Source organism: Telopea speciosissima, chromosome 6 (genome assembly GCF_018873765.1).
Source record: "Telopea speciosissima isolate NSW1024214 ecotype Mountain lineage chromosome 6, Tspe_v1, whole genome shotgun sequence".
Lineage (NCBI taxonomy): Eukaryota > Viridiplantae > Streptophyta > Magnoliopsida > Proteales > Proteaceae > Telopea > Telopea speciosissima.
The window spans coordinates 48871220-48942532 of record NC_057921.1 but is presented as its reverse complement, the minus strand read 5'-3'; the positions used below and the strand labels follow the sequence as shown (position 1 = coordinate 48942532).

The following is a 71313-nucleotide window of genomic DNA, read 5'->3' as shown; positions in this document are numbered from 1 at the left end:
TCGACTGAGATAGTGCTGTTGATGAGGCTCTCCAGTGTAGTCAAGATTTTAGGGATTTCTCCAGTAAGAGAGTTGTTTGATAAGTCCATATAAAAGAGAAATTTCAGCTCACCCAACCAATCTGGAATGTTTCCACCCAACTGGTTCCACGAGAGATCCAAAAGCTGCAAATTGGTGCAGTTACTCAACCATGTCGGAATCGAACCTGTGAGAGCGCAGTTTGGAATAATGAGGGTATTCAGGTTCCGAAAGTCTAGGTTTGCATCTAAAGGCATTCCTTCCTTATGGAAATTCGATGTAAGAACCAGAGTTGTAAGATTTCTGCATTGTTGTAGCACCACAAGAGCAGCTGAAAGATTGTAGAGGTTGGTATTTGAGAGTGACAGGTAAGATAGTACATGGAGGTTTTTGAAGCTCTCGGGTATTTGGCTGTTAATATTGTTCCGGGCGAAATTTATGGCTCTCAGTTCTTTACAGGAGGAGAGAATATCAAGGATTGGACCATGGAATTGGTTAGAACCCATATCCACGGAGGTGAGAGAAGCCATGGCTGAGCAATTAAGATTGAATGAACCACTTAACGAATTGTTCCTCAGATTAAGCGAAATGATGGTTGGGGAATTTGACAAGGAAATAGGTAAGCCACCGACAAATTGATTTGAATAGGCTGAAAAACGTTCTATCTCTCTAAGGCGGTCGAAAACATCTGGGATTGATCCAGAGAAGTTATTGGTGGAGATATCCAATTCGATAAGGTATGTCAGGTTACCAATCTGATCACTCAGAGACCCAGAAATCATGTTATCCTGAAGATACAATGTCCTCAACTTTCCTAGCAAAAACAAATCCTGAGGCAAACTCCCAGATAGATTATTTGAGTTGAGAATAAGATGTTGTAACGAAGTACAATTGCCAAAACCATAAGGAAAACTTCCAAGGAAGTAGTTCATGGAGAGATTAAGAACTTGAATTTGGGTCGAGTTAATACAGATACCAGTGTCAATGTCACCCTCAAACAGATTCTCAGAAAGGTCAAGATACTCAAGAGAGGGTAGATCAGTCTCAAGAGGAAGCAAGCCAGAGAAATAATTATAGCTCAAGTCAAGGACTGTCAAGTTCTGCAAATGAAATAGATTGGAAGGAACAGTACCTTTGAAGGAATTGTGAGAGAGATTCAAGAATCTCAGCTGATCCAAACCAGCCAAGGATTCGGATAAATTCCCTTTCAATTTTTTTCTCCCAAGCTCCAAACTAACAACCCTTTTGCCCGAATCTGTAGAATTTGAAGAGCAATTGACGCCAACCCAATTACAGCAATCAGAAGAACCACTACTGCCCCACGAAGCAATTCCTGATTCCAAGCCCTTCAAGAAACCCTCCAATGCTATGAGGTCTTTAGAGTTGCAGGTCACGTTCTGAGAATTCAAGACCCGAGCTTGGAAGCAGAAGCCAAGGATAATTATCAAAACCCAGAAATTTCCAACACCCATCTCGAAAAACAGCCTTTCAAGGAATTAATGAACGGGGGCCATCCGTTGCAGAATCAAAACCCATTCCCAGTAAAACCCATTTCAGCTATTGGAATTTCTGGTCTGGGTTTTATGATTTCTTCTATATTCTTCAAGATCAGAAGAACAAATAACCAATATAACAAGGAGAGTAGTAGTTTCAATGAAACTAACGAACAGAGAAAGAATATTTTAACAGAGACGAAGTAGATTGAACGGCAAAGGAAAGACGAACTTGTCAGAAAGATTGAGAGAGATTAGCTTTTGACTTCTAACCGTTTTTTGGGACTCTGAAGCTCTGATCGAGGCTTGTTAACTTGGCTCCTGTCTGCGTGTAGAGAGAGAAAGAGGACTTTTGAGTTGTGGCCAGTGAGCCATTGATGAGCTTGTGAACTCTGTTAAAACGGTCATGCAGTGACCGGTTGAACCGGTCTGAGACCGGCTATAGGCGGTACTAGCGCTACGCGACGAATTAAGAAAAATAAAAAATAAAGTCAAACTCTATCTGCGTTCCTACACGTGCTCTGCATCATTAAAATCTAACCCGGGCCGCCGTGGCTCACCTTTAATGTTATTGTATAACAGACGCTTATGGCGTAATTGTCTAATCCTGCGCACTCCCTTAATGGGAAAGTAGGTATGAGGTTATTGTATCATTATAAAACTGGTTGGACCGGGTCCTAATTTAGTTCTGCTGTTTTGATGACTTATAATGGGAAAGAGATCACTGTCTGGGTCTCTAGAGTTTGCACATGCACTAGTTAATGAGAGTACATATTTACGTAAGCATTGCCTTGGACGAGAATTTTGCATACTCATGCGCTTCGATGTGCTTAGTGTAAGAGCCATGTGGGCTACGCGACCAGCTAGACTTCTTTTCCCATTAATAATTGAGGCATTTTGTATGAACAACAATGGCAAACAAAAGCCCCAAAGTCAGATAAACCATAGCAGTAATTGGAGAGGAATTGAATAGGGCCCACCGTGGACTAAATACTTATCTTGTGGGCCAGAGTGGAGGGCTAATGAATTGTTAATCCCTAAACCAATGACATTTATGTCATGTTTTGACCGTTGTCCCTTTTTTTTTTTTTTTTTTTTTTTTGTTGACAATTGAAGTTAAATGGACCAGTGGGAATGGAATCTTAACAAAATGAAATGAATATGGAATCTTATCAAAATGAAATGAATTGAACGAAGAAGGAGTGGAAACAAATCATTTTACTCTGACCATAGTTAGTAGATTTGACAAAGTATATATGGTCAGCCTAACTAAATACGTTTATTTAGTTGGTAATTTTATTTAGTTTGACTTGGATTGTAGTTTTACAATTCAAACGGAGTTTGCAAAGTGGTAAAATAGAATTTTGAAAATCCTAGATTATTCTATCCCAAAAAAATAACATTGTTTACTTTGAAGAATGCATGCCAATATAATTTGCGGGGGTGGGGGAATTTGTACACGGTTAAACCAGGATTTTAGTAATCGATATTGATATCGATATGGATCAGCTGTATCAGTCTAGATTGGTTTTGTTTTCATCAAAAAGTTAGTTTATTCATTTCTACCTCTATCCATACTAATCCATCGATACAGGATCGATCAGGGTATGAATCGGCCAGATCAGCCAATCCGATAGTGATACCTCAAACCATGGATTAAAGTTGAATTTTTCAAATTTACTAAATGATCTATGTAGACAATCCATATCCAATGGTAAAAGTTGCCACTTCATTTTGTTATGTGACAGATAGAATTAGATGGGTCACTAAAGATAAGCTTAACTATACTTAGATAGTGAAGTGGCAATTTTTCCTATTAGATTTCGATAATAAATGGTAAGGTAAAAATCAAAATTCCCAATGTCTAAACACAATTATTTAAACATGGAAGATGTTGTGGCTATTCCGTAGAGTGAACATGAATTAGTGACATGTCCAATTTTAAAGCTTAATTCAATCAAATACTCTTTTCTGTCTTGGAATGCATCCACATGTATGTCATGCATGCCTACTAGTACCTCAATCACTTCTCTCTCTTGATTTTATCATGTTTAATTTTGCAACTAGGAAAACTCAATTTGGGTTCAAAGTTGACATTTGAGCAGAGAACCTTGGAGTCTCATTGTCTACAAAATTTCACTTATTTGAAACGTTGTAGAATAAACATGCATACAAGGAATTTGTTTCTAGTCTACCAATTCAGAATAATTAGATGAAAAAAATTGTTTAATTTGTTCTGTTAATTCAAAAAAAATTTGATAATATTTAATTTTGAATAATTAAGACAAATGTTAGAAAAAGAATACATTTATAGGGGTGCAAGTTTGGCCTAGTAAGACCTAGCCCACCCAAAGATTTCAAGACCTTGTGTCAAGCTTTTTAGCTTGCATGAGTTGGGATTTCCAGTAGCGGTGTCAATAATGCCGGGCTGGCCCGAACCCGCCCTGAGCTCGGCCCGGACCCGACCCTGATCTGCCAGCTCGAAGGGCGGGTTAGGGGTGGAGATTTTGGCTGACGCTGGCAAGGTCGGGTCCGGGATAAGACCCCGGGCCCGGACCCGACCCTGTATTAGGTATAGGCAATGTAGAGTTGTAATAGTGTATCACTTTATCACTGAAAAGACAAAAACGCCCATCTCTTGAGGGTAAACTAGTGAACCCTAATACTCAATTTCGTTTTCACTATTCATCCTTGAGGAAGGCACCGCTCGAGACATCCAATTTCGTTTTCACTCTTCAGCACTTCCTCCTTTCCTGCTACGATCAAGGCATTGCTCCTCCACTCAACCTGCTACGGTGCTCTCTTGACACAGGTATGTTCATGAGCAAGCTAAGCTATGATTGGAATTATCAAGCTCAAATATAGCTAGGAAAACAAAACACAGTCAATGCAGAGGCCTTGCTATGTCGTACCCTTGTTACCCTTTCGAAATTATCCTTCCCTTCATCTCTATTTCACCTCTTCTTCTACCTCCTTCCCAGGTTTTCTTTCTTACTGTTTTGGAGACCAAGATCGAATCCTGGGAAAGAGGCAAAAATCGCATTAATCTTTTTGAAAGGCCTGCCTCCGAGGATAAACAATTCTGAAAGGGATTCCTCTGTGATATTGTGTTCAGCTATTTTGTTTCACGGAAGGAAGGAAGGAAGCTAGTGATTCAAATTTTGAAACTTCGGGGATCTTCTAGTTTTTTTTTTTTTTCCTCCTCCTGAGATCGTTTGTTCGTTGTTTGACTGGATATCGTTCAGAAACAGAGATCCTGGTTTTGGTTCCTCGGAAGGTTTCTGTATTTGTAGTAGAGAATAGAGATTGAGCTACAAAGAAAGTTATACGTGTGGACTTTGTTTGTTTCCATCACTTGTTGCATCTGAAACAAGAAAAGATTTTGTGTTAGCGCATCAGGAAAGTTAATAAATCGTTTTGTTCGTGAGTTAAAAGTTACTGCTTTAATTTCAGGGTGGGATTAAAGTAAAACTAAAGCAGTTCCAACTCAAATCGCTATTCTCTTTCCTTAAATTTCTTAATCGACAGAAACAAAATTTTATTTGTGCAAGGGATTTTGTTTCGAGAGAATTCCTGAAAGTTTGTTTAATCCTCCCCAAAGAAAGGGGAAGGAGAATATTTCTTTGTTAGTTAAGAACTTAGAGAGAAGTGAGATTTCCTATCACATCTGGAATTTCCCCTTGGAATCCATTATTTGAAAAGTCAATGGAGGCATGAATGGTTAGGATCTTTGTAAAGTCCATTTGTTGTCTTTTGATTGTAACAGTATCCTGGTAATACACTTGTGACTTCACTGTATTTTGCTAGCTATATTAGGACTGCTCTGCATAACCTTACCTGCAAAACTCTTATTGTTGTGATATCTTTACAGAAATTATCACCTACTTGACGATACAGAAACAATTACATACATTTCTAATAAAAAAGAAATTGGGTAGGTAGCAAGAGGAAGTTGGGGGTGATTGAGGACAAGCGAAATTGGATGAGCTGTTCATTGCTGTTTTAAATCCTAATAACATCATCTACATGACAATCAATTACCCCACCATCCAATCTTCCCAATCTTTTAGACTTGATTATGTTTCCAGGACTACACTTTGAAATTTTTTTCTCCTTCATTTTTTCCCCCTATATAGGCTTGAAAGAAGCTAGTCATCAACAAATTCAGATGCAAATACTTGTTAAAATTGATTGAGATGCAGTTAGTAAAGACAGGGTCAAAATAGGGTCAAGACAGGGTCAATCAGGGCCAACCCGACCCTGGCTGACCCTATCAGGGTCGGGTCAGGCCGGGCCGGGTTAGGGAAAACCCTGGCAGAGTCGGGTCAGGGTTGAAGGTTTCTTGGCCCTGCCAGGGTTGGGTCAAGGTTTAGGCAGGCCCGGCCCAACCCGACCCATTGACACCCCTAATTTCCAGGCTAGGCCAGACCAACCTCAACCTTCCCCATATATAACTATGTAAATATATTATTAGAGAAAAAGGAGCCTGTCGGAAAGCATGGTGCTTGCATCCAGACAAAGGATGGTGCAAAATGACAACCCCACGCTCATGAAAGACAAAAATCTCACCCATGTTGATAATTCTGTGCATGCTATCATTGCTCTCTGTTATTGTTGTAGCCCGTTCCGAGAGATCACTACTACTCATCAAATTTGAAGCAAAAGTCACGCGCTTCTTTTCAGACTTGCACTTGTTCATCGCCTGAACCATTTGTAGTCTCTATTGTCCACTTTTACCATTTACCTGAGTTCCATCAGTAACTCCGTCTATTTCAACACTCCCTGCAAGTCTGTACAAAATCCCAATCATCCATCCCTATGTAACAACTATGGCCCCTCTAGAAACCTTGAGAACTCCACCTTTAGATGAGCATCTAAAACATCTCAAATCCAGTGTTCCTAATGAAATCAGATTCTTCCTTAGATCCGCTATATGCCTCGCTCTAATCAAAATTCACACACTTACATCAACACATGCAAATATGAACTGCCCCAATCTTGGAAACCTTATTTTCTGTATTATTTGTGATTTTGACAGTACCATTATCACATGCATTATATGTAGCACTAAATACATATGAAACAAACAATTCGAATCTAAAGTCCAATTTGAAGTTTTCATACCTGATGAAGCAGTGAGAAGGATCTATCTTCATCATCATTTCAGGTTCAACATTTGATGATTTATCTTCACTATCCTAATCCTCCTCATTTTCTCTTTTATCTTCCTTACATCTTGGACAATTCCACTTTATATGACCTTCCTCCTTACAATAATAACAAGTAATTTTACGATCTTTCAACTTAGAGCAACCCTTGTACTTGTCGAACTCCTCCAATCCATCATTTGATTTGCCTCTCCCCTGATCACTAACTATAACCAAGCCACTATCTTCCTCTGATGTTCCTTAACCACTATTTTTTTGCCGTATCTTATTCATCAGCAACAATAACCTCGTCAAGTTTGAGAGTACACTTACCAACAGTAGTGTAGTCACAATGTGATCAAATAAATGAGCTAGTGAAGCCAAAAGGAGAAGTGTTTCGTCTTCCTATTTGATCTTAACATTTAGAACTGATAATTTCGTCAATATCCTGTTGAACTCATCCAGGTGCACCTCGAATTTTGCTCCCTCTAACGACCAAAGGTCATATAATTATTTCTTAAAAAATAATCGTTTTGTCAATGACATGAGTTGTATCTGGTCCAGCTTTGCCCAGACTTCGTCGAGATCCGCCAACCCAATGACCTCACGAAGAGTGTTACTCATAAGATACAACTAAATTATGTTGTTCGAGATCTCTCAACTTTAACCACTCATCTTCCGTCATCTTCTTTAGCTTTTTCAATTTCTTTCAAAGAGTCTTGCCTGACCCCTCCCACATAAAAATATTCTTCACTCATTGTTTCAATAAAATGAAGTCATTATGGCCATTAAAGCTTTCTATGGAGAAGTTTGAATCCTTCATCATCACCCGATTTACCTGATATGTGCCTTCCATGTGCGTCCCGTCATCAACATTAACAAAATTGAATATCATGGATCTTTGCACGAACTCATACAATCTATACCAACAAAATAAAATCTACTTGATTCATCCCTTCCACTATGTCCTGAATAACTTTAGGAACACCTAACCTACGTACCACATCCTCTGTACAAAATCAAAATTTTTGTACAAAACCCAAATTTTTGTACCACTCCAGGTTTCTTGACTCACTCAATCAGTTGGGAAGCTACGGGCAGACCCAATTTTCGTTTCTGCTAATGTTTATTCCTCCTTTTGCTCTCTTCAGAGTAGTTGATCCTTAGAGGATCATCTTATGTTCTGTAGCTTGTACATTCTTTATCTCTTATAATATATACTTGCTTACCTTTTAGCCCAAAAAAACGGCTCAGGAGATCTTTCTTTCTTGTTTTTTTTTCTATTCTAATCTCATACCGAGGACGCCCATTTATCACTTTTTATCCCTAAAATCCACGAGAAAAAAATCCTCCACCATTTTTCTTTCTTACCGCACTCCCTCTCTCCTTACTTGAGGTGGGTTTCGTACCCACGACAACAGACCCCCGGGAGAACCTTGTTGCTTGCGTACTTCCTTTGTAGGCCTTCCTTTTTTTTTCACTCTTTTATTTCTTCACATGCACGAATCACCTTATTTTCTTTTTTTCTTTTCCCCTTTTCCTCTTCCTCCCACCGTGTGAACTGTTTCTCTTCAGAAAAAAAAAAAAAAAAAATTTCTTCTATTCTTTTCCATTATTGGAATTGAAATCGAAATCATACAGTGCTTCTCTTGTGCACCTCTTATTTTTCTATTTCTCTCTCTTTCTTCCCACAACGTCTTGGATGTAGAGAGAAAAATCAGATCCGAAATTAAATTGAAAAAAAAAAACTTCTTCTTACCATCTTTTCCTGAGATCTCTATGTACACTCTGCAATGATCTATCGCACATCGCTCTAATACCACTTCTTGGGGATGAATGCACAATCATGAGGAAGAAACCAAGAAAATAACTACACAGCACATAAAGAAATTAACATAATTTGGCACGAATGCCTACCTATATTCACTCGAGAATATCAAAGATTTTTCAATAAGTCAGAAAACTCTCTACACCACTGTCCACGTCACAATATGGATCCCCTTTGCTCATCTCAAGGATTTTTCCACAGAAACAATATATAAGAAACCCTAAACCGTTAATCCCCACACAATTACAATTTACCTCGTATATATAATGCCACCCAAAACCCGACTCAATACAAATACAAGCCCAATAATAATTAAGTCAACCCGCATAATACAAGACACACCCAATCCCAACAGGGAGATAAATGAATAAATAGTCATTCCTACCGTAACAATAGATCACCACTATTCCCTTAGGCCTTAGCCTCGATGATTGGCTGCGGATGCATCATATAGTTGGCTTTGGTAATTCCTCTTCATCATTGTCCTTCTCCTTCTCAGTTCCTCCATCTTCTCTCACCTGGCTTTTTACTAAGCTCAACCTTTCGATGCCACTACTACTGCTAATGTTAAAGAATCTGAAGGGGGGAGAAAGAGAGAAAATCCACCTATTGTAGATTTTGCTCCGCTATAGCTAGGGCTGTAAACGGATTGGATTCAGCTCGGATAGTGCTATATCCGCATCCGCATCCGATTAACTTTCAGACGGATTCGGATAGTGCTAAACGGATACGGATCGGATAATTTATCCGTTTACATGTAAACATAGCTTTTCGGATAGCTATAGCTTATCCATATCCGCATCCGTTTAGCTTTCGGACGGATTCGGATAGTGCTAAACGGATACAGACACAGATACGGAAACGGATTTCGGCTATTCATTTACACCCCTAGCTATAGCACTCGATTGAATATGCAACTTGATGCGATTTACAAAACTACCCATTTAGTTGAGATTCTTATCGTGTTTTCAGGAGAGATGAGGTTTAATCTTGTGAATTTGTATTTTTAAAACTTCTACATAGTTGACATGTTATCTTTTAGGGATTAAAAAAAAAAAGGAAAAATAATTTATTTGGTCATGTGGCTCCTACGTGTAGACACATGAGCACGTAAAATTATCGCCCAAACCCTCCTGAAATCAAAATCCTATCCATGTTGATGCCCCTGTGTACGCTTTCATTGGCCCCATACTGGTACATGAGCTATATGACCAAGCAACGATCTCTTGCCCAAAAAAGATGGTTGTATTTTATTTGAAATCTTCTTGATTACAAATGGACAAATCCTTGTTTTAATAGGCTAATTATTCATTTCTTGAATTATTTACTTGTTTTTAAAAGTTTCAAAAAGATGGAATTGTTTCTTTTCTAATTATTTTAGGATATCGGAATTTGTGAAATTTTTTGTGGTCATTTAGCCCGTGGATTTATAAATTTTTCATAAATTTACGAAATATGGCTTTGATGAAGGAGATACATGTCGATCCAGGGCTTGCCCTGGTGGTTCTACTCCCTTGGGAGAATTGCGTCAGGCACTTGATTGGTGGTTCAAGTCTCCTTAGCGACACCTAGTCCACATTTAATTGCTTTCCAAGAAATGGAGCCTTTGGGTACCATATTTGACCCCTTGTGGGTCCCCTCATTGCCTCCTTGTGGGGTCCTGTTGAGGTTGATGGCCGGTGAGCCCTTAAATTGCAACCAAAAAACAAAAAAAAAAAAAAAAAAAAGGAGATACATAAAATAAGCATATCAAACTGATCATGATAGTCTTAAGTATACTATTGTAAAAACAAAGTGGTGGCTTAGGTTGTGGTTAAGAAGGTTTCCACCTGGTAACCACATTACCCACTCCACTTGTGGCTACCACGTGGACGACTTCAAGAAAAATGTAAAAAAACTGACATCAAGTTAGGCATCATAAATTTGACCGGTTCAATGGGTTGTCTTATTTTTTTCATGGTTCCCCCCCGCCCCCAAGACTATTGTTTGTTTATTTAGTTGGTGTCTTGTCGGTGGATTGTAGGTTCTTTAGAGGTTAAGGTTCTGATTTTTCGATTTTCTCCTTTCTTTTTTTCGTTGTATTTGTTATTTTGTCTTGTAGTACCTACACCAGTGGGGGTTAGGGGCAATGAGATCGTATAGAGGAGCATCAACATATATGAGAATTTTTATTTCATTGTAGGTTCTTAAGAGGTTAAGGTTTTGACTTTCCTATTTTCTCCTTCTTTCTTTTTTGTCATTATATTTGCTATTTTGTCGTGTAGTACTTACACCAGTGGGGGCCTGGGGCAATGAGATCTTGCAGAGGAGCATCAACATATACAGGATTTTTTATTTCATTGTAGGTTCTTAAGAGGTTAAGGTTTTTTTGACCCAAAAAATAATGAGGTTAAGGTTTTGACTTTCCTATTTTCTCCTTCTTTCTTTTTTGCCATTGTATTTGCTATTTTGTCGTGTAGTACTTACACCAGTGGGGGCCTGGGGCAATGAGATCTTGCAGAGGAGCATCAACATATACAGGATTTTTTATTTCATTGTAGGTTCTTAAGAGGTTAAGGTTTTCTTGACCCAAAAAATAATGAGGTTAAGGTTTTGACTTTCCTATTTTCTCCTTCTTTCTTTTTTGTAGTTGTATTTGCTATTTTGTCTTATAGTACTTACACCAATGGGGGCCGGGGGTAATGAGGTCGTGCAGAGGAGCTTCAACATATACGGGATTTTTTATTTTCTTGTAGGTTCTTAAGAGGTTAAGGTTTTCTTGACCCAAAAATAAAAAGAGGTTAAGGTTTTGACTTTCCTATTTTCTCCTTCTTTTTCTTTGTCGTTGTATTTGTTATTTTGTCGTGTAGTACTTACACCAGTGGGGGCCGGGGGCAATGAGATCGTGCAAAGGAATATCAACATATATGGGATTTTTGTTTCATAAGGGATGGAGCAGTAATTTCATATGCCCCCCTACTTCCTCCCACATTGGATGATAAAATGACACATCGCCCCTTCCCTTGATGCCCGTGCATGTGATACCATTAGCCTCCGCATTGGCACACAGCCACATAGCTTGACAATAAACTCCTTGCCATTTTGTAAATAGGTAGATCTCTAAATTACTTGCTCAAATTTCAAATGTAAATAGGCAATGAGGTCGTGCATAGGAGCATCAATATATATGAGATTTTTTTATTTCATAAGGGGCGGAGTGGTAATTTTCTTAGTTAGTAAGTTCGGGAACAACAATTGAATGGGAACGGATACATTCGACAATTAAATGGACTAGACGGCAATAATACTTTTCAAATATCCAGAGCAATAAAATGCATACGGCAATAATACAATACGTGTTTAATATGACCGGTGTAGAAACAAAAATACGGGAATATATTCACTATGTAATAGACATGAACCACCTAATAAAAAAAATAATAGCATATAGACAATGATTTTATCAAAAAGAAACCTTACAACTAAAATAAACACAATATAATATCCGTTATTACATCTCACAAGATTATCATTTAACAAATCAAAATATCACTAGAACTCATCTCTAAGATGAGCTCATATTAATTAATGAACTCATCTCTAAGATGAACTAATATCACAAATGGATATTCATGTATCTTAGTAGCAGGTTAAAATTTTATATAGTCACATGTAGAGCTCAAATGACCTATTACCAAGCTTGTGTTTAATGGTCTACTACTTCACATGGCATTAGAATTATAGTCAAAGATCATTTGCATCAAATAGCAATTTTGTCAAGTCATGTTACTTGAATCATATTTGTTTATAAAAATTTTGTTCGTTGAATTAAGCCACACAAAGATGAAGCCAAAAAATAAATAAAAAAACCAGAGAAAAAGAATAGGAATGAATTACAGAGACAAAGAAAAGAGAGCCTCAGATTGAGTGTTCCCACCAGGCCACCACTGCAATCACTGTTGCAACCGTTTGGCGAACCGAGATGGAGAAGAAGAAGAGGAACAAAGCTTGTCCGCCTCTGCAATCACCGATTTACCCAGTTGTAATTAACCGGCCACCTGAACTGAAATGTGAACGGAGATGAAAAAGATGAATGGAATGGGGACAGTCGACGGCTAGGGTTCAAAGACAAGAAGACCAAAATCGTATTATACGAGGCTTTTGTTTTGCGTTTTTTCTTCTTTAAGTTTTGAGTTTTTTTTAAAAAAAACTAAACTAAACTTAAGTTAAAAAGTATTAAACACGTTTAATTCGTGTTTAATATGTGTATAAAACGGTGCACTTAAAAAACAAGTTTTTTTTTACTATATATATGGAAATATATGATAAAATACATTTTTTTTTAATTAAACATTCGGATACACGTATAAACACGTATAATTTGCGAACTTACTAAATAAGGTAATTTTACACACTCCCCTATGCCATCTCACATTAGATAGTGAAATGACACTTTGCCCCTTCCCTTGACACCTGTGCATGTGATCCCATTAGCCTCTGCACTGCCACACAGCTTGACAGTAAGCCCCTTCCCATTTTGTAAATAGGTATGTGGTCAGAGTATCATAGATTTGCATGGATATATATGGGGATGCATGACGATACATGAGAGAGTAATTTGATTATATTAAATTATATTAATTAGGCTCTGAAATTTTATATGTGGCTAATATGGACCATGACCTCTTTCTATCCAAATAGCCATGTCATCTGTTCATGTGGTAATATTTAATACAATGATCGATCGAGATGCTCTCACATCATGATTAATTTATTCTTAGATTTAAGAAAATATCATTAAATTATTAGCAAAACTAAGGTTTCGTGTTATTTGGGTTTCTTAATATTATTTTGTATGTGTTGAGATTTTAAACAACCATAAATTAATAAAAACAAGATTCTTCTAGGTTTACTGCTTGTTTCTATAACAAGATAAAAAGAAAGGTTTAGGGGTTATGGCTTATAGGTAGGTTAAAAGATTAACATTATCTTTCTTGGATGGTCCATTCTTTAGTTGTATAGATATTTAAGCAACCCTTTCCTTGATTTCCAATACATCATAGATCTAATTGACAGGTATTAATTAGTTAGATGTTGATGTTCATACTCATATTCTATTGGTTTCCTTTCTCTTCTATTCTTCTCTTCTATATCAATCCATTTCAACATTCAGCTACATTATTTTAGGATCAAGTATTCCTTCAACTATGGTGCGCGAGGAATTCTTTCCCGACAGCTTTCATTGAACTTGGATGCATTTCTTAGTTATAAAATTTAGAGAAAATTATTTGGACATCCCCTGGACTATGACCATTTTACTTACGATACCCAATTTTTTAAACAATTACTTGACACCCCTTGAAACCTGATTGTGTTAGCTTATTAATAGTGTTTAAATGGAAATATTTATTTTACCCTTTTAACCATTTCTATTAATACTAGGGATGTAAACGGATCGGATTCGGATCGGATGTGATCGGAGCCGGATATTCCTTGGTCGAATACGGATACCTCTAAACGGATTCGGATGCGGATCGGATTCGGATTTTCGACCATCCATTTACATCTCTGTCTTGTGTAACACAGACCTTCCTCCCCCTAACAGATACAATTCACTCTCAATCCACATCTCTTAGATCATGATTCTCTTTTTATCATATTCTAGAACTTGTTTAATCTTCAAAAACCCTCAAAATCATTATTTACTTAATTTTTTATTATTAAGTATTCGGATTTTTTTTCGGACGGATTTTAATCGGAGTATTCGGATTATTTTCCGGATATCTCTAAACGAATACGGATGCCCCTAAACGAATACGGATGCGGATTCGGATTCGGATTTCGGTTATCCATTTACATCCCTAATTAATACTTGTCAAGTGTAAATTATTGTGATGCCCTTTCAATGTTTTAATCTTAAAAAGTCTAAAAAAAACTCAAATCGACTGAAATTTCCGGCAAGGTTCATCGGAAATTTGAGAGAGAGGGCGTTGGAGATGGCGTAAACTCCCTACAATCGCCCTCGCTGCAACCTCGTACCACCGCCTCCCCTTCAACACTGTGAAACCGCCCTCTCTGAAACCTTCCAAAACTGAAATCCCTTTGTGCAGCCTCCGCCCTTACTGGGAGATTTGCGTCGCCTGCAACTCATCTTCCCCCTTTCCACCATTTACCTCACTCACTCTTTACTCAGTCCTCACTCCCATCCTGGACTGCATTTAAAAAAACGGAAAAAAAAAAAAAAAAGAAATAAAGCAATGGCCAAGAGAATTCTGGGCAGCAGAACCACCTCTCCCAGCCGGCGACACCACCACCGCAACTAATCTCTCCGCCTGGGCTGGGCTGCATTTAAAAAAAGAAAAAACAGCAGAGGCCATGCGATTTTTGGGCAGCAGAGCCACCTCTCCCAGCCGACGACACCACCACCGCCAACTCATCTCTCCGCTTGGGCTGGGCTGCATTAGAAAAAACCAAAGGCCTTGAAGAAGGGGGTTGCAGGAAGAAGAAGAAGAAGGAGGGGGTAAAATGGTCATTTTATTATCTTTAAAGGGTAGTTTGAATATTTAGGAATTTTCTAACCCATGACATCATAATTAAACGGTGATTGACTAACAGACAGGATCTACTTGGAAAAGGGGAGATAGTAAAAAAACAGGCAATGGTCTAGGGGGTGTTCAAGTAATTTTCTTTTCAATTTAATATAACTATAAAAGTCATTCATATGGAAAACATTTCTGTCTTTTCTCCTGACATTCTCTCTCCTCTTTTATCATATGGGTCTTTCCCCTTGTTCATAAAACAACACAAAATCCAAATCCTCTCTCCTAGAGAGCGATTACTCTTCATGTATGCTTATTGATGCCATATGTCTCCCTAACTGTTGAAGTGTTTAATCATAAAAACTAAAGTTATTAGGTGGAAAGACTTAACTCGTATATAAATGCGTCCAAAGTCAGAGAGTTTTCTAATGTAAGATTATTCTCAACACTCCCCCTTACGTGTTGTTTGTCTTTTATATGACAGATAGTCCACATGTGTGGTCTTTTTTGTGTGAACACACAAATGTATTATTAACGTAGTAAACCTGATGACTCTCATAACATGCTGAAGTGTCGAAATATTGCAAACTTAAAAACGCACGTATTAGTAACTCGGATTTTATTATTTTTTGAATATTTATTTAAGGATAAATTAATGTGATATTGAAATAACAAATTTTTGCCAAAAAATATCAAAACAAAAGTAACAAGCCACTAACACTAAAGGCCAAAAAAAAATTTTAAAGAAGTTTTATGAACATCATTGTCCCATTAGAAAAACCTAGAAACGTATCTAAGATCACTGGAGAGAATAAAATCCAATCCCCATGTCTCCCATAGTAGATTGCATGTTAATTTGGTAAACTTGGTTTGGATTGACCCGTGAGCCAAACAATCATCTCGGGTTGACCCAACGGTTTTTTCAATTGCTTTATGTCTCCTCAATCTTTGAGGCCTTTCACACTTCCAAATATGGGATTAGATTCAATTTTTCAGGTGAGTCAGAAATTCAAAAGCACCCATCGGGTTAGATAGTACATAAGCGTGCTTAATAGAAAGGGTATTGTCTTTCCATTTTTTGTCAAACTAACATAATCTAAAAAGATAAGATTTTTTTTATCGTCACTATACCTAGTGAAGTATAACGTTTTATCATTTACCACAGGACAGCACATGGGTTTGTCCATGTGATAAAGGACCAAGCAAGCATCTCATTGGTACGATTTTAACTTAAAATGAGTACAACTTTTCTTGCTTATTTTGGATTAAAATTTGACAATTGAGATGTACATGGACTAACCCATGTACTACCAAGTGGTAAATAGTTTACTAGACAAAGTGACACCTAGAAGGACAAAAAAATATATATTGTAATTAAGATATTGAAAATTAATCATATTGTATTAAAAACTATATTGCCTATTCTCTAATTTCTCTCTTCTAGCATTTCGTTAATTAATTTTTTTTTTCTTAAAAGGAAAAAGAACGCTTACTAGGCCAGTAGCCCCTACACTTAGACTCATCGGGGTACGAAACAACCGCCCTACCCCATGGAAAGACGAAAGAAATAAATCTTATATACCTCTATGCACTCTCTCATTGGCTACCATGCATGAGGCCCGATTAGAGGTTTTTTTTTATATCCCTTTGACTAAAAGTTAACTAACTCATCTGTCACTAACAGGTTTCTGTCTCTAAAATTTGGCCACATGTCACATTACTATTGAGTTACAGATTTCTTGTTCTTGGATGTAAGACCCCAAACATTGAAAAAGATCATCTAAGCCATTAGATTATGGAAGGAGGCTGATAATGACTAATGACCATCTTATTTGTGCCACCACTAAAAGTTGTGACAGGAAGCATTAGATCAGTGTCCCCATGTCCTAACAGTATAACTATGAAATGGGTTAACTATTGACTTTCCATGAAAATTGAAGTCCACTTTTTTGCTAACCTAGGTTTATAGAATTCCTCAAAAGGCATTCTTAATTGGCCATTGGTTTTTAGATCCCAATGCCTCGTTGAGAGGGAGGGAATTCTCAAATCAAAAGGGTTTAACAACTAGGCATCTAAATATTGATTTCCCTCATGGTTCATGCCTGGTTAGCAAAACTAAGATAGCAGGGCTTTTTCGTTCTATTAAATCACATGGTGGGGAAAAAAAAAAAAAAAAGGCATTTGAGGGTATTGATGTAAATATACAGGTTGGACATGATAAACTGTGTGAAAATCGTTTGAGATGGCACAGTATGGGGGAGTGATATAATTCAGATTGAAGGTACTGACCTAAATTAACCATAAGAGAGCTGGTGAGGAAAGACATGCATAGCTTAACCCTTGTACTATGTATGACATCGAATAAAATTGATTGAAGAACACTGATCAATGTGATCGATCCCATTTAGTTGAGATAAGGCTATGTTGCATACGGGTTAAACATAAGAATCCCTTGATTTCATTTCTAATGGTGGGACTAATACTTATTGAATGATGTAGATCAAAATGATGAGATAGACACAAAGACATTAAGCTATGAAATCCTTATCAAATTACTGTTTAGGAGAGACATGTAGCTTGGACTTCAATAAGGTCATCATCATATTCTATGATTTTGTATGACTTTTTTTTTGTTTATATATTCTAATGAATCAAACTTTGATACTTCACATTAATGGACTACCCACTAATGACACTTAGTGGAGAAAGAATTTTAGCCATTTTCTCCAAAAGATCATAACCCCTGATGATAGGAGCACTAAGTACATTAAAACCATAATTGAGAAATCTAATCTAATCCTAAAGAGAGAATCTCATCCACTATTGAATGCCTTCCAATTGGGTGTCTTGATTTGAACCTATGTGGCATCTTGGTCAGTAAACCAATGCCACATCATAAAAGATGTAAAGCTAATGGGTGTAAGCTAATGAGAAGAGATTATATGGTAGGCCTCCATGTAACCAATGGTTTTGAAACTATCAGGATTGAATTTGACTATAGTGTCATTACCAACATGTTGTTGGTATATATGTAGAATTGAAGGTTTTCTTCTATGAGATTGAATTTGATAATACATTTCCTAGCACTTATAGTGGAGATAATTGACATTTAGTGGGTTTTTATATTCTTTAACTTTCATTCCTATGAGATTATTATTATAATCTACTCTACATTACATAGTATCTTAAGATATGATTTAAAAAATAAAATTAAAAACAAAAAAAAAATCTATTTGGGCACTCTCTAACACCTATTACTAATCAGAGATTAGATTTATGATTATGGGTATGGACTCATCGTAACAATTGATATGCGCTTAGTTGGCCAATGAGAAGGCTTGCATCGGAGAGGTCAAATACATTTCTCGTTCTTAAAATTTTTTTATAAAGCTTTGATACCATACCATACAGGTAGATACATAAACCTTAAGGAAGACAACAAATAGATCTGACTTATACAATGTTAAATAAAGTGAGAAAACCTTGACGCAATAAGGTGGAGATAACCCAAGGTTATATTAAGATACATCCAAGATCCTAGAAAACCGATATGGGACTATACCTCTATAACTCCCAATACCTCAACAAATTTTGTTTATTCTCAATTTTTTTTTTTTTGTCCCTCTTAAATGATTGGAGACACCAGGGAAAACCAAGTGGTAGGGAAGAATATCAACGTAAGTGAAAATTATTGGGAGAAAAAAGAGAGGTTAAAATTAGTTCCTTCTACTATGTTTTGGTGAAGCTTCCAAAAACATAATTTTGAAAATCTAAAGGGCTAATAAGTCAACAAACCCAAGGGGAAAGCCCAAGAATATTTATGAGTTGGCAGCCCAATCTATGAAGCTCAAGACCAATGACAGCCCAACCCAAAGTATGGATTGTTAGAAGGGCCTTAACTTTGGAGTTGGGATAGAACCTCATAGAGGAAAAGAGAGAAAAGCAAAAGACAGAAGACAAGGGAGGAATAATAAAAGGAGAAAAGAAAAAGGAACGCCCACCATGGCTATCAAGAGCTGTTTATTGACTTTAGCTTTAGAAAAAGTAAGTTGCTCCTTCGATTCATGTATGGGCTTTGGCCTTTATGGACATTGGACGTAGTTTTGGTGAAGAGAGAATCTCTTCATCCACCCCCATTAGACCCTTTGATTGGACTGGAGAAGGATATTTTGGACTACGAACACTAGAGGGTGAGAGTTAATGATGAACCCAAAGTCTAGTGATAGCCTCACTTCTCAATATTGCCATTGTTGAAGAGAAACTTAATCCATGGACATTAATGTTGTGTTCAATGTTTAGTATGCATTTTCTTAATAGATTCTAGGTTTATAATGCATTTTGAAACCCAGTTCTTCTCTATTTTCTTGCTTCCAGAATGTGTTCTTGACCTAGAATCTATTCCACAACCTAAACCTTCTTTCATGAGAGGATTGTTTTGCTCTGGAATCAAATTTTCTCCTCAAATGTCATTGAAAGTCTTTGGTTGAAATTGGATTTCAGAGATGGTCTCTTCTTCTTCTTCTTCGTCTTTCTTCTTTTTTCTTTTTTTTTTTTTTTTTTTTTTTTTTTTTTTTAAGTCGGTCTCCTTCCACTCTTACTCTCAAACTTTAGGACAAGGTGGGCCATATAAGAAATTTTAGCCAGCCCAGCCCAGCCCGCCAGTGAAGTTAGGCAGAAACATGGGCCTGGTCCGGGATAAGGCTGAAGATTTTCTATTCATTAAGAAGGTTAATACTTAATACTGAGCGAGCGAATTATTAGATCATGGATGGGCTTCCAGCAAGCTATCAATTCCTAATCTTTAAATGGATTATATTGGGCTTTTTTTTTTACCAAGCTTCAGACCAGCTCATGTAATCTGCAAAAGAAAAGTGAGCATTGAGGAGAGTCAATAATCGAAGACGAAGACGGAAGAGATGAAGTGAAAATTAAAATCTTAGGACTCGTATTTTAGGTAGGGATGTAAACGGATCAAATTCGGCTCGGATAGTGCTATATCTGCATCCGCATCCGATTAGCTTTCGGACGGATTCGGATGGTGCTAAACGGATACGGACACGGATATGGATCGGATATTTTATCCTTTTACATGTAAATATAGCTTTTCGGATAGCTATAGCCTATCTGTATCCGTATCCGTTTAGCTTCCGGACGGATTCGGATAGTGCTAAACAGATACAGACACGGATACGGAAACGGATTTCGGCTATTCGTTTACATCCCTAATTTTAGGCTATGTTTGGAAGCCAAGAAATTTAAAAAAGAAAAAAAAAAGAAAAAAATATATTAAGACAAAAATCAGAGATAGTAATTGATTTCTCTCCTCAATTTCATATATTTTTTTTAAATTTTCTTTTCTTGACTTCGAAACATAACCAGGCTTTTTAGGATTTAATATAGTTTAGGTTTGGTTTGATTCGATTCAAACTGATGATTTTAACCTAAAATCAAACCAAACTATGTGAAATTTCATTTTCAAAACCTAAACTAAACCAAAAAATTTCGGTTTGATTCGAATATTTTGGTTTTGATTTTTGGTTTCAATTAAGGAAGTCAATGGATATTTGAAAATCCGTATTTATTCGTGTTCGTATCCATTTAGGAGAATTCGAATCTGTTCGAAAACTAATCAGATATGAATATGCTAATCCCCCTATCCGATTGATTATTATCCGATTCGTATAGCAATCCGACAGTAATAAAATGTCTGAAATATATCTTTGTGTCCATCTATCTGATTAAGTTACCTTATTGGATTTTGTTTTCTTATTTTTTAATTTTATAGTTAAGATAATGTGATTCGTTTTCTAGATTTTCTATTGGTTTATATATATATATATATATATATATTTTATGCACTGTGATACATAAAACCACATATCTATTAAAATAAATACAAGATAAAAAAAAAAAAGAAGTAAAAAACGTTAGAAAATCAAAACCTATGAAGAGTAGAAGAAAGGGTAATTGTTGAACCATGGTTCGTGATCTCAGTATCGGTTGCATCAGATCGGGATCGCCCAAACTCAGGCAAATGTGATACTTTTATCCTTGTTTTCTTATAAAAAAGCTAATTTTTTTACATTTTTACCCTTGTCTATACAGTTGGATCGGATCGGTATCAGGATCGGTCTCGGCTGATACCGATTAGATTCGATACCTCAAACCATGTGTTGAACTCTCAAGTCTCAACCCTAACCCTCATCAACAAAACAGTAAAGATGTCAATAGATTGTAAAAAATTCGTATTCAATCCGCGTTCATATCCATTTAGGAGAATTCATATTCAAAAAATCACTATTTGAAAACTATCTAAATCCATCAAAAAATTAATAGGATATTATCCAAATCTCTGTCCGAATAGAATCAGATAGGAATATGATAATGTCACTATTATCGGCACAGCTTACGAATTTAAAATATTGTGCTTGATCGCAGGTATATCTGTTTTTAATGTATTTTTTAATAAATTGTTTGTCCTTTTGCTCTTCTTGTTTTTGTGAGTTAAATTTTTATCTTTTAAGGAATGGGGAGTCACATGGATGCTAAGTTGCTAACACTGCAAGTGGTCATAATTACAGTGATTTTGATAATAAAAATCATCAAAATATTTCAATTGGGCTATATTTAATGTCAAAATCAGAATTGGGATGATCACGGCTTCTACCTCGTGCCTTGACTACCATTCTCTCAACCAAACGTCTTAATGGAATGGTAGAGTGAATGAGAACTTAACTTTCTTACTCCTATCCCTTTGAATTTAGAATTGGGCTTCTTTTTTTGGAGGGCATCACCCAATGAATGTTCAATGAGACATCCAACGATTGAATTGTATCGCATACATCCCGACGTGTGAACTCTAAAGAGAGAAGCTGAATCCTTTAACTCGTCTATCCCATCATCATGTGGGTCTCAATCGTACAAAATTCCTACCCTATAGTCCCCATTAAACGAACGGGACGTCAATGAATTGATTATTAATTGGATTCAGTTCATCAAAATTGGTTTGATTTTGATTCGGTTTTATTACAATCTGAATCGATTAATACTGAACCAATGAATCAAAACTGAACCAGTTTGAGGGTATTATTGTCATTTCAGTGAAGCGCCAGACTAAGTTTGAGATTAGACTATAAAACTCAGTGGAAGACGAATATGAAGAGAGAGTGAGAGAGACAGATATGGGTCCAATACGCACGCTCCTATCTACCGTCACTACCTACCAGTACTCCACAACCTCACTCTCCGGCATCCTCCTCGTCATCCTCACATCAATCGCCGTCTTCTTCCTCATTCCAATCATCTTCCGCCGCCGTAACTGGCGGAACGCTCCACCAGGTCCCCTTGGATGGCCAATCCTTGGGTACCTCCCTTACCTATCCGAATGCCTCCATGAAGATCTCTTCCATCTCTCCAAAACCTATGGCCCTTTCTTCAGCCTCCAAATGGGTCAAAAACCAGTCATCGTCGTATCATCACCGGAAGTGGCCCGAGAGATCCTCAAGCACAAGGAGGGATCTTTCTCCAGCCGTACAATCACTGAGGCCGTCCGTTCTATTGCCTACGATGGAACCACTCTTGTGTTTGTTCCTTACAGTGAGAGGTGGCGTCTGCTTCGTAAGATCCTCACCACTGAGCTCTTCTCTTCTCGTGCCATTGATCTCTTACAACCAGCTCGCCAGCAACAGGCAAGTATGATAGACCCTCAATAATTGCTGTCAGATTGGAATATTCTCAACTGCACGTGTTTTTTTTTTCTGTTAGATTTGAATCTTTTAGTTAAGCGAGTGATGCCATACTCTTGATTAAAGATTCCAAATTACTGGTTTCTAGTCGTAGTGCATATCTCTGTTGCTGTGGACCCACCCTTGTTTATTTGTGATTCTTATCAATCATCTAAAAGGATGCAGATCGTCTACAGCGCAGCTGCCTGTCCTGCCTGTGCTGCATAGATATAGGGCCACGTGCAAAGACCGCCTTACCCCCACTCGGGCAAGGCGCTCGGGCAAGGGTAAGGCGGTCTTTGCACACGGCCCTATGTCTGCGCAGCACAGGCAGGACGAGCAGCTGTGCCATAGACTATCCAAATTGCATCTAAAATGGGTACATATCCGTATTTTTATCTGCTCCATTTCCTAGCTATGCGTTTCATTTCCCCAAGTTCCTCTAATAGAGGGGGATGGACCCCACCTGGGCAGGGGTAGGGTGGTCATTTCTGCCCCCCTCTATTAGAGGAACTTGAGGAAATGGACCTGCACAGGAAATGGAATAGATAAAGGTCCATACATATCGAGGACGTAGTTTCTCTTAACCTATGGTGAAGAAAGAATCTCTTCATCCATGGCATTTGACCCTCTGGCCAAGCTAGAAATAAGGATATTTCGGACCTTGAACAATAGGTTCAAGGGGGGAAGCATCCGCTTGGTGTGGTGGTGGCTACCAATGCAGTAAAGCCCTGGCCTAAGTCAAGGGAGGTCATATGTTCGACTCCCCCCATAAAACTCCATTGATGAATTAGTACTCAGGCGTCGGAGAGAACCCACTCCCTAAAACAAAATACAATAAAGCAATGCATATGAGAAGTAAACATGTACTGATTCAACAACTCAAATATAGGTCCGTGGCCTACTCAAAAGTCTGTATGCTTGTTCAAAGTCGAAGACACCAGTGAATATTGCGGAATCGATGTTTGTTGTCTCAACAAATCTCACGAGTAACTTTGTATGCTCAAAGAGCCTATTTGACAACCTTGAGCTGAAAGAGATGGTGAGAGATGTCTTTGAAGCAGTTGCTGTCCCCAATATGGCTGACTTGATCCCATTCTTAAAAATACTTGATCCACAAGGTCTAAAGAAGAGAGTGTCCAAGGTCGCAAAAAAAATGGATAGCTTTTTCGAAAATTTGATTGATGAGAGATTAGAAGAGAAGAAGAAAGGGATAAAAATAAATGAGAATGGAAGGTTGGATTTGTTGGATGTGTTCTTAGACTACAAGAATGAGAGAAAGGATGATGATGGTTTGAAGCAATTCTCTAGGGTTGACATCAAAGGGATGCTCATTGTAAGTATATATGCTTCTCAAATGGTTTTTTTCTATTTGAGCTTTTAATTAACCTCTTGTGTTCAACAAATTAACTAGGATATATAGCCTAGTGTGGATCAAGGGTTTGTGTCCTCTTTTGGACTCAAAATTGACCAGTGAGATGGGTGGGAGATCTTTTATTACATAGATATCTATCTTGGTTCGTCTATGTTTACCACTCGGGGAAGACAAGGGTTTTCCCCCCTAATAAAGTTAAGAGAGAAAGAGCGCTAACTGATCGTGCACCTAGCGTGGCCCGCCCCACGCCTAGACACAAAAACCATTCTACCGCCTGGAAATAACCACCTTACATCCCATGGGATTTCTGTCTTTTCATGGGGGCAATGTGGTCATTTCAAGACAAAAGGGCGGTTTCTGTGTTTAGGCGTGGGAGCCTCATTAGGCACGCGACCGGTTAGCGGGGACCTTTATTCCCTGAGGTTCGCTGACCGGTACGGTTGTGCGATTCCTCTCATAGGGAGGCTGAAATGACTATTCCACCCCTTGACCGAACACACTGCCCGGATGGAGTCCACCCCCCTTTTATTAGAGGCACTCGGGAACCGTACCGGACAGAGAAACCACAAGTGATAGAAATTCGTTCTCTCATGCACCCTAAAGTTAAGGTAAAATGTTAAGATGAATCTGTTAGTTAACAATTTGGTGTTGTAGGACATGTTTATGGCAGGGAGTGACACTACATCAAGCACAGTAGAATGGGGAATGGCTGAAATCCTCAAGAAACCAGAAGTCCATGAAAAGATATTAGTAGAGCTTGAACAAGTTATTGGGAAGAACAGATTTGTTGAAGAAGCTGATATCCCTAAGCTTACCTACTTCCAAGCTGCAGTGAAAGAAATCTTTCGATTACACCCAGCAGTTCCACTCCTTGTCCCTCGCCGGAGTAATGAAGCATGTGAGGTGTATGGTTACCATGTGCCTAAGCATGCTATTGTATTTGTGAACGTTTGGGGGATAGCTAGAGACCCAAAAGTATGGCCAGAGCCTTTGGAGTTTAAGCCTGAGAGGTTTCTTGAATCAGAAATGGATGTTAAAGGACAAGATTTTGAAATTTTGCCTTTTGGAACTGGGAGACGATCGTGTGTTGGGCTGCCCCTTGGTCTTCGTATGGTTCAGTATTCCTTGGCATCATTGATCCATGCTTTTGAATGGGATATCTTTGATGATTCATTGGAAGATATGACTGAGAAAGTTGGAATTACTCTCCAAAAAGCCAAGGTTTTGATGGGCATTCCAAAACCTCGGCTCATGGATTCTGTGTATAATTAGTCTATATTTAGGCCTGATTTGGTATGATTTTTATTTCAATTTCAGGGGATGATTTCTACTTCTGAATTGTTTGGTTTGATTTTTGCACCTTATTTCAATGAAATAGAAATCAAGTGGAATAGAAATTCTGAAATAGCAAAGAAGCTATTTCAGAATTTCTATTTCATTTGACACCGGGATGTGCGCTAGCCAGCCCAACCGTCAAATGTCTCATTGGACACTCCCTGATCAGTGGCCTCATTGGAGAGGAGCCAGATCCGTTGATTGCATACTTTTACAATTTTTGGGTTTGAAAATGGGAGGAAGAAGATGGAGAAATATTCCTCCATTGATGCTTCCTTTGAAGATATGGGCTTTAATTATTTTTAGCTCAATTAATTAATGTTTTGGGCCCTATAATGATGATGGGCTTTATTTTTTTTTTGGGCCTTATGAATTAATCAGGTTGTGGGTATAACTAACATTTTGGTCCCTTATAAATTAATAAGAAGCCCATTGTGCAATCCAAACCCATGACCCGTGATCTGCCCCGACCTAGACCTTGCACGAGAACTGACCCTTAACCTGACCGATTTTCCTGTTTACCGATCTGACCGAATTAAATCAGTGAAATCATTGTTATAAATTTATTTGTTGGAGACATTATTAATAAAAACTATTTATATATTGAGGTTGTTTGTTTTTGTCAATAGAAACAGTTTTCAAATTTAATTTCTAGAAAGAAATTATATATTTGAGGAGTTAAGGGCTACATGAAGGCTATTGATGATCAGTTCAAGATCTTTGATAAGGCATTGGCCAACATCCTTATGGCAAAGGAGTGCGCGAGCACATCATCAAGAGGTGAGATTGAAGAATGAAAAGGTAGAAAGTGTATATCTGACCACTCATAAAAAGAAGCTATCCTACAAGTTCTCACTAATGAAGAAAAGTAAAAAATGCCTATAAAGAACGAAGACAATAAGGAATCCAAATGCTTCTTTTGCAAGAAAAATTGCAATTCAAGAAGGATTGCTTACAGTTCATATGGTGGAAAAAAAAGAAGATACATTATCGTTTTATATTTATTTTAAGTCTAATTTGGTATATACTGATCATAATAATTGGTGGATTAACTCTGCTTCTACAATCCATATTGCCAATATTATGTAAGAATTTCTGCATACAAGACCTCCGATGAAAAATAAGAGGAGTATCTATTAAAAAATTGGATGTAATCTCAAGTGAAGGTGGCTGGAGTGTACAAACTTATCATGCAGTTTGATTTATTCTTGATTTGGAGATATGTTTTATTCCATCTTTTTTTTTTTTCAAGAACTTGATTTCTGTTTTCAGGAACAACACTTAAAGGATTTGTGTTTAATATTGATGGTACAATGTTTAATTTGTACAAAAATAGTATCTTAGTTGGATCTAGTCCATGGGTCGATAGTTTATTATCTCTTGCATTTAGATCCGGTTCTTGAAAATAATTTGCGTACTTCATTTCATAACCTTAACAATAAAAGGGGTGATGTTCTCTGCCCAGGAGAGCAAGGGACGTAGGCTGCACCCAAACACATGGGGCAAGACGGGGCGTCATTCAGGGGGAGGGGAGATCATACATACAGATATATGTGAACCATTTATCACACTCTATCTGAATAGTTAAAGATAGTTCATCGCATTCATTGATGACCATAAAAAGGTAGAAGTATATTATCTTCTAGTTCGTAAGGATGAGATATTAGAAGCCTTTGAAAATCTTTGGCCCAACAAACTCTTATAATATAGGCATCTCCGATTTTTTGCTCCTTGAGTGGGTGGTTTGCATCACCACATACCTAGGGACAAGACATCTTCTTAGTCTTTTCGAATTTTGTTGTTCTTGTGTGTCTAGAGGCGAATGTGTTAGCATGTATAATACGATTAACCTCGAGACTTGCTAGTTGGATTTGGGTTCATTCAAACATGAGTTGTCAGTTTTATCCAAGGTTAGCATCTTCTTTTTTTTTTTATGAGAAAAGATGTTCTATTAGATAACCAGAAAAGTATTTACATAATACAAGAAAGGTCTTGAGGGAGCAGTGGTCCTGAGGGAAGCTAAAATATGAGAACGGGGAGATGCTGTCCATTGGTTATGTTGGAGGGAGATAGGTATAGAGGTGAAGTTAGAGGTGAGTTCCGCTATTTCCACAAAAAGAGAGAGCATTGTCCAAGGTACAGAGAGGTGTAATCCAGGTCGCAAAAAATTACTAAGGTTATAGTTAGATATCCATATCTCCTTTAGATGGGTTCCTTCCTTGAAAGCGTGTTTCCACCCCTGTAAGATTCCTATTAGCTCAGCCTCCCTTGGGTTGGATGAACACGAAATTCCTGCAGATGTTAAAACACTCTCGCCATCTAACAAAAAGCAATACCCCCATCCAGTTAGTCCCAATGATGGTTCAGAAAGGCCTGCATAGCAGAGAACAGGGAATTGTATGTTGTTATTAGGTAGTATGTTAAAAGTAGTAGTGCATTGTATATCTTAGGGGTGAGGTGGTGTGAGTGCATTTACAATAGGAGGGGAGATGTCTAAATAACACATCCAGCGATTAACATTTGATAAAACCAAATATGGGTTGGCCGGGGCCAACCCACGAGATACTTTGTTTCTTACATCCCACACAAAATAACAAGTTAAGATAAAAATACAAAAAAAACCAGGAAGCAGAGTTCAAATCCAGGGCTTTCGAATCGAGAAGGGAGGCACAGAGATGTGCAATATGCGGGCTGCTAAGGTGCTCTGTTCTCAGGCCGAGGGGCCCAGATGCCTAGACACGCTTAGTCCATTCACAAGATATAAAAAGATGTCATTGGGTTTCATCACGAGCACCATAGAGAAAACATGTAGGCTCGAGTGGCAACCAGTGTGAGATAGTATCCTTGACTGGTAAACCTGCATGTAAGACACGCCAAAAAAATATTTTAAATTTCGGATGGAGTTTAAGTTTCCAGAAAAAACGCCACCATGTGGAAAGATGCTTGTTATTTTGAAATTGGTTTGCAGGAAAGAAGCAGCCTGTCGAGTGGAGAAAGTCCCATTTTTGTTAAGGAGCATTTCCATTGATCCTCAGAGTCTGAAATGCAGAGTCTTGAAATCTCAGATATAAAACATGGAGGGAAGAAATTTGCAAGTAAAGAGGAATTCCAGACATAGTTAGAAGTAAGTTCACTTACCATGCTTACCGACCTATGTAAGAAGGAATGGGGGATACAATGAGTTGGTATGGTGGGCACCCACGGATCATACCAACAGAAAGTGTTCTTTCCATTTCCAATATCCTTCCAAATAATTTTCTTAAGTGTAGGGAGAATGGTAGCAATGCTATTCCAAACCCAGGACCCCTTCCTTTGAAGAGTAATGGGGTCAAAGACAGATCGGTTAGGAAAATATCTATATTTCAACACTCTAGCCCATAGCGACTTTTCATTTGTGAGTAGTTGCCAGCCAAGTTTCAAGAGCAAAGCCCTATTATGCGTGGCAGCCTTCCGAAGACCTAAGGCCACCAATCGAAGTTGGCCTGCAACAGATGTCCCAGCTAATAAGGTGGGCCCTCTTCCGATTGGGAGGTCCATTGTTCCAAAAATTTAGAGAAATAGAGTCAAGTTTAGCGCAGCAACTTTTAGGGAATAAGAAACAGGACATCTGGAAGGACGGAATAGAGGCCAGGACAGATTGTTTTAGGACCTTTCGTCTAGCATAGGAAAGGCAATTTGCCCTCCAGGTGGTTAATTTCTTTTGAACTCGTTCAATTAAAGGTGAGAGTTCCTTCACCTTAGATCGGGAATGGAAAAGGTTGGTTCCCAAATAACGGGATGAAGGGTTCATTTCTTTAACCCCCAGGATAGAACAGATAGACTTTTTCTTTTGAGGTTTGTATTTCTGCTAAAAAACACCTCATTCTTAGCAAAATTAATTTTTTGTCCAGTTAGGTCAGAAAAGAATTTAAGGGCAGCTTTAATTGACATAACATCTTCCTTCGTATTGCGACAAAAAATAAAGGTGTCATCAGCAAACAGCAAGTGAGAAATCTCAAGGCCATGTCTAGCAACTCTAACACCCCTAAAAAGCCCAGCGTCACGGCTAGCCTGTAAAATTCGCGATAGGACTTCCATTGTAAAAAGAAACAGATAAGGGCTCAAAGGACAGCCTTGACGGAGTCCTCTCGTGGGCCAAAAATAGCCAAAAGGGCTACCATTAATTTTTATTGAGAAGGAGGTAGTCGAGAGAAGGGAATTAATCAAAGAAACCCAGTGGGTGGGGAAGTCTAGGAATAGGGAAAGTTGTTCAATCATTTATCACTCAACCCGATCATAGGCCTTAGACATATCCAATTTGATGGCCACAAACCCAGCCTTTCCACGGTTTTTTTTGTTCAAAAAATGAAAAATCTCTTAGGCAATTATAATATTGTCAGCTATTTGTCTACCAGAAATAAACACAGCTTGGAAAGGGGAAACAAAGAGTGGTAAAAAAGCCTTAAGTCTATTAGCCAAAAATTTAGCCACAATTTTATAAGAAACATTACAAAGGCTAATTAGTCTGAAATCAGTAGCAATGTTTGCCGCCTCATGTTTGGGAATCATACAAATGAGAGTATGGTTGCAACCTTGTGGAAGCGACCCAGTGGAAAAGAAATTATACACAAGGTTAGTCACATCAACCTCAATAAGGTCCCAAAAAGTCTGGTAAAAGCAGGCCTGAAAATCATCCATTCCAGGGGATTTAAAGGCGCCAATAGAAAAAGCCGCATGTCGAATCTCTGCGCCCGTGGGAGTGGAGAGAAGAGATGGGTGGTCCTCCGATTTTATCACTTGGTCAAACAGACAAGTAATGACATTTGAATCCAGGGGGTTTGAGGAAGTGTAGATCCTAGAGAGGTGTTCAGAGAAGATATCGACAATAATAATTGGATCATTAACTGTATAACCATCCTCCGAGAGAATATGGTAAGTGTGTCGTTTCCTCAGGTTCATTTTTGCTATAGAGTGATAGTATTTGGTGTTTCTATCACCACAATTAATGTAGTCGTGTCTGGACTTTTGGAGCCAGAAAACTTCCTCAGCCGCACATATCCACTGCAATCTAGTAGTTAGGTCCCGGAGATCAGAAGATTGTGAATCAGATAAAGGACTATCCTCCAGGGTACCATAGAGGTCAAAATACTTTGATCTCAGATTACCAATACTCCCAAACACATTTTTATTCCAATGAACCAACATTCTACTAAGCGAATGCAACTTGGTATGGATGGTTCCAGGTGGGAGGGAGTTCCACTTGTGGGTGCACCAATCTTTGAACTCAGGGTGGTGGATTCAGGCATATTGAAAATGAAAATATTTCTTAAAGGATTTTACAAAAGGGGAGGTGTGAATAACAATAGGACTGTGGTCAGAACCAGCAGAAGACAATTTTTTAATCCAAGCCAGAGGAAACAGAAAGAACCAGTTAGGGTGGGCAAAAGCACGATCCAGACATTCTTTAATTAAATGGGGGGGGGGTCGTTGCTTATTTGTCCAAGTAAAGGGTGATCCATTAAAAGATAGTGGTTCAAGGGAACAACCATGCACAAGATTGCTCAGAGTTAAGGAATCATAGTGGTAGAGGGAGGTTTTACCCCCAAGCTTCTCAGAGGGGGAAATAATTTCATTGAAATCACCCATAAGGACGACAGGTAAGGTTAAAGAACTAAGGTATGACTCCAACACACCCCAAAAACTTCGACGTTCAGATGCATGAGGAGGGGCATAGATACAAATCGCAATCCAAGGCATGCTATTTAAGCAAGACACTAAGATGGAGATGAAATGTTCATGAATTTGAAGCAAGGTACACCTAAGGCTAGGTTTAGCGAGAACCGATTGGCCTCCTTTTAAACCTCTTGATCCATTATTAGGTCTCGATGCCACAAAAATATAATCAGCAGTTAAAACTTTACAGCATATTTTTTCATAATTCACCACCTTGGTCTCACAAAAGAAAATCAAGTCGGGAGAGAATTTATTAACATGATGGGTAAGGCAGCGACGTGTAAAATAGTTATGTAAACCCCTCACATTCCAAGAAAGAAACCTCATAGTGAACCAGACAAACAACAAACAGAAGATCATAAAAATATGAACGTAGCAAAATGTAGAGCCACACACGACAACAGGAAAAATATCATAAAAAAACCTACAGAAAGAAACCAATAGCTGGAATAAAATAAAAGTCAGGAGATCAGGCAAATAAGAGATGCGCATACAATAAAGACAAACAAACAGACGGTAGAAGAGGTGAAAGAATAACCTACGAGGATAAAAACCATGCAGCAAATAACAACGCTCAAGAAGATACCATCCTGGACTTTAGAATGGAGAAGGGAGGCACAAAGATGGGCAATATGGGGGCTGCTAAGGTGCTCTGTTCTCAGGCTGAGGGACCCAGATGCCTAGACACGTTTAGTCCATTCACAAGATATAAAAAGATGTCATTGGGTCTCATCACGAGCACCACAGAGAAAACATGTAGGCTCTAGTGGCAACCAGTGTGAGATAGCATCCTTGACCGGTAAACCTGCATGTAAGACACGCCAAAAAAACATTTTAAATTTTGGATGGAGTTTAAGTTTCCAGAAAAAACGCCACCATGTGGAAAGATGCTTGTTATTTTGAAAATTGGTTTGCAAGAAAGAAGCAGCCTGTCGAGTGGAGAAAGTCCCATTTTTTGTTAAGGAGCATTTCCACTGATCCTCAGAGTCTAAAATGCAGAGTCTTGAAATCTTAGATATAAAACATGGAGGGAAGAAATTTGCAAGTAAAGAGGAATTCCAGACATAGTTAGAAGTAAGTTCACTTACCATGCTTACCGACCTGTGTAAGAAGGAATGGGGGATACAATGAGTTGGTATGGTGGGCACCCACAGATCATACCAACAGAAAGTGTTCTTTCTATTTCCAATATCCTTCCAAATAATTTGCTTAAGTGTAGGGAGAATGGTAGCAATGCTATTCAAACCCAGGACCCCTTCCTTTGAAGAGTAATGGGGTCAAAGACAGATCGATTAGGAAAATATCTATATTTCAACACTCTAGCCCATAGCGACTTTTCATTTGTGAGTAGTTGCCAGCCAAGTTTCAAAAGCAAAGCCCTATTATGCGTGGCAGCCTTCAAGACCAAGGCCACCAACCGAAGTTGGCCTACAACAGATGTCCCAACTAATAAGGTGGGCCCTCTTCCGATTGGGAGGTCCATTGTTCCAGAAATTTAGAGAAATAGAGTCAAGTTTAGCGCAACAACTTTTAGGGAATAAGAAACAGGACATCTGGAAGGACGGAATAGAGGCCAGGACAGATTGTATTAGGACCTTTCGTTCAGCATAGGAAAGGCAATTTGCCCTCCAGGTGGTTAATTTCTTTTGAACCCGTTCAATTAAAGGTGAGAGTTCCTTCACCTTAAATCGGGAATGGAAAAGGTTGGTTCCCAAATAGCGGGACGAAGGGTTCATTTCTTTAACCCCCAGGATAGAACAGATAGACTTTTTTCTTTTGAGGTTTGTATTTCTGCTAAAAAACACCTCACTCTTAGCAAAATTAATTTCTTGTCCAGTTAGGTCAGAAAAGAATTTAAGGGCAGCTTTAATTGACATAACATCTTCCTTCGTATTGCGACAGAAAATAAAGGTGTCATCAGCAAACAGCAAGTGAGAAATCTCAGGGCCATGTCTAGCAACTCTAACCCCCCCAAAAAGTCCAACGTCATGGCTAGCCTGTAAAATTCGCGATAGGACTTCCATTGTAAAAAGAAACGGATAAGGGCTCAAAGGACAGCCTTGACGGAGTCCTCTCGTGGGCCAAAAATAGCCAAAAGGGCTACCATTAATTTTTATTGAGAAGGAGGTAGTCGAGAGAAGGGAATTAATCAAAGAAACCCAGTGGGTGGGGAAGCCTAGGAATAGGGAAAGTTGTTTAATCATTTATCACTCAACCCAATCATAGGCCTTAGACATATCCAATTTGATGGCCATAAACCCAGTCTTTCCACGGTTTTTTTTGTTCAAAAAATGAAAAATCTCTTGGGCAATTATAATATTGTCAGCTATTTGTCTACCAAAAATAAACACAGCTTGGAAAGGGAAAACAAAGAGTGGTAAAAAAGCCTTAAGTCTATTAGCAAAAAATTTAGCCACAATTTTATAAGAAACATTACAAAGGCTAATTGGTCTGAAATCAGTAGCAGTGTTTGCCGCCTCATGTTTGGGAATCATACAAATGAGAGTATGGTTGAAACCTTGTGGAAGCGACCCAGTGGAAAAGAAATTATACACAAGGTTAGTCACATCAGCCTCAATAAGGTCCCAAAAAGTCTGATAAAAGCAGGCGTGAAAATCATCCATTCCAGGGGATTTAAAGGCTCCAATAGAAAAAATCCCATGTCGAATCTCTGCGCCCGTGGGGGTGGAGAGAAGAGATGGGTGGTCCTCCGATTTTATCACTTGATCAAACAGACAAGCAATGACATTTGAATCCAGGGGGTTTGAGGAAGTGTAGATCCTAGAGAGGTATTCAGAGAAGATATCAATAATAATAATTGGATCATCAACTGTATAACCATCCTCCGAGAGGATATGGTAAGTGTGTCGTTTCCTCAGGTTCATTTTTGCTATAGAGTGATAGTATTTGGTGTTTCTATCGCCACAATTAATGTAGTCGTGTCTGGACTTTTGGAGCCAGAAAACTTCCTCAGCCGCACATATCCATTGCAATCTAGTAGTTAGGTCCCGGAGATCAGAGGATTATGAATCAGGTAAAGGACTATCCTCCAGGATGCCATAGAGGTCAAAATACTTTGATCTCAGATTACCAATACTCCCAAACACATTTTTATTCCAATGAACCAACATTCTACTAAGCGAATACAACTTGGTATGGACGGTTCCAGGTGGGAGGGAGTTCCACTTGTGGGTGCACCAATCTTTGAACTCAGGGTGATGGATTCAGGCATATTGAAAATGAAAACATTTCTTAAAGGATTTTACAGAAGGGGAGGTGTGAATAACAATAGGATTGTGGCCAGAACCAGCAGAAGATAATTTTTTAATCCGAGCCAGAGGAAACAGAAAGAACCAGTCAGGGTGGGCAAAAGCACGATCCATACATTCTTTAATTAAATGGGGGGGTCGTTGCTTATTTGTTCAAGTAAAGGGTGATCCATTAAAAGATAGTGGTTCAAGGGAACAACCATGCACAAGATTGCTCAGAGTTAAGGAATCATAGTGGTAGAGGGAGGTTTTACCCCCAAGCTTCTCAGAGGGGGAAATAATTTCATTGAAATCACCCATAAGGACGACAAGTAAGGTTAAAGAACTAAGGTATGACTCCAACACACCCCAAAAACTTCGACGTTCAGATGCATGAGGGGCATAGATACAAATCGCAATTCAAGGCATGCTATTTAAGCAAGACACTAAGATGGAGATGAAATATTCATGAATTCGAAGCAAGGTACACCTAAGGCTAGGTTTAGCGAGAACCCATAGGCCTCCTTTTAAACCTCTTGATCCATTACTAGGTCTCGATGCCACAGAAATATAATTAGCAGTTAAAACTTTACAGCATATTTTTTCATAATTCACCACCTTGGTCTCACAAAGGAAAATCAAGTCGGGAGAGAATTTATTAACATGATGGGTAAGGTAGCGTCGTGTAAAACAGTTATGTAAACCCCTCACATTCCAAGAAAGAAACCTCATAGTGAACCAGACAAACAGCAAACAGAAGATCATAAAAATATGAACGTAGCAAAATGTAGAGCCACACATGACAACAGGAAAAATATCATAAAAAAACCTATAGAAAGAAACCAATAGCTGGAATAAAATAAAAGTCAGGAGATCAGGCAAATAAGAGATGCGCATACAATAAAGACAAGCAAACAGACGGTAGAAGAGGTGAAAGAATAACCTGCGAGGATAAAAACCATGCAGCAAATAACATCGCTCAAGAAGATACCAAGCCAGGGAGAAACTTAGGTGAAGAGCAGAGAAAATGGTCCAAAAATTAAAGAAAATTTGATAAACAAATAAGAAGGAGTTACTTACCTGGGGTTCGACGCAAGGATCATCCGGGTCACAGACAGTATAGGCAGGGATTGACGGCTGCACTTGAGGATCAGCAGACAGGTCGTCGGCATCAGAAACCGAAATGGCAGAAATCCAATCACGAAGCATGGCTATAAGCAGCTGGGGATCAGAGGATAATTCCAAAATTTAGGAGAGAGAATCCTTAATTTTTTCAAAAACAGCTAGCATGCTAGAAGGGCAGTCCAGTCAGGGAAAGTGAGTTTTCTCTTCTTTGACACAGGAAGGGCACTCGAATTTCCCACAAAGATGGCACCCAAAGAACAGCCTGCCGTGAAACCTACGTACCAAAGCATCCTACATTTGTGATAACAGTGTTGTGGAAAAAATTTGTTGTTTCAGATGCCTGGTGGATGGCCACCGTGGGAGGAGCATCAGGCACAAACATCGGGCTCATAGCATCAAGGAGGTTCCATTACATCTCTTCAGCCACAGAAAAGAACTTGGAGTGGGTCTGTGCATGCACCGTGTTCAGTTCTGGCAGATTTTTGGAGTCAAACGTTCTAGTTGAATCTCTGTGACTAAACGAGTGTGGCACTGCTGGGGTCGAGATCGAAGAGTCTTCAACTGAAGCCTGGTTTACTGGCGCCTTATCCAACGATTTCCCCCCCCCCCCCTCATAAGAAACCTCCATAGCTGGCGAGGACTGTGCTGCCCTTACCGAAGTTTGCTGATTGGGTACAGAGAATATGTTTACTTGGATTGGGGGAACCGCAGCGCGATGGTAAAAACCTAAAGGAGGCAAATTTGGATCAGGGGCCCCTCTTAGAAAAGGGCAATGGAGAATATCATGGCATATGTGCCCACAACATTCACTGAAAAGCACCAGTTCATAACAAATGTCCACAGGGTGGCCAATGCCAAACTCGTCCCTGATCTTTGAAGATATGCTGACAGATCGACGTTTCTAAAAAGCTATTTTTACTCTTGCAGTCTCCCGTGGAAGTCCCAGATCAGAGAAATTCGGTTGCACATCAAGCGCTTTTCCAGCGCAAGAAATTGCCTGTCGAACCTAGTTGACCGAAAAGCAGTTGTCAGGAATGCCATGGACTTGGGCCTAAAGTTGGACAGATTCCCTCTCAAATCGAAAATAAGGGTCGTCCAGAGGATGTTGAAACACCTAAAGTAAACATTTATTAAACCACCACAGTGCCAGCTTCAAAATTACATCCCTTTAAGTAGAGGTTTGGCAATCAGCATAGAAACAAGCCTTTTCAAAGCAACGAATAGATAGTACCCCAAGAGGCTCCCACAAACGATCGAGAAAATTACCAAGAACCTGCCTTTGAGGCTTCAAAAAGCCAATAGTAAACCCATAACGAGAGCGCAACTCCGCATCAGGGGCATCAGAGGGGCAGATGTTTAGTGTCGAAATCCAAATATAGCCAGGGAGAGCTTCACTAAGCCGTCTACTTCCCCGGTCACTACTCCAATCAGAAGACCGGTGGTAGGGGTGAAAGCGAGAGTCCGAGTGCCAGGACGACATCAGAAAGATCAAACGAAATAAGAAAAGCAGAGCCCCAGGGGAGCAACGCGAGCTTCAGTGTGCAGCCGTAGGCCGCAACGACCAGTAGGGTCAGATGGGAAGCAGCAAGGCACAAACGCAAAAGTTAAAAAGGGACATAATAGAAAGAGCAGGGAACCGAGGGGAGAAAAAAGAAACAAAGGGTGAAAGGGTTTTGAAGTTGCCAGTGACCCTTCCTGATCCAGAGCGTCGTTCCCCAAGTAAAGCCCTAAAGACCTGTTAACACGTACACAAGAAAGTAAAACGTTAAAGAAACAAAAAGGCGCTTAAGAACGTCTAGAGAAAGGGTGGGGAAGTGAGCTGTGGGATAATAATTAAGAACATTGGGAATTGGAGAGAGAGAAAAGGAGTAAAAAGAGTAAAAAGAGTGAAAGGGGAGTGTTCACACGTCGCCTTCAGTGAAAATTTCAAGTGAGATGTTTTTTGAACGCCCCCTTTTACTCAACAATTGGCCCCTAAAAAGGTCGCAGTATGGCAATAGAGTGAGTTGAACATACCTTGTAAAGAACTTATTCAAAATATGTCTCAAAAATGCATCTTGCTTTGTGAGGTGCTTTGGGCGGTATAGTGATTGTTCTTATGCCATTATTAGCAGATCAAATGCTACTCTTTCTTTGATCTTTCAGAGTAGATCTTTCGTTAGTCAAGTTAGATCTCGTTCATAGATTTTCATTTGCTGTTGGAATGATTAGCCCCAATTTTTGTAGATGGTGTTGGGAATGGAGAAAGAGGGCATCGAGTAGAGAGGGAGGGAATTGGTCACGACTTTAATAGAATGGTGCATCCTATTTCGGAGAGCAACGGAGATTTCCACCCATGGATCTTGTTGTCAAGACGGTCCAGAAGACATGAAAAAACAACTTGTTTGGATTTGTGCCAAAAAGATCAGACAAATGTCATAAGTATTATGGAAAGTACACAGAATCACCACAAAGACTTGATCCCTTTGCTTGTTTCCTGGCAGAGCAAGATATTATCCCATAATATACCATGCCTGAGTATCCACACTAAAATGGTATTGCTGAAAGAAGGTATGACTAACATGGGCATGGTTAGAATTATGATCATTAACTCTAGTTTATGCTGATTTTGTGGAGCAAAGGCCTAAAAACAATTATACAAATTTTGAACAAGACCATCAAAATTTATTCCAAAGACTCCTCTTAAGAGGACGTAACCCTATGGTTTCCAAAAACAACCAATTCAAATCTGAATAATTGAGGCAAAATCGATTTTAACCGAGGTGATCCTGATTCTAGCTGATATGACTCGATTGATCCGTTTCCAAAACTAGGGTTAGGTTGTTAGGGGCATATTTGGGCCGATTCGTATCGTTTCCTCATCGATCCTGATCATATCAGATCAGTCAATTAGTCTGGATTGAATTCCACTGGACAAATCTGGATCCAGATTCCAGGTTTTTAAACCCTGTATAATCCCCTTTGCTAGTTCAAAGATCATTCGCCCTTAAAAATAATTAGTTGGGGCGTTAGTGGGTTGGTTCACTCTAGTGGAAACGCGAAACGATTATGTATGATGTGGTAGTATTGGAAAGGTCTGACGGGTTGATCAAATGCTCACTTGTTGTACGCTTGATCAATGATTCAAATCCTGGAAATAGTCTCACTAGAAATAAAGGCAAGGCTGCGTACATTTGACAGCTGTGCAGAAAACATCACCCCGGTTGGAAACGTGTACGGCGTCAGTCAAGTTTTGTGACGTTAGCAAAACCCATCACTACTATCTGGAGAAGGGCTGAAAATCGGTTTTAGAGGATCTACTAACAACAAAGAAAGAAGTGGAGAACTTGAATACTAAAGGCGCCCGAGGTGAGCTGCATTTGGGCTAAGGGAACTGAACATTGTTCTTCTTCTTGTTGGGTTCTCCGGAACTTTATTATTTTAATGGTTCCCCAAATGAGTTTTCGTATTTAAGCTGAACTTTCAATTGGGTATATGTTTTGCTCGATGCTGCATAAGCAGAGTGGAGAGCGAAGAAATTTGATGAAGAAATTTTCTTGATTTTTGTTATCACTATTGAATACTGATTATGCCGTTTCGTTACAAGTCATTAGATAATGGGTTTTGTGCTTAAAGCTTCAGCAACCCTATGGCGACAAGAAAACGTTGTGTCGTTCTCTCAGAGCCCTGGACGGAATAGTATTACTCTCAGGAAACGAAGACTGCCAATGCATATCTGCTCCATGTCGAACGCAGCTGCCAAACAGAATCTTGGGTTTCCAATATTGGTACTGATAGATTAATGCTTCTGTTCCTTCTAGCAGCTTTGAGTTTATTTACTTTTCTTTACTGTCTGAAGTAGAATCTACTTTGTGAATGCTTATTTCTTTGTGCTTTTGTTATTTGGTCAAGTTTTTGGTTATGCATTTGATGTGAATTGCAAATGATAATGGTGGATTGTCAAATTGCTAATATCTGCAACAATATTAATTCAATTATTGAGAAAAGTCTAGAATGTGGTACACATATGCCTATCGGTTCTAGTATGAACTTGATTTGTGGTTGGTGGTTAAGTTTCTTGATGACACTATTTTAAGCACTTCTTTTTCTTAGTTAGTTGTTTTCGGTCTAGCTTTGTACTGCTTGTAATGCCAAACAACAATGGTGTTGTTGCTGGAGAATAGATTGCTAGTAATGAGATGAACAAATATGTGATTATTTTAAGATGCAGATACTTGGGAATTAATCGAATTTTTTTACCATACTGAGTATATCTTACCATTTGATCCATCGTAGAAAAATAATGCTATAATTGAAAATTTTCCGTTCTCCGTCAGGATAAATATTTTACCATATATTAGTCACTTGTTTTCTGCTGGTTAACTGAGGCACAAAACTCAAATTTACCTCTGTATGTCTTACCCCAACTATTCTACTGTGAAGCTACTTAAACAATTTTGTGTTGAGAGAATTGGTATGAATATTCTGGTCAATTCCATGAGTTCCTTCAAGACATCAACACCATATATTCTATGTGTATTGTGTTATGTTTCATCAATTACACAGTATATGGTCGCTTACAGAGCATTATTGGTTCTTAAGCTGATTAATATACTTGGTAACTTATAAGCTTCACGCTCTCTATTTCATCTGGTATGTAAATTGTTCTTGAGCATAGGTCACCCCATAGTATCATGTGAGTTTTGTCCTAAATATTTAGTGCAATTTGTTGTAGTACTACGATTGGCGTTCCATGAGAAATTGACCCAGAAGGCATGGCACATGAATTATTATTTTTTGTTGATTGAGAAACTTTTCTCCTTTTACAGATATAAATGCATCAGTATATCAGCAAAAATTTTTGGATATCACCATAATTTCTCGTCAAAGGTGAAATAGATAAATCATATTGATGAAGGACCATAATCCACCTTATATCTTCTTTAGGACCAGTGATGTTGGGGCCAAGATATGTGATTCATCCTCACCTGCTCCATTCATTTAATCTAAACAATATAATAGAATTACTTATTCTTGCCACTTCACGTTGCAAATAGATGAATGGAATCCTTTTCTTTTTTCTCACTCATGCTACTGAAAAGTTGAGGAGAACTTAATTTCAATTGATCAACGCTGTGCAGTTAGGATTCCTCAAGGAAAAAGCAAGGGCAAGAAAAAGAGCTCTACTCTGGGAGCCTATTAGGGAGCCAGTATTTCACTTTCTCCCCTAAAGTTTGCCTGTAATATCTAATTTTCCTTAATTATACCCACAAAACCGAAAGTCCTGTATCAGAAAGTCCTATGACTTCTCAAACCGGCTATTTTAACCTTGTATTTCTTCTTCTTCTTCTTCTTCTTCTTCTTCTGAGGTTCATTCCTATTCCGGTGAGACCCACCCAATCTCATCATCCTTCCCTTTCCCTTTTCCCTTCCCTCTTGCACAGCATTCCCCAATCCTTGTTGTTAACAATCACAACAGTGATCAATGATGCCAGTGTCGACTGCTGCAGTCGGATAAGTGGACATTGGACTCTCTATCTCCCCTTCTCTGGGGGAAAACTAAATAGAAAAATTGAATTGTCTGTCGGTAGTATAGGCATAGAAGAGTTAAAGCTGTTAGAAATGTTTGTGGCATCTCCTAGGCCTGCATAGACAAATGTGGACCTGTAGAGTGATAGTAGTTTTTGGAAATCTAATTTGTTAAGATCTTTCTTATCAGATACAGAGGTTAAAGCTGTTTCCTCAATTCCCATGGGCCTGAATGGATCTGAGGACAAATTTATTTGGCACTAGATTAAAGCTGTTTCCTCAATGCCCATGAGTTTGAATGGAGGTAAGGATAAATTTGTTTGGAGCTACATGAAATAGGGAGTTTCAGGTCAGTCTGCATATCATCTGGCAGTGAAGGAGTTGATGAATTGATAATGATGGTGGGAGCTGTTTGGAGGAGCGGCAAATTGATAAGTGCATATGGAAAGATATTCGGAGGTCAATTGCTCCTCCAAAGAAAAGTTTGTCGATAAAAGTGCTGTAACGAACATCTCGCAGGAAGAAAGGCTTAAAAAAAAGAGAAGAAAATTTACTGTTCCTTATGCGTAGCAGCTGTAATTTGAGGCAGAGACGGCAGTGCATTTGTTTTTCCTGTGTGATCACACTTTCTGGAAAGTTATTATTTTAGATATTCTTTCCAAACAGAGGGTCATATCTGGGTTTATTTTTTGCTTAGGGCTGCAACCATTGGGATGCCTGTGTCCTCTTACCGGGGTGTTTCCTAGTTGGGGAATACAGAAATGAAGAAACAATTTAGTTTTCAGGGGCTTTCATCCTGGTCCGAATTCATCGATTAGTTCTGCAGTAAAATCTTAAAATTAATGCTGAACTTTAGTTATATTCATCCTTGTTTTGGATATTAACTGTAATGCTGAGAATCCCATCTTCTCCTGGGTTTCTCCTCATGGCTTTGTTAAAGTAAATTCAGAAATTTTTTATTCTAGTATGGCATTCCATTTTTACGTTGATGTGTCTTGTCATGGGTAAGTGCTGCTAAAGTTTCGTCACATGGAATGATGGAAATATTGTCACATACAATTTATGCCCTTGTGGTGGTTCTAATTTTTTGTAGGTGAATGGCTGTACTGGTAAAATGGGGGTGGCTGTCATAGAAGCAGCAGTCTCTGCAGGAATTCAGTTGGTTCCTGCATCATTCAGCACTTCAATGGAGACTGGTCAAATTGTGCAAGTAGGTGGGCAGAACATTCAGGTTTTTGGCCCTTCTGAAAGAGAAGGCGTTCTTGTGTCAATTTTTGATGAACACCCAAATCTGGTCGTTGTTGACTATACTGTGCCTGATGCTGTGAATGGTAATTTTTCTTTTAATCTTTTAGTTAGAACATTCCTCTCTCTCCCTCTCTTTTCTTTTTTTTTTCTTGCAGGGGGTGGTTTTTGTTTGGGGGAGAATACATAGCAAAATTTATTTGTGGCATGGCCAACTAGATCAACTCTATGTATACAGGTGCTAGTTGTCACTTGTTAAATGTTTAAAGTCATGCCTCCTGACTTGCCACCAAGATCAGAAGAGGAAAAAATTTTATGAGTGAGCTGAAAAAATCAGATGGTTCTATTATTTCCCATGATTCTGAAATAAGGAAATATGTTGAAGATTACTTTGTGGATTTCACAAGTCCATGGGCATGTTAAAACATCCTGTGCTCCTTGATTGTATACCTTCTTTGGTTTCCAACGAACACAATGCTTTGTTGACAGCTATCCCTTCTGACTCTGAGATCAAGTCTACCATTTTTTATATGAATGGATATAGCTTTCCAGGTCCAGATGGCTTCCCCGGTGCTTTTTTATCTGGTTTTTTGGGACATCATTGCTACTGATGTTTGCGAGGCCATTAAAAACTTTTTCATTGAGGTTGTTCGCTTGAAAGGCTTTAACAATAACTTTATTACTCTGATTCCTAAAGTCTCAGGTGTAAGATCTCTGGAGCTTTTCAGGCCCATATGCATGGAAAATTTCTTCTTTAAGATCATTCCAAAATTTTTGGCGAATAGGCTCTCTTATGTTTTGCCAATTTTGATTTCCTCACATAGTTCAAAATCTCATCGAGATCTCGGAAAACTCGAGCTTCTCAAGACGAGTTATTATACGAAACAATAAAAATGTAAAAACTCGAAAAACTTGACCGGGGTTTCGAGAATCTCGGTGAAATCTCGACCTCCTCAGTACTCATAGAGTCATGGTATTGTATTGTTGGGACTTGGGAGTTAAGACGTGGAAGACTAGGGTAGTAAGGTGTCTATGACTTATGTATTATTCATTGTACTTAGGTTGGGTGTCTAAGTAATAAGCATTGTGAACATTTCATTGTATCTTGTGGTTTGGAGTAGAAACTTTAAGTCTTTAACTATTTCTAAAATAACTATTCAATATTATGTGCATAATTTACTTGTTTTGCTTGCTAATTATGTCTCATATCATTCAAAGTTCAAACAATGTGTAGAATAGGCAATATTACATTATGGGTTTGGCCTTTACTGCCAACCAAGGGTGCAAATCCAAAACACCAAATTGGGTGTTTTTTTTCCTTTTCTATTTGAACCTTTAAATATGTTTATTAAGCCTAAAACAAGCTTACCTTAAAGTTTCGGAGCCAACTATGGCCATATGCCCACCGAAACATTAATAAAAAAAAAAAAATACACCGTCTCGCCGAGATCTCGGAAAACTCCACCTAGTCAAGACCGATTTTAGAACCTTGTTTCCTCAAAGCAAGAGGCTTTTAAAAGGGTAAGGTTATCTCTTTTAACATTGCTATGGCTTCTGAGCTAGCAAACATTTTGCCAAAAAAGGTCCTCGGTGGTAGCATAGGTGTCAAGTTGGATGTGATGAAGGCCTATGACTCTTGATAATGGGAATTCCTCTTTGATGTGTTGCAAAAAGTTGGGAAAAAACCTAAGGATGGTTCAAGTTGTGCAGGTCTATTAAATATGACGAATCTTTGGTAACTTCATGAGAGCTAAGTATCTGTGCAAGGATGGTTCTTTGAAGAGAACCTATTTCCTCCTCAATCTGGCCTGCTATAAAATCTATTTGAAATGAATTTGTCACTCATCAAAGATGGATCATGGGGAATGTAAACAGTATTGATTTTTGGTGTGATAGATGGGTGCACGATCGATTTATTATGGAGCTTATGGGTCTCCCCCCACATTTTTCAGTAATCACTCTACAAGGATGTCAGATTTTATCTGTAGTAACTCCTGGGTTCTTCCTGATGTTTCTTCAGTTACTGTGCAAGCCATTTTGCTAGGATCAAGTAGGTGCCTCTGTCTTCTAATGGTACTGGTGATTGCTGTGTATGGAAAGAAACTGACAGTGGGCTATTCTCACTTAAATTCACTTGGGGCTTGATTCGAAAAAAATCTCCTAAAGTCAGTTGGTTTTCCATCATCTGGGCTAAGTTTCTAAGGCCTCAATTTTCAATCTTTGGTTGGGAGACTTGCTCATTGTAAACTCCCAACCCCTGGTGCTATTATTCACAAAGGGATAAACTTAGCCTCATGTTGTTCGCTACACCTATTATCGAAGGAATCACTTAAGTATCTATTTTTGTCTTGTCCTTACTCATTTGAACTATGGAATTGATTCTGTGGGGCTTTTAATCTATGCTGGACCAGTTTTTCTTCCGTTCTGAATGTTATAGTATGGTAGAATTCCAAACTTGCGTCTTCAAATATCAGACAGATTTGTGTGATATTTTTTCCCATCAAAGAGGTTTTTTTGTGAGGCTGCAACTCTTATGCATTCATTGCCTACTCGATTGGTTGAGGATTTGCAAACTCTTCGATTTTTGGGAGTTTCTTCTCAACTAGCTAACCTCCCAGGATTCTCGAATTTTTTTTGGTGCAAACCAGAGGAAGGCTGGTATAAGCTGAACATTGATGGGTGTTCTCTCTGGAACCCGGGCTGAGCGTATCTTTAGATTTTGTTGGGGTTCTTCATGGTGTTTTTCAAATTTATAGGGGTGGAAACTAACTATTTTGCTGAATTTGAGGTGCTTGCTTTTGGGCTGGAACTAGCTGGAGAGAAACGTGTTGATAAGCTCTAGATTGAATATGGTGTATGTCTATTGTCTTGGCGTACTTCATCTAATGTTCCATGGATCTTTCGGGCTAGGTGGCAAGCTCTCCAGCCATATTTGAGTGGGATTTCTTGGAAAATTACCCATAATTTCTGTCAAGCTAATGTGGTAGCCAATGCCCTCGCGAAGAAGGCAACTGATTCCCGTTTGTCATTGTTATGGACCATCATCCATGTTTTGTTGACAGTGATGTCATGTGGGATGCTTTTGGCAGATCTAGATTTCCTTTTTTCTAAGTTCCTTTATGTTTCCTTGCTCTTTAGGTAGTTTTTCTTGCTTATAGTGATGCCGAAGGTGAGTAATCTATGTCTTTGATTCTTGGTTTGTTTCCCATCACGGTATGCCTGGAGTTAATTCTGTAATCTTTTTGTCAATTTAATATATTTTCCCTGTAGTTAAGTATGAACTTATTGTTCATTTGCTTGCTTTCTTAAATTTGGTCTTCGATCTGCAGACAATGCAGAATTATATTGCAAAGTTGGTGTCCCTTTTGTGATGGGAACAACTGGTGGAGACCGGGAGAGGCTATATAAGACTGTTGAAGACTCAAATGTCTATGCTGTGATTTCTCCACAAATGGGAAAACAGGTGCTTAAAATCCTTCATTTAGTTTTAGTTACGAAAGATTTATTATATTGCTCATTTTCTGAAGAAATAATCTTCTTTGGTTGGTTGTCTTAGGTCGTTGCGTTTCTTGCAGCAATGGAGATTATGGCTGACCAGTTTCCTGGAGCCTTCTCAGGCTATAGCCTAGAGGTAGTGATCTTCTTACGAATTGGTTATTCCCCTTTGTTATTCCATATTATGCATGGAGCTCCAGAGTTTGTTCCCGATTAAGAAACAGGTATCATTTCTATTTCTTGAAATCGCCTCAATGAAAGTCCTATAATTTCAAAAGATGAGGCTTTTTTTTTTTTTTAATATCAAGAAAAAAAAAAACAAAAAAACATATAAATATATGAAGTAGGAATTATGGTTTGTGAACGACAGAATTTTGTTAAAGTAACTGTATAGAATTTTTACAAAGTTGGGAGAAACTTTTAAATGACTCAAATTTTCTGAGGATGGGATATACTTAAAAAGAGACTTACCTTTTTTGGGGAAGGAATCTATAGTTGGTCATGTTAAAAGGAGATGGTGCCAATGAAGTGGGTGATGATTAGCTAAGCAAGGGGTGATTCATCCAAGGCTATGTTATGGGAATGCTGTTCCTTCATTAGAATTTATCTCTCTAAAAAGTATAGTGTGTATTGTATTCGGTTCTTGGTTCTGCCTTCATTTTTGAGAGTGTAATGTTGTTGTACAATCAGATGTACTAATGCAGTTCAGATTGTTCAATTGGGCCTCAAAACTCAAAAGACTTTATTTTGGCCCATGGAGGGTCCTAAGGGCTTTGGGCTTTTTTTTTGTTTATTGATGTATTGGGCCTCTTTTATAAGACCGTATTTGGGGCCTTAATCCTTTACACGGGATTAAGTATATGGATAAGATTCTGGGGGTCCCATTTATTAGATTGTTGTTAGCTAATCGTAGGATGTTTCTGCTTTAGTAGGTTAATTTATTTTAGTTGGAGTCTACTAGTTAGTTTTAACCTATTAGGAAAGTTAAAGAGTCCTTAGTGGAGTCTGTTTCTGGTATTTTGGTTAATAGATTGATTTATTTGCTTTGGCCATGGCGTAGCTAGATTTTCTCTCACTCTTCTTTTGATTTGGTAAGGGGATTCTTTCTCTCTCTCTCTTCTGTCTCCACTTAATTGACTAGTAATTTTTGTATGCCTAACTCCTACCCATATTCAAGGTTCATTAAAGTGGCCAATTACAATGAAACCCTTGTTGGACCAAATTCTCAACTTGTGTATAACTCAACGCAACACCTATTTCCACTGAAATAAGCCCACTCCTATGATTCTCCTACATCACTTCCTTTGAATGCATCTTCTCTATTTTTCCTCTGGCCTTTTCCTCATGTTGGGGTTTCTTGTCTCTTCATAAATGTGAGATTCTTATACTTTTTTTTCCTCCAGAACCCTTTTTTCCCCTTATACTGCCATTTATAGTTTTTTTCCTCCAGAACCTTTTTCCCCCCTATACTGCCGTTTTATCTTTAGCAACCCTATTATTCTTAAGGTCTACTTTTCAGAGCCCATAAACTGCGGTGGTTCAAGGTTATTGAAACTGTCTTGGATCATAACCATTGACCATCTTCTCATGCAGGCAGATTTAGGTTTGGCTGACGAAGCCATAGTAATGTACAAGACTGCTAGAAATAATATCGAGAGTCCAACATTATCCTGTCCTTTTGGCTTGTTCATTACCAATACCATAACCAAGAAGCTTCGGGACATCTGTCTACAATTTTAGGATCCTGCTTCAGGACTAATATTAATCTGAGTGAAACTTCAGGTGCCAAAATTTCTTGTCTTAAATGACTTTGTCCATCTTTAATAACTGCAAGATGCAGTTCTATATGATGCTACAACCTGCAAGTAAAGCTCATGACTGCAGCTTTATTTGGATGCAGGCCCAGACAACCCTGAAACTTCTGTTCCTGAAGAGGCTTGAAAACAAGAATTAGACAGATTGTAAAACACAAGGTGAGCTGATCAATTGTAAAAAGCTACAACCAAAGTGACTGTTATGATTTAAAAAAAAAAATACACAAACTATAAATTGCGATAAGATCATAAGAATTATGCCATTAAAAACCATGGTCTTGATCTTAAACCTAGAAAGGGAGCCCATCTGAACTTTTCACCCACACATTTGTCACTACAAATTGATTCCCAATTAAAAATGTGACCTCACTAGTTTCCTTGTTCCTTCATCACTAGATTCCCTTGTTCAAGTTTTTTTACTGGGAAGAAAGGTATATTTGATTAATAAAAAGGAAGAAAAGCCTCAACTACATTGTCCCACAAAACCCTCTCAGATGCACAGAAATACAGAAAGTTTCATTTCTCTTTGTGGCTTTAGTGGGAAATCTAGACTGTAAGGTTCTGAATTGGAAATCTAGTTCAGACTGCTTGGTGTGTGCAAATCTGGAGATTCTGTTTGAGAATTCAAAATTCAGCTCTGATGAGGGACTTTGTTGTTCAACCATGAACAAGTGGATTATTTCATGGAGGCGAGCTGTGAAGGGGAAGGAGATTGGTTGGAGGATGCAAATAACTTGAATATTAAAAGGGGGAGAGGTTCAAAATGTCATTTCAAAGGAGTTTAGTGGTATGATTTCACACTAATTTTTAGTCCCATGTCTTGCAATTAGTTCAAGAACTCGCCGATAATCTCTCTTTTTGAAAAAAGCGAGACGAGACTTAAGGTGAAATGAAATATTACCCTAACTCGGTCAAGATCTCGGTTCGAGATTTTGGTTCGACCGAGATTTGGATCAAACTTACCTTTATAATGTACATATCTCGACCAAACAGTTGAGATCTCTCCAGAACTCGGCTGTCTCGGTGAACTCGACAGAGAAGTGTGCATTTGACTTGATCTTAGAGGATTTTCGATAGTGGTTTATGATAGAGATATATGTAATATGTTAAGATTGATGTATTGCACACTTTTACATTTGCAATGTTTATTTAAGTTGTTTTGTATTAATTGTATGATTTGATTGCTTTCAATTACTAAATTATGTGTAGAATAGGGCCTATTAGTATGTCGTCGCCTACCAACCTAGGGTCTGAAGTGAAACTTCTATTTGGACTTTGTTTTTGCAAAATCTGATAGTGCCATTTAAATGGCCTAAAATAGGCTGAGTACCAAGTTTCAGGTCCAAACTAGGTCTAAAACCCACCGAAACCAGCCTTTGAGTTAAAAAAAAAAAAATTTTACACCAACTCGCTGAGATCTCGGCCCAACTCGGGTTTTTGGCTGGGCGAAACCTGTACTGAAACCGAGTGCTTAAACCTTGCTTACAATGTTCAGATGGGAAGCTAGTGTAGTTTTAGAAAACATATGTTATTTCTATTTTCTATTGAACTTAAAGAATGAGAGTGATATAATTTTACAATTATTTTTCTTTTTCTATCATCTAGGTACCGTGATCTCTTGGCTTTATACTATAAAAGAGTCTCATTAATCTAAGAAGTGGTTATTCTTAGTTGAATTGCTGTTGGATCTTGATTGCCATATTTGATACATTATTTAAATATTCAGGTAATGGAGTCTCATCAGGCAGGCAAATTGGATACATCTGGAACTGCCAAGGCTGTTGTTTCATGCTTTCAGAAACTTGGTGTCTCTTTTGATATTGATCAGGTGTGTTAATTACATTAATCATGATGTAGACCTTACTTTGGGTTTCGAGGAATGGAACTGTCAAAATCAAATGTGAAAGAACTTGATAATTAACTTTGAATATCAGTATCTTGGTTTGGATAGGGTTATTGTTAGATTGTCAAGCATTTGGCACTGAGTTTCCTCCTCTGTGCTGTTCCCTTGATTCTTACGGATGAGAATTTGGCTCCATGAGAACTTGAACAAAAAGCTGTTGAATTGACCTATTTGTTGTGCGTACCAATTGAAGTATTTTGAAATAATAATGAATGCTTTCTCAGCATGAGGGAAAGAATTCAAGAATCCTCTTTTTTTTTATTTATATATATACCTTAACTGAAGTTTCTTCGGAACGGTTACCCGTGGAACACGTACACGCACACAGACAATTGCCTACTTTTCTAATAAATTGTAATATGTTAAGGTTTGGAAGGTTGTAGTAAAATTGTCCAAGGGAAGTCTGCCACCTTTGCTATTTTCAATGTCTCATATTTCTCTCTTCTCTATGTGCGTGTAATGTATAATGTCTCATATTTCTCTTTTCTCTCCGTGTGTGTGTGTGTGTGTGTGTGTGTGTGCACATGTGTGAAATTTGGTGTCACCACTCCATGAATATTTGATAAATTTGACTGGTCTGAAAAAGAAAAGCTGTTTTGGACTTGTGCGTAATAAGCTGTAAGTGTTAATGCTTCTACTTCCCTCACTTGAGCTTAGTTTGACTCTTCCTTTTGGTAGATACAAAAAATCCGGGACCCCAAACAACAGCTTGAAATGGTTGGCATCCCAGAGGAGCACCTATCTGGCCATGCATTCCATCTTTATAATCTCACATCGCCTGATGAGACGTAATTTCTCCATCCTGAAATCCTTTTGGTGATAATAGTTCTCTACATATTCATGTGCCTTTGAATACAATGACGATCAAATAATTGTTGTGCATGCAGAGTTACATTTGAGTTTCAGCATAATGTCTGTGGTCGGTCAATATATGCAGAGGGTACTGTTGATGCTGCCATTTTCCTGGCTAAGAAGGTGCTAATTGCCCCCTATCCTTTCCTTCCCTCAGTGGTTCTGTGAATTTATTTTGTTCTGGTAGAACATAATGGTGGGATTTATTGTATTATTGCAATGATGCAGATAGGATCCAAGGCAGACAAGCGGATCTACAATATGATTGATGTCTTACGGGAGGGTAACATGAGGTGATAGATTGTTTACTTGCCAGTCATTGTCATAGTAAGTTATAGTTTTGGTGATAGCTTGAGCAGGTTTTTCTTTGTCTAGATATTTGAGGTTAAGTTGTAGGATTTGATCTCACATATAGGAAGAATGCAATTTTGGAGTAATCAAAATTGAATTTGATCACATTTTGAATGTGAAAAAAGATCTCTTGATATGAATGATTTCCCATTTGATGTACCTTCCAAAATTTACTTTTGACCATTTTTCTCAACCATCTGTCATTTTCTGAAATTATGCAATAGTGAATATATCCCATTATTTCATCGATAGTTCAATGGGTAAGAAATGTAGGCTGCTTGATCAACCTATGGGTATGGGCCCAAATAGAAAAAAGAAGGTTAAAAATAAGGCAGATTTTGAGTTGAAACTATATGGAAAATAAAGATTCAACTCTGATGGTTAATGTCACACAGATCTGCTCTCTATCTGAATGAGGAAAATGTAAGAAGCAGTGAATATTAATGCTTGAATGATCGTAACTGATCATCCAGCCCCTTATTTATAATAATCTCAAAGTACAATCAAAGTATGAATCCCCCCCAATCCTATTCCTATTAGGAATTCCCACTATAACTAGGAATCCCAAATAGAGATCGGATAGGAGGGAAAAAACTAAAACATAAAATAACTAAAACAATAAGACTACATTACCCCTATCGGGTAAAGTAGCCCATCTCAACAGAAAATTTAAATAGAATTTGGACAGAATTAGTTCAGTGAATTTTCTGGATAATATCAGCATAAAAAATGAAAAAAAATAAATATTGAAGAAGTTAATTAGGGAAGAAGAGGGTGTAACTTGGGTATCTATGGGAAAATGTACAAAAACAAAATTAAGAGTGAAAAGAGGAGGCTCTTGACCAAAAGGTAAGATTTATGTTCTAAAATCCAGATTGATGGTGAGATTGTGAGAGGATGATAAGGATTTTTTCAGGGAGGAAATGTAGGGAATGAGGCTTACTCTAGAGAGGTAGAAAAGTAGAAAAATAAGGAAACAGGTTGTCATTTGATGTAGGTGAGAGAAAATAGGAATGTAAGAGAAGACGTGTTGATGAATGGGAGACAAAGTATGATCAGATCTGAATCCAGATCTAAAGAAGAGTTTGTATGACAGGAAAGAAGATATAATTTAGGAGAGAAGATAGGAATTGGAAGATAAATATGATCTTATTGTGTTACAAAGTCTATATAGACCAAAAATACAATAATATAAAAGACTGATTAGACTAGAACGCTTATACATCAAGTAACTAATAAGAACTCTTCTTGATTAACTATCAATACACTTGGTTGGAGGGAGGAGGGGAATGTTGAACCCAGTTAACGGATTATGTCTTCAAACAAGTCTAGATGCTATACCACATGCATGTTGGAGGAAAAGTACATTTTCCAATCAGATTTTTCTGCTTCCCAAGGGATCAACTACAAAGATAATGTAGTTGTGTTCTTCCATATATAGGTAACTACACAGATAATGGAGCATGAATTAAACATGATAAAGCTGAAGAAAATCAGGTATCATGATGTACACCTTTCTGCTATAGCCTCACTTGTTTTCTTCAATCAGATGTTTTAAATCTACTATAGACATATGGGGGATTTTTTTTCACCCAAAAAAATATATATATATAAACACTCCTTCCATTCTTGAGGATCCTGGTCTTTAGATAAACATCAAACATGATAATTGGAGCAAATCTACAGAGAGCATGTTAAATTGCAAATTAACATAGTACTTTATGGTTTCAAAAATCAGGATGGGATCAGCACCAATTCAGATCAGAATCGACCTTGGCTGATCTCAATTCTAGCTGATTCGGCTCAGCCAATTCCCTTAAAAAAGTATGGTTAGGGCATATTTGGGCCGATTCTTACCAATCCTAATTAGATTCTGATTGGATCCAGATCAAAACCGGCCGAGACCAATCCAGATCCCAATTCCGGGTTTTTAAATCTTGCCCCTTCTGCTCCACCCTTGACCAGGGTTTTAAAAATCGTTGAATCAGATTGGGAATTGGCTGATATCGGAATTGGTTGACACCAATCCCAATTTTCACCGATTTGAATCCTTAGTGCTTAAATTGGAATTGGATCGGCCGATTCATGGCCATTTTCTATACATTACAACTTGGATCAGACCGATTCCTGAGTCGATTCCCGATTCCATTTTCACCTCCAAACAGCATAGGATCGGCGGAATCAGACCAATTCAGGCTGATTCCGATCTGATTCGGATCGGAATTGGCTCTGGCTAGTTTGGATTGGATTCAGCTCTAACCGACCCCGATTCCTGTGTTTAAAACCTTGCCCCTAACCCCTTTCCCACCACTGCAACTGGGAGAGTCCATCACTGCAAATCCAATATGAAGCACTCCAGAGTTACAGCTCTCAAAGAACGACCGAAGAACCCAAACGACTCGGTTTTCTGGTGTTCAGTTCTGGTTTTTCTTGGTTGGACGGCAGCAAAGAGCTTATACCCTCTTCTCCTATTCTCAGCAGTAATCATCTCTTCTCCCTCCAGTGATGGCAAAGGCCCCTTTTATTGCGGTAGGCAGTTTCTAATTTATTATTTACCTTGGTCTCATTCTGGGTTTATTGTCCTGCTCTTGTTTTGTTGGTGGAATCCTCTTGTATTTTTGGCCCGTTGTGTTATGCTCTTGTTCTTTGCCATGGAATGCTCTGTTTTTCAACTTTGGTTTGGTACTGTCGGTCTTGTGTTTGAAGGTTTCCCTCTATCATTCTCGTATAATGGAGAATCCAAATCCCCGAGTGGAATTTCCAACCCAGAAGTCTGAGAAGGTTGCTAATTCTTCTGTTCAGCCAAAATCGTAAGGTTCTCTTTTCTCAGTGAGACAAAGCAATGAGGACTCCATTAGGCTAAAATTTATTGAACTGCCGGTTGATAAGGGTACGAGAGTAACGATTTGTGTGGATTACTTGTTTGAGATTTCACCTCTGAGTAGGAGGATTATAATAGAATCCTCGAAGGTGGTCCTTGGTTTATGGATAGAAAACTACTGATCTTGAGGCAATGGATTCCGGCTATGCAACTATCAAAAATTGATCTCAAATCCATTCCAGTCTGGATATCGTTACCAAACCTCCCATTTCATTATTGGAACGAGGAGGCTTTGAGTCTTATCGGCAGCTTTATCCCAATTCACCCTTTCACTGATAGGAATACTGGTAACAGGTCAAGGTAAGCTATTGCAAGAATCTGTGTTGAAATTTCAGATGATACTGATCTTCATGATGCCATTGAGATTAGGGATAGAAATGTTTTTTCAAGAATTCAATTGGTAGAGTATGAGTGGATTCCTCAGTCTTGCAATGAATGTGAAATATTTGGTCATGTATCCGGTGAATGCAGCTCTCCTCAGATCAATCAACAAATTAGACCTTGAGCCAAACAGAAATGGGTTCCTATTCTTCTGATCAAATCGAGGAAACAATTACAACAGTAGAACATCCTACGCTTCATGTAGATAGAATCTGTACTCTGTAGTCTATCTGCTAGTCCAGCCTTCTCAAGTGTTGTAGTCTCAGTTCCAGTGTCCTCAACCTCTTACGGCTATTTTAGCTACTTTATTTCCTACGCTGAATCTTATAGCAGCATGGCTGATAAAATTTCTTTCTATTTCCAATTTTTTTTTTTTCCAATGCCCTTTTCAATTAGGAATTAGAATGTAAATGAATCCAGTTCTGCTGAATCAATTGTGGATATGACAATGGAACAGATCCAAAGTATCCTTGAAGTCTATTGATCAATGATCACATAAGCTACGTACAGATCTTCCCATATATGTTGCAATTAGCACTTGAAGCAACACAAAGCAGAGTCCATAGCAATTATCCACAGTTTGTGATCTTCTAATTTAGACTAAAAGAATCATACATAAAGAGAGTTCTATATAATCTAATCAAGTTACATTTGGAACCTTAGACATGCAAGGTTCAATATCCACAATAAGACTTCCAACTTCTTCAGTCCAGTTGGAATAAGCTGCTGAAACAATGAATTTACTACAACAGTACATGATAGATGTCCTCAAAATAAAAGTGGACAGTTGATCTTTGGAACTTAATTTGGGTTTTCCCTTTAAAGCAAGTTTCTACCAAACCAAAAGGAACACATTACCCTTATTAACATTGAATCCACTTTTTTAAGTGATGTAACAGAATGACTGGTTCATTTTTCAAATAGAAACAGGTTCTGATGAATCGACGTCTTCTGCCTTTAGGTTTTGCAAGCTCCAAACTTGGAAGGTCAACTCATGTGTATTTCTTTCATTCTCAATCAGCTTGCCAAAAATCACTATTGCTGGAACTGCAACAATTGATTCCATTAATTCAAAAGCAGTACTTGTTGGAGTCTAGATGCAATCAAAGGATACATAATTTAATAAAAATAAAAAATAGCAATTAACTAATACTTGTTTAAGGATCACTCACCCTTTAATTTTCCTCACTTCAGTAACATGGTTTTCATTCAAGAAAAAAATGCTTTAAAAATCAAATCGAAATTACTTTGCCATGGCCATCAGACCATGTATAAATACCAAACATAACTGTAAATTTTGTTTTGTTTCAGTCGAAAAATTCAAATATTCCATTTTGGTGGCCAAAACGAAACGCCTGGTTCAGTAAAACATTTAATTTTAATAGGCCATTTTAATCATTTCAGTTTGTCTCAGCTATTAATTTCAACCAAAATAAATGACAAACATGGATTTGGAATCTTTTTGTATTGAGTTAAATCTGTTGGTTTTACGCCATACTGAAAATGAAAACCTATCATAAACATCAAATACCAAATTTGTAGCCCCAATTTCAATACACTTGTTGATCAATTAATAATAATTTATTTAATTTATTAGTACATAAACTACCACAGTTAAGGTAAATTTCATTTTAGAACCAACTTGAAACGATCACTGAAACAAAATTTACAACTAAGCCAAAAATTTAACTAGTACAAGAGATCTAGTTCAAAATGACATGACGTCACAGAATAAAAGAGAACATGAAGAAAGCTAAGGAATATCTATCTTACCTGTCTGATTGCTGCATGAAGGTCCTCATCCATAGAACATTCTGTTTCCAGGTCCGAATGGTGATTTATAGACTTCAGAAGGTCTTCCATAACATGTTCGATCCCAGAACTACTCTGGGTATCTGGTGAAACACCTACTGTCTGACCTGTAAAATCCAAATCATTTCTATAATTAGAAATGACAAAATATATACATACCCTCATATTGTCCTATATACATACAGGTAGTGATACCAAAGGAGAACTGAAGAACATGAAATTGTTAACCCAACATATTGAAGGTCTTCATCAATTTGTATGCTTCTAAGTTCTAACCATAAATGAAAATCTAACCATTTGTAATCTGATTGCTACCTTCATTTGTGTTCAAACATGTGAACCAACTACTCAAGTTGACAGAGAAGATCTTTTAGAGCATCATCCATCAAATTACGTACTTGAATGGTCAATATCATTGTATCCATGATATAATTTTGATTAATTAAAATAGTTCAGGAACAAGAAATATCTTGTTTGGTGGTGTTGGAAATATATATCTACTGACTAGATTTATAAGATGGTAGATTCCATGACCCTACCCTGCTGCTGCAAGTGTGGTATAAGTTCAGCAGGGTCAAGGTAAGATTGGCTTCTTTTTATTTATCAATTTTAACATAACTATTCCTTAACTATAAAGTTCTTAAGTAGAATATTTCTTCATTGTTTATAAATTAAGTACCTGATGAAAGAAAGTTTTGAACTGGTTGATCACTTATTGAATCATGTTGAGCAATTGTGCTTAGCTGATCAGTTGAAGCATCTGTTGGCATGGTACATGATGCAGTACTAGAACCCCCACCAAAGCTGCATATGTTAGGATATGAAGTAGATGCAGATTTATAATCTAAACCAAAATTGCCTGAAGTACCAAGTCCGCTACTAGCAGCTGCATTATTAACGGAAGGAATATGCGAACTAATTTCCATGTAACCACTGAGCAATGTGGATGATCTTGCTGGATGAAAGCTCTGATACTGTTTATTTAGCCGCCAATTGAAATCTGCATTATTGTGATGTAAAGTATCCACCATCCTTAATGGATTATTATTTGATGAGAAATCTCCAGCAAGTCTAGAAATATGTTTTCTTTCCCACAGCAATTGATCCACAGTTTCAGGAACTTGTAGTGGATAATTTTGAAGTAAGACACCTTGCTGGTTTAAAACTGGCGGGATCGAGAAAGATTTCTTCGGATTTGATGTAGAAATGCCAGAAAAGCAAGAATTCTGAATGCAGCTTTGACCATATCCATGAAGCCCCAGATTTTTACTATAACCACTGACTTCATGAAGAAAGCTATCAGGGTGATTAGTGATTTTGAGCTTAACATCTTGGTCATTAAGAGATGTAATTGTTGTTGTACTTGATAGATGCCCACTGACTCCATTTGAATCAACATTATTACTGCTCTGTTGGCTTGTACTACCAGTCATGTTCTTCTTCATAGCATTTCTGAATTTCTACCATGAGCATGCAGTAAAAAGGTGAAAGTGAGAAAAGAGAGGATACCATGTAGGGCATTTTCATTGCATAATGAATTTTGATGAGCTAAAATAATACCAATCTCAATCTCATTCAACCACATAAGATATGCTCCCTGACTTTTTCTTCTAAAACCATTTGCCATTGTTGATAGTCCATCTCTGCAGCTTTGAAGTTCTTCAATGCATCTTAAATTTTATCTATATTGTTTTGGATATTCTCCACTCTATATAGTCATTTTTTTATCCTAAATCCTTGGTATATAGGCCTCAGTAACCATTGAAATAGAATACAAGAGACATTGCAAGACTGAACTCACCTGAAGATGGCTTGCAATATTTTCTCGAGAAAGCTCTGATTCATTCATCTGTTCAAGTATCCTCTTAGGAACAGCTTCTGTGGATAAAAAATATTTCGCTAAATTGTAGCATGAATCAAATGATTATATAAATACATGATGTTTAGACAAACAATACTTACTATCTACTCCTATTTCTTGAACTGCATCAATGAACTTTTTGTGTAGTTTAGGAGTCCAAACAACCCTTTGCTTTTTATTTGTTGAACTGTCTTCACCAGAGTCATTGTTTAGGATGTTTTCTTTCTCCTTGCTTTCTGCTCTTTGCCTTTTAGTAGACTTTGAATTTTGATCTGCAATTTCCTTTTTGAAAAATGATTCATTGGGTTGAAATAAATTTTTTCTAATCACATGTTGCCATATATTCTGGATCTCTTCCTTTCGAATAGGTTTTATCAGGTAGTCCCGAGCCCCATGCTTTATACCTTTCATCACCATGTTCTTGTCATCATTTACAGACATCACTGTAATTTAATTTTGCATTAAAATTTACTGAGTCCAACAAATGAACAAATAATCAAAGTTAATGGGAAAAAATAAGGGTAACAATTACATTTGCCATCCATAATTTCTTGACACGGAAAATTTCGATGGAAGCAAGTCAGTTCATGTGATAGAAGACCATGCACCAAATCTCCTAGATCAAGTTTCATCTCGAAGCAAGAAAACTTGATCAATGAGATTTATAGGGTCTTCTATCACATGCATCCACTTGCATTCATAAAAATTAAAAAAAAATCAAAATAAGATTTTACTTGAAAATTGTTCTTCTTCATGAATTTTACTTATAAATAACAGAGCCTTAAATTTTCTCAAAATGCAAAGTGTGAAATAAGAAATTTTTTTACTCACTAATTACAGGTATGTCCATTTCTAGACTAACAATCTCCAATAGCCTAAAACCATCCATGTCAGGCATGTGAACATCAGTAATCACGATATCAAAATTGTTTTTTTCCTCCCGTAGTAGTTTAAGTGCTTTGGCTCCATCCGAGGCAACCTTAACTGCAAAGAATTAAAAAAAAAAAAAAAAAATTGTAATAAAAAACATAGCCAATAAAACTGAATGCATAATGGTTATCCAAATCTATAAAATATTATTTATTTGATAACATTAAATTGAAACTCCTTTCATAAGATAGAGTTAACATATGGAAAGAAAATGTATGTCATGTGATGAAATAGAAGAGGAAAATTGACGATAACTCTAGGGATGTAAATGGATAGTCAAAAATTAGTATCCAAATAGACGAATTCAAGGTAAAAAAATCAGACTCTTGAAACTATCCAAATCCATTAAATAAATAAGAAAGAAAATGATATTAAATGATGTAATGGTTCGCGGTAAGGGTAAATGCATGAATTTAGTGCAAGATATCAGATCTGATACGATACTGATATATATATATATATATATATATATATATATATATATATATATATATATATTGACAAGGATCAGCCTATATCAAGGAGTTTTGCCCCTGGTTTTCTTAAAATTATGGATTTTTTTACAATTTTACCCTTGGTCTGTATCATTCCACGGATAGGGGATCAGTCTGTGCCGATACCAATACGGATTGCCTAATATAGCCAATCCAATATCGATACCTCAAACCATGGATAAACGTGTCTAAAAATCTAATTTTTTTTATTTTATGAAAATGGGGGTAAAACTGTCCATACAATCCTGTATGACCGATCGCAATACCAATATCATACCGAAACTGATATTTAGAGAAAGAGAGAGAGAGAGAGAGAGAGAGAGGAAATAGGAGCCATAACATGGTGGCCAGAGATAGAGAGATGAATTGAAATAAAGGTACAAAGCGAAGGAACAATTCGACTCCTCTACTTTCGCCTGCCCCTATTGCCGTGTGTGCCGCATACACAAGCAAGGCAGAATGTACCGCCTTACCCCTGCCCAAGCGCCTTACCTGAGCGGGGGTAAGGTGATACTTTCGCCGTGCTTGTGTGTGGGGGTGCACGGCAGTACCGGGCAGACAGAAATAGAGGAATTAGATACACGAAGGAAAGCCATAACAAGGTGGAGATAGAGAGATGAATTAAAATAAAGGTACAAAGCGAAGGAAAATATAGCGAAGGAAAATATAGCCAATATTGTTTGAAACTGACAAATTAGCATGAAACCCTAAATTGGAGAAGAAAAAAGTTTATGATTTTGCTCTCTATCTACAACAGTAAAGTAGCCTTAGTATATGTGGTGTACGAGGCCTTGATGGCCAACAATCCAAAATACTAAGCAAAGTAAGTACATGCAAGGTAACAACAAACAAGTGTACATCCAACCTAGCTATACAGAAAACCTAATTAATCAAACTAAATCAGTACTTCAAATGCTCCCCGGATCCCAGATAATATTCGAGTTTAAAAAAAAAAAGAAGCAATCACTCTACATGCAATATCGATTTAATAAAAATTAAGACAGTGTTTGGTATGCATTCTAAGTCGATTTCACATTCTTGAACGCGTCCGAGAATGCCAAATCAACCTAGAATGCTTACCAAACACAGGAAGAAGAAGAAGAAGAAACCTTTATAACGGCAACGGTGCAGAATAGCCTGAAGCATTGTGAGACAAACAATATTGTCATCAACAGCCAAAACCTTCATACCATCAGGAAAAACCTCTTCATCATCATCTTTGCTTTCTGGTTCCACCACCTGAGACTCCTCCTCCTCCTCCTCATCTTTAACCTGCTTCTCTGTCTGATGATCCATTCCTCCCCAACCACAAAGTATAAAAGATAAACAAAACAATCTCAAAACTCAAATAAAATCTCTTTTAGAATCTCTAAATATCACAGTTGCGAGTCTTCCTCCAGAAAATTTTCATCTAACTAGAGAGGTATAAAGATTTCAGAACAAATCTTCATCTTCTCAGGAAGATAAAAAAATAAAAAATACAAAATAAATAGTAAGATATCTTCTTACTACGATCCTTGCTGTATCAAAGCATTGTAATTAATTAGTTACGATGAATACAGTAAAGCTTCTACTTCTGAAAAAGAATATAAAGTAAAATCTTCAGTGTCTTAAGAGAAAAGAAGAAAAAAAAAAATCCAATTAATTTACATAATCAAAGAAAATCTTCAAAGAAAATATTTAGGAAGTAAATCTTCCCGTATCTCTTAATTCCTAATTTCTGCCTTTTAAAAGAAGGAAAACTGGTTGTCACTTAGCAGTTAACAGTTAACACCATGGTTTTCTTGGGTATCGGCTATCTTGGAAACCGATACGATACCAATATGGATTAGCACGGATTGGACTAAATCGGACTTTTTTTTTTTTTTTTTTTTTTTTTACCTCTGGTTTTCGTAAATAATCAGGTGTTTTTTGACATTATTATCCTTGGACTGTACGGTTCCCCCAATATGGGATCGGCCAGGTATCAGGATCTGTGGGTAACAATATCGCTACAGATTGCCCGTATGATATTAATATGTCAAACCATGGCCGTATTGGTTGACCCGTATTTGTATCAACAAACATTGATATCGATCCGATACCCTTCCCAGAAACGATATGGATGAGGGTAAAAATTGTGAAAAAAAGGGTCTGGTATCAATATTTTTTAGGGCAAAACTGTTACGATTGGAAGAACTCACCTCATAAACCGGTTTACAAGGGGAGAGAACCCAATATTATATATGCTCACATCCAATCCTTTATGGGACCGATGTGGGACTATTGCACATAACATTACCCCACCCTTTAATGGCCTACGTCCTCATCGGCCCACTCCGGATTAGGTAGCCCTTTTTAGGCGGCTCCACTCTGCTCCAGGACCCTTTCGTGGAGGCAGGTAACCCTTTCCTAGCGGCTCGCACTCTGGCACTAGGTCGCCCCTCCCAAGTAGCCAACCGCAAAGGACGGGTCAATGAAAGCACCAATGTTACGATTGGAAGAACTCGATCACCCTCATAAACCGGTCTACAAGGGGAGGGAACCCAATATCATTTCTGCCCACATCCAATCCCTTATGAGACCGATGTGGGACTATTGCACATAACATTACCCCACCCTTTAACAACCGACGTCCTCGTCGGCCCACTCTGGATTAGGTAGCCCTTTCTAGGCGGCTCCACTCTGCTCTAGGACTCTTTCCTGGCGGCAGGTAGCCCTTTCCTAGCGGCTCGCACTCTGGCACCAGGTCGCCCCTCCCAAGTAGCCAACCGCAAAGGACGGGTCAATGAAAGCACCAATGTTACGATTGGAAGAACTCACCCTCATAAACAAGGGGAGGGAACCCAATATTATATATGCCCACATCCAATCCCTTATGGGACCGATGTGGGACTATTTCAAAAACTGTCCATATCAGACCATGGTTCTAAGTATCGATATCGAATCACCCGATACGGGCGATCCATACTGGTTTTGCACCTTGTCGATCCTGATACTGTTTTGGTAACATGGTACAGAGAAGGGGTTAATCGGTTAAAAAACCTATTTTTGAAAGAGTATCAGGTGCAAATTTGTCCGATACAGCCAATCCTTGCCAATACAGATTTGATACCGTATCAATTTCCGAATTGACCGATACCCGTTCCGATACAATGCACGAAAACCATGTATCAGACAGTATTAATTCCAATTCCAATACCCACACAGAACGATACCAAACCAATACTGAAACCTAAAACCATGCTGATAGCCTATACCCATTAATGACATTTCATTCGGGTCTTCATTCACGAATTGTGCATGGTTTTCACTCTCTCTTCCCTATTGAGGTGGGTCCCACACGATCAAACTAACACCTATGGAAAAGGATTCTGTCCAGCCGTGGCGGGAGCTAGAGCGTCCAGCCCTGCTTTTAAACTATAGTAAAAACAAGGGTGGGATGGTCATTTCACATGTGGACCATCCAGCTCACGTTATGGCTGGACAGGAGCCTGGTCCACCCTTATCTCTCTCTTGAATCGTTATCCTCTCTTGTTACAGCACAGTGCTGTACTGCATAGTGCGGCGCTGCAGAGGCCATGTGCATCATGTGGGGCCGGCTATGTGGCACAGCGGGTCCCACATGGTGCACATGGCCTCTGCAGCCGCCGGACGATGCAGTACAACACCATGCAGTTACAGCATAGGATAAAAATTCTCTCTCTTAAGCAGAGATTGTATTAGGGTGGTAGCCTTTCTCTCTCTCTCTCTCTCTCTCTCTGGTAGATGATAGATCCACCGACAATCTTCAATTAATTGGACAACGGTGACAGAGTTCTTATACTCTACAAGATTTCACGGTGGTTCCAAACTCGACCGTTCACATTGCTTTATCCAACACCAAGGACAGTGGTGATACCATTGACGAATCAGAGTGACTCATCAGTTAAGGGATCTTGTTTAGGGGTGTCAAAATGGAATCAAAACCGAAAATTCGAAAGGAACGAACAATCGAGTCGAACTGGACCGTAAAGAAGTGATTCGGTTATGATTTGATTTAGGTTCGGTTTTGATTTGCATCGGAAAATCGACGGTTCTAAATTGAATAAGAACCAATAAAACTGGATTGAATAGAAACCAATAAAACCGAATCCAATAAACTCGTTCTATACAACTTTATATTCAAGCAAAAACTAGTTTTGTGATTCTAAGGGATTGTATTTTTAAAGTGGTTTTTTTATGATATTAGAATGTACAGAAAAGGATCTGCAATATATATTGAGATGGTAAGCTTTAGTTATTCTAAACTTATCTGTTAATGCTCTCAAATTAAATGTAAAAGGAATCAAATTAAAACATACAAAGGTGAAATCGAATGTGAACCAACACTACAAACCGCATGTAAACTAGAATTAAACACATTACAAATCGAAATTATAAACCCTATTCCAAAACCGGCACTACAACCCACATGTGAATCGAATAAGGAAAACAAAATAGAAACCTGTAAAACTTTATAGGTTATAAAACAATTCTTATTTTGGTTGATTCGTATCCGGTTTGGTTTTGATTTGTATCTTGTCTAATGTAAACCGAATTAAAACCAGACCGATTGACACCCTTACCTTGTTTCACTGCATTCCAATTTCAAAATCCATTTTGGTAAGCTTTTTTTTTAATATTTTACTATTACCTTTTAAAAATTTTAAATTCATACAAAATAATAATGCTCGCAGAAGGTTTTAGTCCCACCCTGGTTTCTTTGTATTTGTATTAAACTCCCATACTTCAAATGAGGAAGAAAACTGGAGTACAAGTTCTCCTAACTTTTATGATTAGGGTTGATAGCAATAGAGTAGGGTCAGCTATCAACAAAACCCATACAGTATTTTTTGTTTCTTACATTTTATTTTGGGGAGAAAGAACACTGTAGATTGTATAACATACGATAGCACCTCCCTGTGTCTATCTCTCTCCAATTTACATAGGGTACTTCAATCAGGTCCCATCTACTGCTCTTGCAACAAGCTCTTGATTTTGAAAATGGGATCATCATATTGGAATTTGGAGACCAAATTAATGAGCTCGATCATAAGTGAAAGAGTTTAACTAAAGGGTATTCTAAAAAGGGAAAAAGCTAAGGTTACAGAGTCACTTAGGAGTCTACAAAGGAAAAGGCATGGTAGGGGAGCTAGAGAGTCTGAATGTTTTTATTTCTGCTACTACGGATTCCCTGAAATGAAAAAAAAAAAAAGAAGGTGTGTGAAACCCCAATAAACAGAATTCAAAATTACAAAAACTACTGGGAGTTTTGTTAGGTTTAATGCGAAAAAACCATACTATTATGTATCTAATGGGGTCTACTTTAGTATATGGGTGCTAGATTGGGGCAATTTAGTATGAGATAGGTTAAAAATGCTTGATTTAATACGTTCCATTAACTCTGAAGCTTTTGGCGTATCGGTCAAGTACCCAACATTTGGTGTCAAAGTCAGTCATCACGTAACGGGTTCAAGTCACGGAAAAGGCTATCTAGGAGAAGGGTTACCTAAAGTTGAGTGAAAACCGTCAAGAAAGAGCTATCTGCCACCAAACAAAACTCCTATAGCAAAGTGGAACCGTTTGGAAAGGACCACCTAGGTTAAAGGGTTAGATTTAACACGCTCCATCAGCTTTGGAGCTTTTGGCGTATCAATCAAATACCTAACACATAGCCTCCACCGACAATTCCACTCTCATCGGAGACCCTTCCCCCTCCTCTGATGGCAAAAACACTCCCCCATCAACGCCACCACTAGAAATCTCCGCCGTCCAATTCCTCCACCATGTTGAATCCATTGTTGTCTGTCTCTAATCCAATCTCAGCCTTTCCAAGGGCGACATCACCTTCATCTTCATGTCCTAATTGATCTACGTCCCTATACTCTCTCTCTCTCCACTTCCTCACAGTAAATTGGGTTATTGGTTTTTGATATATCAGTGTGATGAGTTCAGCTACCAGCCTAGCAGGGCAATGGGGTTCGCAAAGTCGAAGTAAAACGTGACATTCTTGAAAGCACATGGGAGAGGATTCATGACTCACCCTCGAGTCACTAGGTTTTAAGGAAAGCCAGGCGAGTCAAACAATCTGATTTTTCAACTATGGATAAGTGTCGTATAATCACTATTTCGTCTAACATTATAAATACAAGTAAAATATTCAAGGAGACATATCCCTTCACCCTTGGTGAAGGAAGTGTTCCTTGCCAATATGGGTTTGAGTGTTTTGGGATAGATATTGGGAATAGTGGGTAGGGTATATATTATCGACTTGGTACTGTAGGGGTAGAATAATAATGAACCTAGCAAGATCGGTGTACTTTTCCTTTACCCACGGTGGAGGAAAACTCTCTCCAATATTCAAATAACTTTATTCCTAAAATAAATAAGAATTTTGTAAATCAAATTTTTATTAATTATTTTATATTAATATCAAAATTTTAAATTAAAAAAAAATTAAACAGAAAAATAAATTAGCAAAGATGTCTGCCTTCCTATGAAATACTTAAAAAGGAAAATATACTGTTTTGTTTCTTATTGCCTTGATGCGTAAGATGCCAATATAAGTGGGGAGTGTGCTTCCTACTTCAAATTCAAGAATTATTCCATAAAACACAACTTTATTTATTTATTTTTTGGTAAACATAAATCACAACTGTGTACACTGTATAGGAATTCTTTTTTTGGTAGAAACACTGTATAGGAATACAAAACCTTAATAAGGTATTTAGCCCATATATTAACAATAGATAGTTCAAGCCCCTATTTTTTTTGGAGATAGGGGGTATCCAATTTTAGGCAGACTAAATTCCCACCATACATGACCCCCATGTCACGCACGAATCGGGAGCTTCTCGGCCCTAGTGAGCCTTAGACGGGTGGCTCCAAGAAATTATACAGCTGCGAAGTTCAAGCCCAAATTGCCAAAACAGACATACAACCAGCCCCGACAAGAAGCGAAATGCTTGCCCCTATCTGAAGCTTAACATTGGTTAGCATTTTGGTGTTCATGAAATCAACTGCAAGTAGATCGACAAGGGACATGTAAATCAAGATACCAGCTGCTGCAGAATCAAGAATCCCTTCAACTATGAGTGCAGTTGGGCTACTTTCATTGTAAATATTCGCTATTCCTATACCGATAATGATCCCAATTGGAGTTGTAAGAGAGAAGAAGAGTCCCATTAATGCAATACTTCTGGTTTTCAATCTTGCCTGTTAACAATAAATTAATTACACAAATCAGTCATGGAATGGTATGATTAGATCGATTGCTAGAAACATTAGGGAAGAAGTTAGATGAATGAAACATAAATTGAGTCTTAATTGAGAAGCCAAGCCAAGCCAAACCCAATAGATGGATAGTAATGGCCTGATTTTGTAATTGGGACCAATTTGGATCGGTTTGAATTAAAACCAGTTTGGCAGAACCAGGGAAAAATATGGACAGTTTAGTGATAATTAAACAAGATTGCCTTGACATGTTAAACATAGAGATACTTCTAAATGAAAAGAGACGAGAAGAAAACAGAACAGAACAGAACAGGTGGTTAACATATATGTATATATATACCTGAGCGATGGCTCCACCCAGTCCTGTGCCCTCAAAGAACTGGTGGAAAGTCAGGGCTGCAAACAGAGGCTTTACTACACTTGGGCTTGAAGAAACCCCCACTGTAATCCCTATGATCACCGAGTGAACCAAAATCCCCAACTCCAGCACCTGATGATCCATGAAACATTATTGATTCAAGTTACTGAAATCAATTAATTTTGATTGTAAACTTGGCGGCTGCAATGTAATCTATAATTACCTGAGCTATGATGCGATGCCGGATAAGAGGTGAAGAACCCGAATCTTCAGAGACAAGGGCACCCAAGCCATGTGAATGACCAGCATGTGCTCCAGCTGCTCCAGTCTTCTCCTCATCTGAGTTCTCGGGTTTAGCTGCTTCCATGTTAGAGTGAACTTTGGTATAGTAACTAGTAGCAAAACTGTCCACCATTAAAGTTAGAATGGTGGCCACCATGGCAATGAAGCCTGTAAATGGAAAATTTCCCCAAGGGTTCTGATTAAGACATGGAGATGTTAATTGATTGAATGCATCAGGTAATATATGTATGAACCCTGTTGCTAAGATCACCCCTGCTGCGAAGGCCTTGATTATGAAGAAAATGTTGTTTTCAGGTCGTAAAGCCGGATATTTTTTTCCCAAAGTTGGAAGACACACACCAATTGTGCCCCCGATAAGAATAGAAAAGATGGCAGTTATCTTGTAGTTCAATGCCACTGCTTTGTTGATTCCCGAATCGACTCGAGCAGTACAGGTACAATCAGCTGATACTAAGACAGGGAGGAGCAGAATAAGGGAGAATCTTGCAACATTTTCTTCATAATCAAGGCCTTCGCAACAGGAGTGATCTTAGCAACAGGGTTCAGACATATATTGCCTGATGCATTCAATCAATTAACATCTCCATGTCTTAATCAGAACCCTTGGGGGAATTTTCCATTTACAGGCTTCATTGCCATGGTAGCCACCATTCTAACTTTAATGGCGGACAGTTTTGCTACTAGTTACTATACCAAAGTTCTTCTACACCGTTTTGGTGTTTAGAAGGCTTGTATTTATAAGTATTTTTACACTTGATTTACACGCAACTTTAAATGAGAACGATCATAGGGGATAAGGATAACCAAGGTTAGTTACAACAAATGAGATAACGGTTGAGAAGTTTTCTTAGAGGAAGAGTTCTTGCGTTTCTCAGTGATAGAGTCCTTGTGTGACTCATCGTGTGACGTGCAAGGAGTTACGTTTACACTCCCATCTTTATTGAAGCCTTGGACTTTCCAACCGATACCGAGGTCACGAACCATGGTCCTTGTTTGTCGTCTCCTTGCGTTGCAAATAGTATGGGCTTTTTAGCCTTTAGTCATTGTTTCATATAGTATGGGCTTTTTAGCCTTGATCTATTTGTATTTGTTAGGTACACCTATGCGTGGCTTCACATGGCTTGGAGTAGTTACGTAGGGTAAGAGAGTCCTTGTGCGAGTAGGGTAGTCCTTGTGTCTGTGTGAGTGGGGATTGAAAAATCATGGTTGATACCGATCCGACCCAATCTGGGGCACATCCATCGATCCAATCCCGAGATTACGAACCATTTTAGAATTATTATTATCGATACTGACCGATCCGATCCCAAGATTCAGGCGATCCAACCGAGTTGACTGATCCGAGGAACGATCCACTTATACTAGGTAGGATCGGTCATAACTCGGGATTGGTCCAAGCCAATACCGATCCGATCCAGATATGGTTCTTAATCCCGGGATCGATCAAGGCCGAAACTGATCCAATACCAATCTGGATTGGTCAAAATCAGTCCGGATCAAACAGATTTATCCTTGTTTTTTTTTTTTTTTTTAACAAAAGAGTCCCTTCACGAATGAATGTAGGACAGATATTTGAATGCTCGCTCGAGTTAGCGAGGGATCGGCTAGATAGACATTATCGAATTTCCTTTTTATTACCTTTTTACCCTTTGCCCGTACCATTGGATCGGTATCGAGACGGTCAAAATTTGGGATTTGAAATTACGAATCATGGAATCACACTTTGCTTTTGATCGATCGGATCCAAGATTACGAACCATGATCATCTTTCATGACCAAGAGAGACGAGGCCAAACATAACCGACTGGGAGGGAAGAAGGAATAAGTAAAAGCACCTTGGATGATTAAGAACAAATAGAGGCAACCAAGCATGGTTTTAATGCATGGTATTGGAACGGGTATCAATCAACCCAGAAATCGATACGGTATCGGTATGGATTGGTCATATCGGATAAATATGCCTTTGACTTTCCTTTAAAATGTGTTTTTTTGACCATTTTTCCCCCTTGTCTTACCGTATCACCAATATGGTATTGACACGATATCAAGATCGATCATTTGCAAAATCGATACGTATAGCCCGATACAATATCGATACCTCAAACCAAGCAACCAAGTGCATTAGAGCATTCAAAGCAATCAGTAATTAGACGATCTCCACATCCAAGTTACTCAGGATTCCCTTTCTTTGAAAGTTTCATGATTCTCCCCATTTCAAGTTTTTGAAGTTACAGTCTCTAAAAGGTGCAATCATCAATATCAATTTGTTACCTTTCTAAAAGGGTGCAATCATCAATAACAATTTTGAAAGTAGGATCACTCGCAGGGAAAGTCCAAGGCTTCAATAAAGATGGGAGTGTAAACGTAACTCCTTGTGACTCTTATCACTGAGAAACGCAAGAGAGAAAACTTCTCAACCGTTATGTTATTTGTTGTAACTAATTATCCTTATCCCCTGTGATCGTTCTCATCTAAAGTGCGTGTAAATCAAGTATAAAAATCCTTATAAATACAAGTCTTCTAAACACATTTCAAACAATTTTAAAGTCTTTCAGGGAGAACCTAATTCATCTAATAAGATGTTAGCAAGATTCTCCCTTCTTCTTCTGCTCCTCCTTGTCTTAGTATCAGCTGATTGTACCTGTACTGCTCCAGTCGATTCGGGAATCAACAAAGCAGTGGCATTGAACTACAAGATAGCTGCCATCTTTTCTATTCTTATCGGGGGCGCAATTGGTGTGTGTCTTCCAACTTTGGGGAAGAAATATCCAGCTTTACGACCTGAAAACAACATTTTCTTCATAATCAAGGCCTTCGCAGCAGGAGTGATCTTAGCAACAGGGTTCATACATATATTACCTGATGCATTCAATCAATTAACATCTCCATGCCTTAATCAGAACCCTTGGGGAAATTTTCCATTTACAGGCTTCATTGCCATGGTGGCCACCATTCTAACTTTAATGGTGGACAGTTTTGCTACTAGTTACTATACCAAAGTTCACTCTAACATGGAAGCAGCTAAACCTGAGAACTCAAATGAGGAGAAGACTGGAGCAGCTGGAGCACATGCTGGTCATTCACATGGCTTGGGTGCCCTTGTCTCTGAAGATTCGGGTTCTTCACCTCTTATCCGGCATCGCATCATAGCTCAGGTAATTATAGATTACATTGCAGCTGCCAAGTTTACAATCAAAATTGATTGATTTCAGTAACTTGAATCAATAATGTTTCATGGATCATCAGGTGCTAGAGTTGGGGATTTTGGTTCACTCGGTGATCATAGGGATTACAGTGGGGGTTTCTTCAAGCCCAAGTGTAGTAAAGCCTCTGTTTGCAGCCCTGACTTTCCACCAGTTCTTTGAGGGCACAGGACTGGGTGGAGCCATCGCTCAGGTATATATATACATATATGTTAACCACCTGTTCTGTTCTGTTCTGTTCTGTTTTCTTCTCTTCTCATTTTCATTTAGAAGTATCTCTATGTTTAACGTGTCAAGGCAATCTTGTTTAATTATCACTAAACTGTCCATATTTTTCCCTGGTTCTGCTAAACTGGTTTTAATTCAAACCGATCCAAATTGGTCCCAATTACAAAATCAGGCCATTACTATCCATCTATTGGGTTTGGCTTGGCTTGGCTTCTCAATTAAGACTCAATTTATTTTTCATTCATCTAACTACTTCCCTAATGTTTCTAGCAATCGATCTAACCATACCATTCCATAACTAATTTGTGTAATTACTTTATTGTTAACAGGCAAGATTGAAAACCAGAAGTATTGCATTAATGGGACTCTTCTTCTCCCTTACAACTCCAATTGGGGTCATAATCGGTATAGGAATAGCGAATATTTACAGTGAAAGTAGTCCAACTGCACTCATAGTTGAAGGGGTTCTTGATTCTGTAGCAGCTGGTATCTTGATTTACATGTCCCTTGTGGATCTACTTGCAGCTGATTTCATGAGCACCAAATTGCAAAGCAATGTTAAGCTTCAGATAGGGGCAAGCATCTCACTTCTTGTTGGGGCTGGTTGTATGTCTGTTTTGGCAATATGGGCTTGAGCTATATATCCATTGTTATTATATGGGCTAAATACCCTTTCAAGCTTTTGTATTCCTGTACACCATCAAATTAGATTGTGCTGAGCACCAGCATATAATCACTCAACTAGATGTACTCTTCTTTGGAGAATTCACAATTAATGAATTATATTACCTTGAGAAGGAGAAAAAGAGAAGAGAAACTGTGAGAGGGAAGTCTTCTTTTTCCCTTTGAGGTATCATAGGAAGGCAGGTATCGTTGCTAATATATTTTTCTGTTTAAAATTTTAATTTAAAAATTGATATTTTTATAAAATAATTAAT

General features: G+C 38.2%; 6 protein-coding genes across 9 annotated transcripts in view; 3 read left to right on the top strand and 3 right to left on the bottom strand.

Annotated features, from left to right (window-relative positions):
- The window catches only part of LOC122665327 (phytosulfokine receptor 1-like), a 3338-nt gene extending 1581 nt beyond the window's left edge, over positions 1-1757 (bottom strand). Inside the window, exon 1 of the mRNA XM_043861445.1 lies at positions 1-1757. This exon is cut by the window's left edge and continues 1581 nt beyond it. Coding sequence (XP_043717380.1) covers positions 1-1490 — 1490 coding nt within the window. The 5' untranslated portion in view covers positions 1491-1757.
- Positions 1758-22154: 20397 nt separating this feature from the next.
- LOC122666300 (flavonoid 3'-monooxygenase CYP75B137-like) lies at positions 22155-25383 on the top strand. Its single transcript, XM_043862491.1, has 3 exons — positions 22155-22692; positions 23621-24064; positions 24758-25383. Exons 1-3 carry the CDS (start codon positions 22186-22188, stop codon positions 25373-25375), a joined length of 1569 nt encoding a protein of 522 aa, XP_043718426.1. The 5' UTR covers positions 22155-22185; the 3' UTR covers positions 25376-25383.
- A 13386-nt stretch (positions 25384-38769) lies between these two features.
- Positions 38770-50847, top strand: LOC122663583 (4-hydroxy-tetrahydrodipicolinate reductase 2, chloroplastic-like). Of its 4 annotated transcripts, none has more exons than XM_043859170.1 (9): positions 38770-38869; positions 39107-39290; positions 42125-42362; positions 45606-45739; positions 45833-45907; positions 49312-49413; positions 50167-50276; positions 50376-50463; positions 50569-50847. In XM_043859170.1, the coding sequence occupies exons 2-9, from the start codon at positions 39120-39122 to the stop codon at positions 50635-50637; spliced, it is 987 nt and encodes a 328-aa protein (XP_043715105.1). In that variant the 5' UTR covers positions 38770-38869; positions 39107-39119; the 3' UTR covers positions 50638-50847. The 4 variants fall into 4 exon arrangements, with proteins under 4 accessions (XP_043715105.1, XP_043715106.1, XP_043715104.1 ...); XM_043859169.1 differs by lacking the exon at positions 38770-38869 and adding an exon at positions 38943-38967 and having other exon boundaries at positions 39073-39290; XM_043859172.1 differs by lacking the exon at positions 38770-38869 and having other exon boundaries at positions 39137-39290; positions 41997-42362.
- Positions 50848-57535: 6688 nt separating this feature from the next.
- On the bottom strand, positions 57536-60346 carry LOC122665873 (two-component response regulator ARR10-like). The gene is made up of 3 exons (XM_043862005.1): positions 60160-60346; positions 58458-58610; positions 57536-58069 (listed from the first exon to the last, which is right to left on the bottom strand). Exons 1-3 carry the CDS (start codon positions 60344-60346, stop codon positions 57690-57692), a joined length of 720 nt encoding a protein of 239 aa, XP_043717940.1. The 3' UTR covers positions 57536-57689.
- Positions 60347-65959: 5613 nt separating this feature from the next.
- Positions 65960-67564, bottom strand: LOC122665871 (zinc transporter 5-like). Its single transcript, XM_043862004.1, has 4 exons — positions 67546-67564; positions 66865-67454; positions 66624-66773; positions 65960-66265 (listed from the first exon to the last, which is right to left on the bottom strand). The coding sequence occupies exons 1-4, from the start codon at positions 67562-67564 to the stop codon at positions 65960-65962; spliced, it is 1065 nt and encodes a 354-aa protein (XP_043717939.1).
- A 41-nt stretch (positions 67565-67605) lies between these two features.
- LOC122665870 (zinc transporter 3-like) lies at positions 67606-71010 on the top strand. Its single transcript, XM_043862003.1, has 4 exons — positions 67606-67641; positions 69500-70099; positions 70191-70340; positions 70705-71010. Exons 1-4 carry the CDS (start codon positions 67606-67608, stop codon positions 71008-71010), a joined length of 1092 nt encoding a protein of 363 aa, XP_043717938.1.
- Positions 71011-71313: the final 303 nt, after the last annotated feature.

Excerpts from the sequence above, each read along its gene's own strand:
- LOC122665870 (XM_043862003.1), top strand. The coding sequence starts at position 67,606 with ATGGCGGACAGTTTTGCTACTAGTTACTATACCAAA. Across the intron at positions 67,642-69,499 it reads CTACTAGTTACTATACCAAA|GGAGAACCTAATTCATCTAA; the intron begins GTTCTTCTACAC and ends AAAGTCTTTCAG. Across the intron at positions 70,341-70,704 it reads TGGGTGGAGCCATCGCTCAG|GCAAGATTGAAAACCAGAAG; the intron begins GTATATATATAC and ends TATTGTTAACAG.
- LOC122666300 (XM_043862491.1), top strand. The coding sequence starts at position 22,186 with ATGGGTCCAATACGCACGCTCCTATCTACCGTCACTACCTACCAGTAC. Across the intron at positions 22,693-23,620 it reads AACCAGCTCGCCAGCAACAG|GTCCGTGGCCTACTCAAAAG; the intron begins GCAAGTATGATA and ends ACTCAAATATAG. Across the intron at positions 24,065-24,757 it reads ACATCAAAGGGATGCTCATT|GACATGTTTATGGCAGGGAG; the intron begins GTAAGTATATAT and ends TTGGTGTTGTAG.
- LOC122665873 (XM_043862005.1), bottom strand. The coding sequence starts at position 60,346 with ATGGATCATCAGACAGAGAAGCAGGTTAAAGATGAGGAGGAGGAGGAG. Across the intron at positions 58,611-60,159 it reads GCACCGTTGCCGTTATAAAG|TTAAGGTTGCCTCGGATGGA; the intron begins GTTTCTTCTTCT and ends AATTCTTTGCAG. Across the intron at positions 58,070-58,457 it reads AATGGACATACCTGTAATTA|TGATGTCTGTAAATGATGAC; the intron begins GTGAGTAAAAAA and ends ATTAAATTACAG.
- LOC122665871 (XM_043862004.1), bottom strand. Across the intron at positions 66,774-66,864 it reads GGCATCGCATCATAGCTCAG|GTGCTGGAGTTGGGGATTTT; the intron begins GTAATTATAGAT and ends ATGGATCATCAG. Across the intron at positions 66,266-66,623 it reads TGGGTGGAGCCATCGCTCAG|GCAAGATTGAAAACCAGAAG; the intron begins GTATATATATAC and ends TATTGTTAACAG.
- LOC122663583 (XM_043859170.1), top strand. The coding sequence starts at position 39,120 with ATGGGTTTTGTGCTTAAAGCTTCAGCAACCCTATGGCGACAAGAAAAC. Across the intron at positions 50,277-50,375 it reads CTCACATCGCCTGATGAGAC|AGTTACATTTGAGTTTCAGC; the intron begins GTAATTTCTCCA and ends TTGTGCATGCAG. Across the intron at positions 50,464-50,568 it reads CCATTTTCCTGGCTAAGAAG|ATAGGATCCAAGGCAGACAA; the intron begins GTGCTAATTGCC and ends GCAATGATGCAG.